Below are 61460 nucleotides of genomic sequence, written 5' to 3' on the forward strand. Positions count from 1 at the left end.
CATTTTACAACCTTTCTATCAAACAATTTTTCAAAGTACATCAATTTTCTCAATTAAGCAAGACAAAGTCAAAATCATAAGAAAAAAGAAGATCTTGGTGATGTTGTCGGTGGTGATTTACCGGAGCCAACGTTTGTTCTTAAGAATCCTAGTCCTCTGCTTCTCTCTCTTCAACCACCACTATGAAGCTGTCTTCCTCTCGCGACGGTGGTGCCGTCACCGCCACCGCAACGGCATGTAATGATAAATGTAGTCAACGGGTTTAGATGATTATCTGCTTCTTCTCCTAGTCAAGAACAGAGCATCCTGAGGCTGCCTACATAGACCAAGGTTCATGAGGCTACATTGATAAAGCCAAGCCAGCGACAGTCACACTCCGGCAGTACTTTGAGTAGTTACAGTCACACTCCGGCAGTACTTTGAGTAGTTGTTTGTTTTCTTTCTTAAATCTGCTTCAATAAAGATTTACAACTGATGTGCGAGCTTGATTCACAATGGTTTTGTTTCGATTCACTGGATTTGAGAAAAAGCAATCACAATATCTGCCGTCTTGTCGTGAAAGAGAGATGAAGATTGTGTATTAACCCATAATAGCCGATTTTTAGACCACACGATTTTCACATTTCAACGGCCTGTAATGTTAAAATACTCTCTTCACGGTCATAACTCGGTCCGGCTTATAAGACAACCGTATTGGCTCAACTCAAAGACTAGGCGACCGCGTTTTTGAACAAGGTTTTTATCATTTTATAATGATTTACAAAGTTTACAGGTTCATCTAAAAATTTATGTTACTTTTTGGACAAAACAATTTAAGTTACCTAACATGCAAAATGTATGGTTTTATTAATCAACCAGCTTTATAAAGCCTTATAAGATTAAGATTCAAATTAATTTCAGAATTTATACATTTTGAAATACTTAATATCTTAGCTTATCAGTATGAATAAAAATCAAATTTGTTTCCTTGTCAAAGGATTAAGATACAAACCAAAAGATATTTCGTTATCATAAATGATTAAAGTACAAATAAAAAATATTTCTTATTTAAGACATCAACAAAAGAAAACAATTAAATGTTTAAAAAGGGAAACGTTGATATTAGTTAAAAGCACTAAAACTGGAAGATCTTCATTTCTTCAAATTCACCATGTTTCTAATCAACTTTGTTACTTTGTTCGTTCACAACTTTAGGTTTAGATCTTCAGTACACTTTCTATCATAGCATCGGCTGAATCTTTCTCAGATTGTTTCTTTTTTAATTTATTTTTTTATTTAGAGGTACTAGCATCAACTCTCTATATAAACAAAACAATTAAGAAAAAAGAAATGATATTTGGAAGTAGTCTATGAAATTTGAAAGAAAAATTTATAAACCATTATAAACAGATTTATTTACCTTACTTCCTCTTCCTCGTTTCTTCTTTTTAACATGCATGGACTCTTTAGATGCATCTTCATTTACTACTTCATTCTTCAATTTTGATAACACAATAAGAAAAGTTAATTAAATTATATTAAACATTTTAAAAGATTATCAGTTTACAAAGATTTGTGAATTAGCTTACTTCACTGATTTTTGAAGTTTCACTTCCTTTATCATCATCATCAACTTATGTATCATCTTCTATATGTTGTTGTTCTTCCTTTTCTGTCTACACATTTACCAAAAAAAAACAATAATAGTTTTATAATTGTTTATAAATTTAGAAACTTATAGCTTTATACACATCTTATGTAGTTTTATATAAACTTCTTCATCCTTCAATTTTGATAGCACAATAAAAAAAGTTACCTCAACTATATTAAACATTTAAAAAAGTTATCAATTTATAAATATTTATAAATTAGCTTACTTCATTCTTTTTTTTAAACACAACTTACTTTATTCATTTTTGAAGTTTCACTTACTTTACCACTTTCATCAACTTATGTATCATTTCTACTTGTTGTTCTTCTTCTTCTTCTCTCTGCCCGGTTTACAAAAACACAACATATTTATAAATATTTATAAATTTAGAAACTGAGAGTTTTATACACATCCTATGTCGTTAAATTTTGCCTTCATTCAGACAAAATCCAAAACACATTCATATTCATACATTTATCAAGCACTAGATTCTACAAGAAACTCCACAACAAGATTTATAGGATAATCACAATGCAATCATTAGAAAAGATTATATTTCACTTACTTCTTTATTTTTTAAGCTTTCTCATACCCACCTTTAGGTTCACGTGGAGATCTTATACCTTTTTTCTTTTCCTAATATTACAAGACAAACAATAACTTAGCATCTTCAAATTAATAAGGCCTTATGAAATTATATAAGATATTAACACTTATTTGTCACCCAATTCCTTTTGGGCATTATGTCTATTTCCTACAAAATTATATGTTAATATGCCTTTACAAATACATTGTATTTAAAATATGAAAACTTTACAAATAACAAATCTTGGTTTTTGTGTCACCTTCAGTTTCATGTGACTTCTCAGTTTTCTATTACAAGTTAGAAGCATATGAATCTTCTGTTTCATTTTCATCACGATACAAACATATAAAATAGTTGATCTTCTCGGGTTTTTGACGAATGTTCAAAAGATCTTCATGGTACTTCACTCTTCCTTCCAAAAACGATACCCTCTAAGTAAGGAATTCAGTCTTTTTTTTGCAGTTACATCACTGCCATGAGCATAATTCTCTTTATTCACTTCAGCATCAGCAACAACAATGTTGATACTTCCATTAAGCCAATCATTTCTCTTCAAAGGATATCCTCTTTTGTCAAGATCAAAAAATCTTCCAAATCGAGTGTCAACGTCTTCAACCAAGTTGATATGCAATTCGAGATTTCCAAAGATATTTTTGACAACATTTTGTCCAATATTAACATTATTAAACAATCCACAAAAGAAGAATGCAAAGATTAAAATAATTTTATAAAACCTTATAAACATTACCTTTTGGTTCCTATCAACATTGGTCACCTATTCCATATTTGGTGATTCCTATGCAACGCAAGCATAATGTAAACTCTTTTTCATCATCTCCATCACCAAACAATGTGCCTAGTTTGATTGACATAAGATAATGCTCATAACTGAATATAAACCCAGAAATTCTGTATTGGTTTTTCTCCAACACTTCAGAGGTAATCTTCTTCATTTCTTCATGTAAAAAATCAAAGACCATTTTTTTCAGGAATACTTGCAAAACTTTTAGAAATTTCTAGCTCTAAGAAGGTTCTCTACTGCTATATGAGTCACTAGATTACTGGCTATAAATATCTTTTTCACAAGAATTGTATCCCCTAATCTCAATCTCTGATTAGCAGTAAAAGTTAAGTTGTTTTTTCTGAAGTACATCAAGCAAGGTCTTCACAGAGTGATTCTTCTTCATTCATGAACGAATTAAAATAAACAGAAAACCACGATCTAAAGCCAAACTATGGAGACCATTCAAAACAACTCACAAGCAAAAGAAGTTGATGACCAAAGAAACAGACGACCAAGACAAAAGAGAAACCACAAAAATCACTAAGAAGTCGTATTTAAATCATACTAGTATTAGGAAATGTCATATTATTAAGCTGCAAATAAAATATTCAGTAGCGCAAATCCAAATCCTTGTTGACACGCAAAGAGTCGTGACAAGCCAGTATTTGAATGTTTTGTGACGTCAGTCAAATATGACATACTATAACGAAGCTATCAGCACCTATAAATTCAACCTGAGATCTTCTCGCCTTCCACAACAAAATCACATTTCTTTCCAAAAAAAGAAAAGTCATAACCAACACAAGTCAATCTATTTTTCTCTTCCTCCGCAAATGTCGGACTCGAGCAGATCGTTGATCCCGAGCTTCCTCTACTCTTCGGATCATCGTCTGTTTCAGTTGCATGAACCAGCGACGAACATGACGCAACACAAAGCACAGCCGTTGAGGTCTCTGAAGACTTCTTCAGTCTCATCGAACGGTCAAAGTTTTGCGATTCCCGCTCCGAATGAGAAAGTAGAATTGTACTCTCCGGCGTATTTCACGGCGTGTACGGTCGGTGGGATGCTGAGCTGCGGCGTCACCCACACGGCCGTTACGCCACTCGATGTCCTGAAATGTAATATGCAGGTGAAGTTTCTAAACTAAAACTGTCTTGTTCTTCTTTTAGCAGAACTGATTCTTCGTATTAACATTTTCGAACCTTATTCGAAAGCTATGTACGTGGTGGGTAAATATTTGGCGAAATAAACATTAATTCAAGAGTTATTAAGCGAAAATTAACTTCAAAATAACGATTTTTGTGGTTGAACTAGAATCTTATGCAATTGTCAAAAAAAAAAAAAACTAGAATCTTAGAGCATAATTAACCCGGGGTTCTTAGAATGGGCTCTTAGCGGAAAATAAGAAACTGTTTCTTAACTTTTAACTAAAAAAAGGACTTTAAGAACCGGTTCTTAGTTTTTTTAGTTAAAAGTTAAAAACCGGTTTTTAGTATTAACTTCCCTAAAAACCCAACTCTAAGAACTCTAGGTTAATGGTTTTATAACGTTGGCATAATTTTAATTATATGACAAATTATAATAATATTAAATATGTGAGATATATCTGTATGTTTACTAATCTGAATATACAATACATCTAGTTTGACTGTTTCTCCTCTCCATCTAGTTATTCCTACTTTTATTTATATTATCATTTCATGCTACTTTACACGTAGTGTCAACTTTTGAATTTCTTGTTTTACACGGCACTGAATGTTCAACTGCGTCGGAGGCTTTTCAATCTTTGCACGATTTTGATGTTCAATCATAGAGAATCTGAGCTAAAGCTAACATAGCAAACACAAATAACAACTCTCCACGAATTTACAGAAAACTCCCTAATTGTTTTATATTTTGATCAGATTGATCCATCCAAGTACAAGAACATAACTTCTGCTTTCAAGACAACAATCAAAGAGCAAGGGCTCAAGGGTTTCACCAGAGGCTGGTCACCAACTCTTATAGGGTACAGTGCTCAGGGAGCTTTTAAATACGGTCTATATGAGTACGCCAAAAAATACTACTCAGACATTGTTGGACCAGAAAACGCAGCCAAATACAAGACCCTCATTTACCTAGCTGGCTCTGCCTCCGCGGAGATCGTCGCAGATGTGGCTCTCTGTCCAATGGAAGCTGTCAAAGTCAGGGTCCAGACTCAGCCTGGTTTCGCCCGCGGTTTATCTGATGGTCTACCAAAGATCATTAGATCAGAAGGCGTTCGAGGGTTGTTCAAAGGGCTTGTTCCTCTATGGGGACGCCAGATTCCATGTAAGTCCTTATACAGTTATACTAAAGACAATCTTGTATAGAACCTTTTTAACAATTTGGAGACTATATTTATAAATTATTTTTTATAATTTTGGGGCAAAACTAATGCTTCACTGTGTTGTGTTCAGAATCGGCTCTATTCACAAAATAAAAGTATCATAGGTAAACAAATTTAGAGGTTTTTGCAGATACCATGATGAAATTTGCTACTTTTGAGAACACTGTGGAGCTCATATACAAGAAAGTGATTCCTACCCCAAAGGAAGAGTGCTCAGAGCCAGTTCAGCTAGGAGTTAGCTTCGCCGGTGGATACATTGCTGGAATTTTCTGCGCTGTTATCTCACATCCTGCAGATAACTTGGTCTCTTTCCTCAATAACTCTAAAGGAGCAACTGTTAGTGATGTAAGTAAAACTACATGCAAATCAGAGTGCTGTTCATTGAAACATATGCGCTGCTCTGACTTGTTTTTGATTTCTTTCTTGTGCTACAGGCAGTAAAGAGGCTAGGGTTATTGGGTATGTTTACTCGTGGACTTCCTCTTCGCATTTTCATGATAGGAACACTTACTGGAGCTCAATGGGTTATCTATGATGCTGTCAAAGTTTTAGCTGGATTGTAAGTTATACTCCCCTTCCCTTAGGCATATTTTCATCAATACTCAAATTTTTAAGAAAAAACATCTACTTATAATTTTCTCCTTTTCTTAGGCCAACCACTGGTGGTGCTTCTCCAGCTACTGCGCTTGCTCCAGCTGTAAGTGCATAAGGTTACAAAGACATTCCTTGCAGAGCCAGACACGTTAAAGCGATAAAAGGGAAACAAAACTCCCAATTGGTATCCTTATTTTTTCCTATTGCCTTGTAACCAAAAGTCTGTTCCCTACAACTAGTTGTTCTGCTTGTGCACTTTAAATGGATTTTATTGTTAGAATATTTTTTGTTTTGCTTGAGTGGACACTATAAGAGCGAAAAAACTCTGTAATCATAATACGTAATAATCAATTTTTGTTCTCTCTTCATTTTTGTTTGCTTTAAATCTTCACAACCTACCTGGCTACATACATATGTTCGAGCATCTATTTTAGAGTTTATTTTCAAAATAAGTCTCCTAAGCTCCATTCATGTTTTTTATATCGTAGGGTCGGGTTCAGTTAAGACAGAATTAGAATCTAATTAACTTCAATTTGATTAATTTCAGTTTTAAGTATTTGAGATATTCAATAAAAATTAAATATAAAATTCATTATTTAAGATATTTATTTAGTTTTTGACTATTTATTTTAGAAGCTTATTTGGATTTTTGGATCAATTTTTTAAAAATAATTTTTGGTTTTTAGTTTGAGAAATGACCATAGATAGCCTTAAACCAAGTTTTTCTTCCAAATATAAACTCCAAAGCCCAATTTGACAGAATGTTTCATTTAATGATAGCAAATTACAAGGTTACCCCCAATTTTAATTTAACCTAAATTAAAATAATAAAAAAAACATTCTGAAAACTTTTCGTAAGTTTTATCATCGTCTCCGACGAAGCTGTGCCGTCGTCTTCGTATCGCCGTCCGTCGTGTCTGTCTTGCCTCCGTATCGTCGGCCATCGTATGCACCTCCGCATCGTCCTCGATCCGTCGTCGTCTACGCCCTTGCATTGTCTTCGATCCGTTTATCGTATGCGCCTCTGCATTGTCCTCGATCCGTCGTCGTCTTTGTATCTCATTATCTCGTGTCTCCGATCTGATCAAGATATCATCATTTCATGTTCATTATAAATTGATGATATGTTGTTGCGATTGGATTTTCTAGTTGTTTTGAAACTTAAGATTGGATTGCCGTCATCTTCACCTTTTAGACTCACAAGTTTACTTAAATGTCTCTGCGATTGGATTTTATAGTTGTTTTGAAATTTAAGATTGAACCGTCGTCATCTTCACTTTCTAGACTCACAAGTTTACGTAAATGTCTTTGTAATTAGATTTTCTAGTTGTTTTGAAACTTAAGATTGGATTGTCGTCATCTTTACCTTCTATACTCACAAGTTTACTTAAATGTCTTTGTGGTTGGTCTTTTTGAGATTTGCTTGTGATTTTTTAACAGATTTTCGACTATGGCTGAAGTTTTTTGTATTTGTGGACAATGGAGCTCAAAAAAATCTCTCCAGTGGGAGTTTAATTGTTGATAAGAATAGAAATGCATCTTTTATTTACGTAGAAGAAGATCTTCAGTATGAAGATTTGTTGAAGATGGTCTCCAAAGATTTTACTTTTAAAGAGGAAGAAATAAGTTTGAGTTATAGGATTTCGTTGGACTTGAAAAGTATTATTAAGATTTTCCCCCAATCTCCATAGGAAATACTCGTCAGCTCAGAAGTTTCATCGGCAAGATTAGAGCATTTGATGGAATCTGTCGGTTGTGTGTTAAGGTTTGTTGTTTTGTTTCAACTAAATTATTCAAGAAAGCTTTCCTATTTATGTACTAAACCTTCCAAAACAATGACTTTTGCAGGTTATTACTGATTCAGCTAGCTGTACCAAGTAAACTGCTGATACATTTGCTTCTCATATTCCTTTGAATGATATTCCAGTTTTTGGTTCTACTGTGCAGAGAGAAAAACAAGTACATCGTTTCTAAATTTTTTTTCTTTGTGTTTGTATGATTTTCTTTTTTCTTAGACTATTCATGATAGGCTTCCTGATCATGTACTAACCTTCCAAACAAATTGAATCATGCAGGTTATTACTGATTCAGGTAGCTGTAACAAGTAAACTATTGATACATTTGCTTCTCCTGCTCCTTTGAATGCTATTCATTTTTTTGGTTTTACTGTACAGAGAGAAAAACATGTATATCATTTATAATTTCTTTTTTTTTTTTGTATTTGTATGATTTTCTTCTTTCTTAGACTATTCAGGATAAGCTTCCTGATCATGTACTAAGCCTTTTAAACAAATTGAATCTTGCAGGTTATTAGTGATTCAACTAGCTGTAACAAGCAAACTACTGATACATTTGCTTCTCCTGCTATATAATGAAGTTTCTTATTCATATGTGTTCTATTCTTTTTCATTTCAATGATTTGTTGATAATTTACATTTTTATTGATCATTTTCTGGATGTTGTTTATTTAATGGTTACGTGATATGCACCAGCCACATATATATTTGCTTTTGGAAGCCTATCCTGAATAAGTTAGATGCTTTCTAACTTATGTAATATACAATTTAGGTTTAAATGCATTTTTCTCCAAAATTTCAAATCACAATTTGAAATTTCCCAAATATGCAGATATCAATTCTTAGTTTTTGATATGATTTCATTTTTTAGTTTAAACTTCTTTGTTAGAAAGAAACACACTAATACACAATTATTCTGGAAACCCACCCAGTAATTCTAAAGTTCTTTCCAACGTTTATATTATAAAATTTACGGTTAAAATACATTTTTGTTTCAGCTTCTACCAGATGATTCTCCTCAGCCTAGCGACTAAACCCCCTCTCTTATGAAACTGGAACACATGCCTCATCCCGCGTATGATTCTCTTTGGAATTGGATCACTTTTTATTTTTTTAATTGAATAAAAATCAATGGATTATATTCATTTACTTACATCAACAAACAATTGAAACACACTCGGCCTAGTGGCAACACTTTATTCCCCCTTTCCCCAGAGATCTCGTGTTAGAATCCTGGAAGATGTATATTAGCTCTTTTTTTCTCCAAAATTCCAAATCAAAATTTGAAATTTCCCAAATATGCAGATATCAATCTTTAGTTTTTGATCTCATTTCATTTTTAGGTTAAAATTCTTTGCTAGAAAGAAACACACTTATATTCTACTAGGCCTGGGATTCCGAACCGAACTGAACGGTCCGAACCGAACCGAGAAATACAAAATTCGGTTATTGTTCGGTTAGGAGGAAGAAACCGATCGGCACAAGTTTAAATTATGTTCGGTTATTGCATCGGTTCGGTTCGGTTCGCTAATTCCGAATGGTTAACCGAAAATAAACCTACTATATAACCCTAACATAATTTTCTTCTAACCTAAACGGCTAAACCTAATTACTTAACCTAATCGTCTTTCTCTTCTCTCAAACCCGAGCCTCTTCTTCTTCATCAGATCCTCAATCACGCTCATCTTCTTCGTTTGATTCTTCCATCTTTGTGACACGAGGTAAGATCTTCCTTCTCCTTCTCTTATTTTGTGTCAATTTCAGGTTGTTGTTTGGGTTTGAAATCGATTTGGATATTAGGGTTTGTGTGAAAATTGATTAGGGGTTTTTGATTTGGTTCTTATAATGGGGTATAAAATTTAAACTTAAACTTTAAACGTTTTGTGTTTATCGATTCTTATGATGGGGTTTCTTGTGGGTCTTAGTCTGTATTCTAACTGCAATTTGTTCATCTTATTAGTGTCTTTGGATGAGTTGATTACTGTCTTACTTTCTTTGTTATGAACTTGTATCAGTAACATTTTATTTTTCAGATGTCAGGTTGTGAAGACAATGATGAGATACTTGGAGATGCAGCTTGTGGAAAGAAAAGATCAGCCACTGAGTTTGAGCACTGACCTTCCTCCGTTACCAAAGAAGAGGCAAGCTCATAGGGCATTGGTGTGGCAACACTTCATTCAAAAGGAAGATAACTTTAGCTTCTGCAACTATCGGTACTGTGGTCAGGAGATCGGATGCGATACTAAAAAGAGTGGAACTAGCGCAATGAAAAATCATATTAACCGGTGTAAGTTGTTCCAAACTTTTGAGGCAAGTGGTGGTCAGCATGGCTTAGGAACTGATAGCAGTGGTGTAGTTACTGCGGTGAAGTATGATGCTGGGTTGTTTAGGAGATCTGTGAATGAAATGATTGTGCTGAATGAGCTGCTGTTTTCTTTTGTGGAGTCAGAGGGGTTTAGGAGGTTCTGTCACAATGTATTGCCCATGTATACGGTTCACTGCAGAAAAACAGCAACAGAAGATATACTTGGCATGTTTATGAAGGAGGAAGCGAGTTTGAAGCACTTATTTTGCTCTGAGCAGAAGAGAGTCTCCTTAACCACTGAAATTTGGACTGCTCCTACAACATCCTACAGCTACATGGTATTCACATCGCACTGGATAGATAGAAATTGGGATATGCAGAAGAGGATCACCAGCTTTAAACCTGTCACAGATCACAAAGGAGAGACCATTGCTGAGCATCTGAGTCAGTGTCTAGTGGATTGGGGAATTGAAAAGGTGTTCACAGTGACAGTGGACAATGCTAAAGGAAATGACAAGGCATTGCGTCTATTCACTGAAGCTTGTAGAGAACTAGGACCTAATGCGCTAATCAAGGATGGTACATTGCTACACATGCGTTGTTGTGCGCATGTACTGAACTTGATTGTCAGGGATGGTCTAGCTGAGGTGAAAGAGAGTGTAATGGCTATTAGGAATGCTGTCAAGTACGTTAGATCATCTGGTACACGGCTTCAGTCCTTTCAGCTCAGGGTTCTTACTGGAAAGGTTAGTAGAGGGAGCTTGTCTCTGGATTGTGTCACACGCTGGAACTCTACATATCTTATGTTGTCGGCTGCATTGAAATTCCGAGTTGCATTTGAGAAGCTATTGGCCGAAGACATGTTGTACAATGAGTACTTCAAGGAGTCTGATGAGAATGGACAGAAAAGCAGTGGGCCTCCAACTTCTTAGGGATAGGATGAAGTGCATAGGTTAGTCAAGTTTCCTAAACTCTTTTTCGGAAGCACTTTGGCATTTTCAGCATCAAAGTCAGTGACCTCCACTAGTTGTTACAATGAAATTGTGATCATTGAGAGGAACTTGATAGCTTTGAGCAACATCAAAGATGATCTTCTACGGATTCAAGCAACGGAAATGAGGACCAAGTTTGAGAAGTATTGGGATGAGCTCATTAATATGAATCCGCTTGTCATCATTGCTAGTGTCTTCGATACTAGAAACAAGATGCAATTTGCATCTATTTGTTTCGACAAGATTTATGGTAAGGACTGTGTGGAAAGTGCTCATCTCAGAACCTCCATTAGGACATTGATGAAACAGTTGTATGAGGAGTATGTTGTGAAGATAGGTCCACCATCTCAAGGTGATAGTGCAGGAAACATGAGTGAGAATGCGGAAACAGTTGCATGCTTGTTTGAGATGTCTGATGACGATGAGGAGTATGAATGGAGAGATTCTTTGTATTCTGAGATGGTTTCAGAAGCTGCAAATGAAGAGGCTAGTAGTGTGCTTGACATATACCTGATGGAAAGGCCTGTTCCTAGAAGTTCAAACAATATGGGATTTGACTACAATGTTCTATCATGGTGGAAGCGTAGTTCTGTCAAGTTTCCAATATTATCAGAACTGGCGAAGGATGTGCTTTCTATTTAGGTTTCTTCGGTTGCTTCAGAGTCAGCTTTCAGTACAAGTGGTCGGATTTTGGATCCTTTCCGTAGCTGACTGACACCATATATGATTGAAGCACTTGTGTGTACACAACAGTGGCTTCGAAATATCATCAGTGCAGAAAAGCTTGCAAGCTTGACTCAGATGTTTGAAGAACTAGACTTCCATAAGTCTTTAGGTAATCGTTTGGGCATTTTACTCTTCATACTTATTTCTCATGTTTTCAGTTTGGCATTTGAATCTCTTTCTCATTATGCAGAGACTCTAACAATACCAGAATAATTGAACAATTAGAGGTAAATTATCCCACTTTGCTGTTTTGGAGTCTTTGGTGGCTTGGTGTATGTTTTAACCATTTTTTTCACTTCTATAATCTGCAGGTTGCAGTTCGAGACTGAAGAGATGATGGTGTTTTGTTTTTGGTCTCTCACTACTTTTTTGGACTTTTTCAATCTGTTTTAGAACCATATGTGTCTATGAATCTATGCCTCTTTGTATGTGTGCAAAGAGTTGTAGATTCAAAATGATTGATCTTTTGTTTATGTTGTTGATTGAAAAAGGATGAGCGTTCTATGTTTCTTTTGCTATTTATTTGTCAATGTGCTAATGTTTTATGAAGTTTCAGGTCTAAACCGAGAATTATGCATATCCAAAACTAACCGAATAACCGAAAGTAACCGAAAATAATCGATTATTTTTGGTTATTCGGTTAAAAATCCAAATTCGGATATTTTCGGTTAGAAAAACCAAAAACCGATAAAACCGATTTCTGAACCGAATCGAATTTAGTTTCGGTTAGTTTCGACAAAATATCCAAATTCTGAACTATCCAAAAAACCGAAGTAGCCGACCCGACCCGAACCAACTATCCGAAATCCCAGGGCTATATTCTACTATTCTGGAAACCCATCCAGAAATTCCAAAGTTCTTTCCAACGTTTATAATATAAAATTTATGGTTAACAAAGAGAAAAAGGAAACCGAGAAGCATTACAAGTCGTTTCTCCGCTTGGCAAGGAACAAACACAATCTGAATCTGAATGGAATGAGGCTTCGAGCAAAGTAAAATCTATTTCTTCGCAAATTGATTTGCTTGATGTCATTATCAAGGCTCAAAACTTTGAATTTGTTGCTGAGTTGGAAAAACTAACAGCAGTGCACATTGAAGCCGAATGAAACTTGGCTAATGTCAAGGTTAAGGTAATTGACTGGCCAAAGCTTGGGGAAAGTTGGATGGATGATTAATCTGATGTTATCAACTTCCCTCTTATGTTTTAAGACTAATATTGATATATTATGAAACCCACATCATGTTTTATGGTCACTTTTTCTTTAATGGAATCAGAACATTTTTTAATTTTTGTATCAATCAGCAAGAGAGTTTCTTATATTACTTTTAAAAGGTTACTCATTTTGAGATATAACACCTTGGCTTAGTGGTCTTGTATCTTGGTAATCTCATTTTTATATTCGATTTTCGGAAACCTATCCTGAATATCACAAATGGTATCCTAGATAAGATATATTTATCTTTGTGAATAAATAAGTTCACATTTATTTACAAAATGAATATCTACCATAGCCTAGCAGCTAGCCCTCTACTCTTATACAACTCGTATCGCACATTAAACCTGCCTTCGATTCCCTTTGGAAACAAAACCTTTTTTCTGTTTTTAATTAAATAAAAATATGTTGTTTATATTGATTTAATTATAACATTTGACAAGTATAACACCGTTGGCATAGCGGCTGCACACTAGGATTCCCTTTTACGAGAGTTCTCGGGTTCAATCATGTTACTTTCACAATTAATTCCTTTTTGAAGTAAAGGCTTATGCTTACTCATTTTATTTTCTGGACCATCCTAAAAGTACCATAAGCTATCCTAGATAGGATATGTGTTTTACAATGGTAACAAAATTTAACACTTTCTTGATAGAATTATTGACAATGCTTCAAGACATCTTAAAATTTCTTTAATAACAACCTAAATGAAACAAATGTCGTCATCATTCATTACAAACTTCTTACTTGTCCAAGTCAACATCAAAGTTCAAAAACATAGTCTTAGCATGACAAGTATTGAATCTCCCATCGCATTGCTGTCATGCGTAACCAAGCCAAATATTTTTTTCAAATTTTCTAGTATCCGATTTTCTGGAAAGCTATCCTGAAAGTTTGAAACACCTTCCTGAAACTTAAAAAAAAAACCCAACAAATTTTTACAAACAAATTTATCCCAGTCACACTCAGGAACAGTGGAATTTTCTGGAAAGCTTTCCTTAAACTACACAAATCCTTTCTGAAATTTTAAAAACCACACAGTTTCACAAGCACAAGAAAGAAAGTAACAATGTCATAAGAAAATTCACGAACCTACCAAACATATCAACATGCGTAAGTAAAAAAAAACACCAAGCAAACAGTTTTTCAAATTTGTTAACATCGGATTTTCTGGAAAGCTTTTCTGAAACTACCCAAATCCTTCCTGAAATTTAAAAAAAAAACTACATAGTTTCAGAAGCACGAGAAAGAAACTAACAATGTCATAAAAAATTCACGAGCCTACCAAACATATCAACATGCGTTAGTCAAACAAGACACCAAGCAAAAATAATTTCAAATTTGTTAACATCATATATTCTGGAAAGTTTTCCTGAAACTACACAAATCATTCCTGAATTTTAAAAAATACACAATTTCACAAACACAAGAAAGAAACTAACAATGTCATAAGAAAATTCACGAGCCTTCCAAACATATCAACGCGTTAGTCAAACAAGACACCAAGCAAAAAGTTTTTCAAATTTGTTAACATCAGATTTTCTGGAAAGCTTTCCTGAAACTACCCAAATCCTTTCTGAAATTTAAAAAAGCTACACAGTTTCACAAGCACAAGAAAGAGACTAACAATGTCATAAGCAAATTTACGAGCCGGGTAAACATATCAACATGCATAAGCCAAACAAGTAAAATAAAAAAAAATCTTACCAAAATTTATATGTGTCATTGGGTGTTCAAAATTTCTTACCAAATTTTGTAAATGGTCATGAGATTTTTGTTGGTAGTTTAAACTCTGATACTTGTTCGTAGATCCTTCTTGAAATCAAACAAGAAAAATAAAGAACAATCTTATCAGAGAAATGAATAAACACTTATCTCAAAGAGATTAGTAACTAAGGATCTTGCCTTGCAGCTACTATGACTAGGCTGCAATTTTCAAATGCCAAAAGTTAACATCAAATCGTATGAAATTCTTAGACGTGAGACTAAACAGTATTAAGACCTTATAGATGAGCTGCTATCATTGGTATTAAACTAGCCTTTCAGAGACATATCCCACAAATAAGCTTAGCTTAAAACTACTAGACAAGATCAAATACAATACATAAACACACAAAAAAGGCAATCCTTTGAAAGACTGGGAAGAAAGCGAGTACTTTGGAGAGAAATGGAAGCTTAGGCTTGGCGAGAGATGGAAAAAAACTCTTCGAGGGAGATGAGAGTTGCTTAATTACTAATCTCTTTGAGATATGTGTTTATATGTTCGAAAATACAAAGTAAACAAGGTAATATTAAACATACATTTGCAAAACATCCAATTTTTCAATTCAGAGCCCTAATTTTGATTTTGAATTGGAAATGTTTAATACTTATATGGCTTAGTTCGATATTCGACCGATAAGAGTGTTGACGGTTGTAGATTCGCCGTGATATATCTTCGGCGTCGTCGAGAGAAGAAGGCGATGGTGGTGGAGACGTCGAAGACATCAAATTTCTTCGTCGTCCTAGTCATTCGTGATTCTTTTTCTATTTTTTAAGATTTATTAGTGAAATGGTAGTTTAGACTTTTGATCTATTAACGAAGACTATTAATTTGATTTTTTGTTTGAGAAATTTTTTTTTTTTTTTTATAGAAAGAAAACTTAAATAGATCTATTTAGTAGAATTACCCTTTTAGTTTTCTTTCTGTTATAGATTTGATTAACAAGAGTGGATCCGGATACATTTTATTATGCCCACCCTAATTAGCTCAGACTCGCAGATCGGAACATTCCCGTAGTTACTTTGGAAGATCACATCGTCTCCTGAAAAAATTAGCAGCTGCTCTGAGGGAATCGATGAAGATCTTGCAATTGATATTCCTATTAGCTTTAACAACTGGAATCTCTGCTGTTCTCATCTACATTATCGGCGTCTCAAATCTCTGTAAGTATATATACACTCCGTCGTTGTTCACACTGCAGTATGTATTTCGTGATTTTCTCTCAAGTATGGCGATGATTATTGATGAATAAGAAGATGATTCCGTGGGTCTAGACGAATCAAATCGGCTTAGCAATGAAGATTTAGAGGCGTTGCAGTCCCTGCAGAACGGATTCCAGAAGTGCGTCGTAAGTACTTTCGCTTGAGAGATCTTTGTTGTTAGCTTCACTATCTGCTGGGAATCACGTTCTTGATCCGTTGAGAGTTAAGTCTTACTTGTGAATTTGGAGATCTGTTGATTAGAATTGATCCAATCTAGTGGATTGTTACTGAATGGCTGGAATCAATTCAAACTGGAACCTGAGTGAAAATTGAGGCATATTGATTCATGAGCTAAGACCTTAACAACATCTTAAAAATGATGAAAATTTATCCTGGGTTGAGTTTTCATCTTCAGTTAACTTTATGAGTTGCTGTATTACTTGTTTGCTTGTAAGATTTACTAAAAACATCATGTGTGACTAAAAGAGTATATTTTGGAATGATGTAGAATGCAAATGGCTTGGGACTACAAGCTGCTACTGGTAGAGATTATTGTAAAATATCAATAAACTTCCCCAAGGATACTGTACCCAAATGGGTAAATGCTCTCTTTTGATCTCAGTCTGGTTACTTGACTATATACATTGGCACAGTTGTTCTTTATCACTAGTCCTTGTCTTGTTTAGCAAAGTGTTGTATTGAATATATGTATTTTTACCTTGTTTTCATGTCTTGGATTATGTCCAACAATAACAGAAAGATCCTAAGTCTGGAGAGCTTGAAGGACTGTCTTATGAGTTTGACTTGTGCGAAGCAGTAGCAACTTGGGAACAAGTGGGTCTTTCATTTCTTAGTTTCTATGTAAATTTTCAGCTCATATAATACATTGATGGGTTGATTAGCGAGTTGGTTGACCAGGTCAGGAATAGCTCTACCATACTCACTAGGGAATACATTGATGCCTTACCAAATGGATGGGAGGACTATGCATGGCGCAGAATCAATAAAGGAATACAACTGTAAGTATTGACTGAAATTAGACGAGGAATGAAGTGCATGGTGGTTATTTCTGTTATAATCCGTTTTCTTCATAGACAACAGTTCAAAACTTGCTAAAATTGATGGGTCCCAGTCACAATATATCAAGTATTAAAATGGTGTGTTGTCTTCTTCTTTTTTTGGTCTTAATGAAACTCGCACTCCTCTGGTGCAGTAATCGGTGCCAGAATAGGTCTTTATGCATCGAAAAGCTTTCATTGGTGCTACCTGAAACACCTCCATATTTTCCCCGGCAGTTTGAGCGATGTGCTGTTATTGGCAACTCTGGTGATCTTTTGAAAACAAAGTTTGGAAAAGAGATTGATACTTATGATGCGGTTATCAGAGAAAACGGTGCTCCAATTCAAGTAATGATGAGTTGTTTTTTTATCTAACTCCCTATTCTTTTGTCCCCCCTCTGTTCTCTCACTTATCTTACTCCATTCTTTTTCTTGGAACATCTTCTTGCAGAACTACAAGGAATATGTGGGAGAGAAAAGTACATTCCGTCTTCTTAATCGAGGGTCAGCAAAAGCCCTTGACAAAGTCGTGGAGTTGGATGGTATAACTGTTTTCTTGTTTTACATTCCTTCATGGTTACCGCCATTGTTTCTCTATTTCGATTTTCTTGTGTGTGTCATAGTTTACACTCTCTCTGATCCTTTGAGACTGTGCAGAAAAAAAGGAAGAGGTACTACTAGTAAAAACAACAATTCATGATATTATGAACAAGATGATTCGGGTTTGTACATTGCCCTTATTTGTCTCTTAGCTCTTTGGTTTTGAATATCTGAAATCTATTCCTCGTCTTCCAAACTTATTTGAGGATTCTTCCTTTTTCTGTAGGAAGTTCCAATAAAAAATCCTGTGTACTTGATGCTTGGTGCTTCATTTGGCTCAGCAGCTAAAGGAACCGGGCTCAAGGCTCTTGAATTTGCTCTATCGACTTGTGATTCAGTGGATATGTATGGTTTCACTGTAGATCCAGGTTATAAAGAGTGGTATGAAGTTTACCTAGATTTATTTTGTCTAGATGTTATCAACTATGTTTATGTTTGACAGTAATCTCTTGCATTATTTTTTCAGGACTAGATATTTTTCAGAATCTCGGCAAGGACATACTCCTTTGCATGGTAGAGCCTACTACCAGATGATGGAATGCTTAGGTGTAAGTCTGTCCTTTCTCGTTTTCTTAATTCTCAGTACAAGTTGCTACATTTTAAATGTGGCAGATGGCAACAATCACTTGATTCGTTTAATTAGATTTGCATTGGCCTATTATAAATTCAGAGACCCCTTCAGGCCTTTTGATTTTGACTTGGTTCTCTTCTTTTTTTGTTTATAGCTCATTAAAATACACTCTCCCATGAGAGCTGATCCAAACCGAGTCGTGAAATGGCTGCCAAGTCGCAAAATAATAGGATCTGCAAGAATCGCAGCGGAGAAGCTCTTAAGGTAATCAATTTCGTCTTCTTTCTTTTGCGCACATAGTCTGCCTCAAAAAAATATTATCTCTCTAAGAAAAAACCTATTCGGTGTGCAGGAGAGTTGGAGCAGGATCTGTAGACCCATTAGCTTCATGCTCGATAGTAAAGAAGAGAAGCAAAAACAAGCGTCCAATGGTCTCTCACCTCAGAAAACCTGCGAGGGACCATCAGAAATTTGTGAGAAGCACGACCATGTACCCGTTGGAGCACAGTCCAGGACATAGTCAGCTTTGCATTACAGCAGCTGACTAACGAAACTGCTTATATAGAAATCGTTTTTTTCCACCATACACTAAAACACACAACAGGCCGACGATGGATTCAAAATCAAGTACATCCCTCTGCAATATAGTTATTATATGGAGTTCAAGACCATCGAGGTCAGATCTTTCTGGGTAATCTCTTAGAGGTTAGGGATTGATTCTTTTGTTATCCTGTTTATCGAAGTTTTCTTCACCAGAGATAGGTAAATGTGAGATAGAACTGGAAGCTAGAGGTCCATGTCTAATTTTAATACATAAGCAAATGTTTAATGTTCTTTTGTTTTCTTTATTTGCATTTAATATTTGTGTTAATTTGGAAATAACGCCTAAAAGTAGAATAGCAGAAATTTCATCAAATTGTTTCAGTATCAGAACATATAGTAGTTCTATTCATCATGCACCAATCATACACAAACGAGTATAAACTCAAAAACCTTTTTTTAGGAAACAGTCTTGTCTTTCAAGAGAGTGGAACTTGGTACTGAAACAAAAGTTGCAATTAGACATCGATACCCGTCTCCAGATTCTTCTAGAAAAGATCCAAAGAAGCTATTCAATCTCCATGAGAATATTATGATCCAAGTGATTATCTATCAACCAAAAAAAAGATGATTTTCGAGTAAAGAAGCTTGACCAAAGCTAACCAGATAATCATATTGCAACATAAGCTTGACCAAAGTACATCTGTCTCATCATATATGCTTAGCAACTTGTCAGCAATGCATTTGTCACATACCAAAAGCTTGGCCAAAGCGCATCTACACAGCAGTGATCCCGTCTGGTTTTCTTGCAAGGATCGAAATGCTTTCTTTAGAGTTCTTGAAGCGTCCAGTGAAGACCCACCCACAAGCTAGGCTTCCATGTGATCACAAGATTTCCATATTTCCACCAGAGTTGATGGTTCAAATCATATAGAGAAGCAGATGGATTCTCTTGCAATATGGTAAACTGATCATGCCCTCAAGTTGTCATAGAGAATAAAACTACGAACCAATACATTCCATGTAGCAATACTTGGGAGGATCACCTTCGATTATCATCCTCTCGAGAAGAACCAATGCATCCTCCCTACAATTAATTAAGACCTACATATGAGATTACATCAGGCCGCCCGCCCGCCACTTTACTTCTACCAAATGAAACTTGATCAAACATCAGGCATTGTCCTCTCAGCTTTCCCTAATTTTCAATACGCTAATATTCTATATTCCTCGTCATCCCTGAAGATGTAAGTGGAGCTCGTAGATGTCAATAGTCTTCCGTGACTAACTAGACGAAGAAGTCACTGATGTTGGATGCATTAGTCGTTACTACATAATACATGCAGAGTGGTGGGTTACCATGTGGATACAAGATATGCTGAGATGGAGAAGGATAAACTGAGGGTTTATGTCTTGACGTAGTCGTTGAAGTAGTTGTTGAGGCAATGTGTGTCAGAGAGTGAACCAGGAGGCATGCAGAGTGGTAGAGACCATGTGGACGCAAGATGCTAAGCTGGCGTGGAATAAACTTGAGGAGCAAGTTTATACCGTGGAGAAAGGGCAAGAGATAAACTTGGGGAGCAAGTTTATGTTAGTTAGGATATTATTCCATACGGCTGTTACGTATATTCTGTGTATATCCTCATACGATAGATCTCCTAAGATCTCATCCTCTTGTATAAATATACTATCGTGATCAATGGAAAGGTTATCAAACCTAATACACTTTCATGGTATCAGAGCCTCAGAGATTCTAGCTTCCTGCAATCTCTTCTTGCGATATTTCTCCTTATCCCCTTCTACTCTCTCTCTTCTCTCCTCTACGTTTCTCTTCCTTCTATTTGATATCGCAATGGCTATCCAGCTAAACTCTAGTTCATCCGACAAACCCTTTGGCATTAGCCAAATCCGAGCCTACATCCCCATCGTGCTCGATCTTGACAAGATGAACTATGACGTATGGAGAGAAATCTTCGAGACACATTGTCTCACGTTCGGTGTCCTTGATCATCTCGACGGCACATCGGTCGCAACTCCAGAAACGGAGAAGACCTGGAAAGAACATGACGGTTTCGTCAAAATGTGGATCTACGGAACCATAACCAACTCTTTGGTCGAAACAATCTTAACTCCTAAGAGTACTGCTCGCGATCTCTGGATAGCGTTAGAGAACATGTTCCGCGATAACAAAGAGAACCGAGCGATCCAACTGGAGAACGAGCTCCGCACCATCACAATCGGAGATCTCTCCGTCCAAGAATACTGCCGCAAGCTGAAGTCCCTTTCAGATCTTCTTGCTAATGTTGAGTCACCAGTCACTGATCGCCAGCTAGTGATGCACTGCCTCAACGGTCTCAATGACAAATTCGATGGCATTCACAATGTCATTAGACACCGCTCTCCTTTCCCCACCTTCCACACAACGCGATCGATGCCTCTTGCTGAAGAAGAACGACTAAACAAGCACAACCGCCCTGCAGTCACTCACACCGACAACACCTCATCACCAACAGCTTTGTTTGCAGGTAACACTGACAACAACAATGTCTCTGATTCATCTAACCGTCAGTACAACAACAACAACAGAGGCAACAACAGAAACCGCAACAATAACAGAGGTGGTCGTGGCAACCGTGGCAACAATGGTGGACGTGGTCGCAACAACAACTCAAGCAGCTATATGCAACCATTCTATGGCTATCCATCATGGAACTACAATCAGCCTATGCCACAGTGGCCAATGCCGATGCCTCAGTGGAGTCATACCAGGTGGCTCAGTGGTTCAGTTTGCTCCATCCTACCCCACCACTGCGAACACGTCAAACAACAATAACAAGCAGAGTGGGATCCTTGGCCCGTACACTCCACACCAACACCCGGAGGCTCATGTGGCTCACGGCATTTCCACATTACCAAGCAACCAGACCATCATACCGCATGCTCTTGTTCAGGCATTCAACACTATGAGTCTTCAGGAACCTACGGACTCTGCTTGGTACATGGACAGTGGCGCCACAAATCACATCACGGCTCAGCCAGGTACCCTAAATTCTGTTTTTAACATGAGCATAACTCCCTCTGTTCTAGTAGGTGATGGGTCTCGTGCTCCTGTTACTCAAATGGGTAATGCCGTTCTGTCATCTTCACCTAAAAAGCTTTTTCTCAAAAATGTGCTTGTTTGTCCTTCCATTATTAAAAATCTTATCTCTGTTCGTCAATTTGTATCAGAAAATTCTTGTTCTATAGAGTTTGACCCGTTTGGTTTTACTGTCAAGGATCTTCGAACCAGGATCAATCTGCTCCGATGTGACAGTCCAGGGCCGCTCTACTCAGTGACACCGTCTTCTAGCTCAAGTCTCCCTTCTGTTTTTCTCGCAGATAGCTCTCTATGGCATCGGCGTTTGGGTCATCCGGGAAGCTCAATAAATCGCTCTCTTCATTCTCTTGGTTTTTCTAATAAAAATGCTGACTTGACAACTTTGTGTCATGCATGCAAAATGGGTAAACACGCTCGTCTTCCATTTTTTACTTCGTCTACGGTTGTCACTGAACCTTTTGAAATAATACATTCTGATATTTTGACTTCCCCTGTCTCAAGTATCTCGGGTTTCAAATATTATCTTTTATTCATGGATCATTTCTCTCATTACATTTGGGTATATCCTCTTCATCGTAAAAGTGAGTGTTTTGGCAAGTTTCTTCACTTTTCAACTTATGTCAGGAACCAATTTCATAAATCAATCAAGGCATTCCAGTGTGACAATGGCGGCGAGTACACAAGTCGGGTCTTCCTCGATCACTTAGCCGCCAATGGCATACAACTGCGTTTCTCTTGCCCTCATACATCCCAACAGAATGGGAGAGCAGAGCGAATGCTTCGAACTATTAACAACCTCATCCGCACGCTCCTCATTCAGTCAAACATGCCGTATCACTTTTGGGTTGAGGCTCTGCACACTGCAGCTCACACCCTGAATCTCTTACCTTCTTCTTCGATTAACAACTTGGTTCCTTTTACTCGTCTTTTCAATAAACATGTCTCTTACGCTCACTTACGAGTCTTTGGTTGTCTTTGTTACCCAAACACCATATCTACTTCCTCTCATAAACTTGCTCCCAGGTCCATGGCGTGTGTATTCTTGGGGTACCCAACTAATCATCGCGGGTATAGGTGTCTCAATCTTGCTACAAGAAAAGTGATCATCTCACGCCATGTTATCTTTGTGGAGGAGGTCTTCCCGTTCTCGGTCTTCCCTACTTCACCGAGCGCCTCTTCTCCTCCTCCACTACCACCATCTCTTTCACCACCTCCTATTCAACGTCTCATATCTCAAACACAGCCGTTGGTAGGTAACCATTCACCGCCAACTCCAGCTTTGACTCAAAATGATCATCCTATGGTCACTCGAAGCAAAAACGGCATTACCAAAACACGGGTTCCTTTGTGCCTTCACACATATATTATTTCTCCTCTTCCTCTGTCTCATGTGTAGGCAGCAAAAGACCCTCACTGGAATGAATCTATGGGTGAGGAATACAATGCTCATGTTAAACGTGGAACGTGGGTACTAGTCCCACGACCTTTGCACACTAACATAATTCGTTCTATGTGGTTGTATCGTCATAAGTTTAATGCAGATGGCACTCTTAAGAGGCACAAATCCCGCTTGGTGGCAAACGGTAAATCTCAACGGCCAGGCATCGACTGCGACGAGACATTCAGCCCAGTCATCAAACCGGCCTCCATCCGATCAGTCCTGCACGTTGCTCTGGCTCGCGGTTGGCAACTTCGCCAGCTTGATGTCAAGAATGCGTTTCTCCACGGTGACCTTGAGGAGACAGTATATATGCATCAGCCCCCTGGTTTCGTCGACAAATCCAAACCAGACCATGTATGCCTACTCAAACGTTCCATCTATGGCCTCAAACAAGCACCGAGGACTTGGTACACACGTTTCGCCAACATTGTCAAGAAGATCGGATTCAAACAAAGTCGCTCTGATCCTTCTCTATTCGTACTCATCAGTGGCTCTACAATGGCATACATACTTCTTTATGTCGATGACATTATTCTGACGGCTTCCACACCGGCGTTAGTTCAGAAGATCGTTGATGCACTCTCAGCCAGCCTTGACATCTCAGACCTTGGACGCCTGCATCACTTCCTCGGCATTGGAGTCACGTACAACGACACTGGCCTCTTCCTCAGTCAACACAACTACGTTGCAGATATTCTCCATCGCGCCTCAATGACAAACTGCAAGCCCTCCACTACACCGGTAGATACCAAGTCCAAACTTGCAGTCGATGAGGGCCCTCGAGTGGCTGATCCAACTCTCTATCGAAGTCTCGCGGGCGCCCTTTAATATCTAACGTTCACGCGGCCAGACATTTCATATGCAGTCCAGCAAGTCTGTTTGCTTATGCACGACCCGCGCGACCCACACTTCACAGCCTTAAAACGGATACTTCGATACATTAAAGGCACTATTGATCATGGCCTACAACTTAACAAGTCTTCTATCACTGATCTAGTCGCTTATTCAGATGCAGATTGGGCCGGCTGCCCCTCCACACGACGCTCTACTTCTGGGTATTGTGTATTCCTCGGCGACAGCCTCATATCTTGGTCATCTAAACGGCAGCATACGGTATCTCGCTCCAGCGCAGAGGCTGAGTATCGCGGAGTTGCAAATGCTGTTGCAGAGACTACATGGATACGTAACCTGCTCCATGACCTCGGCATTCACCTCCCGAAGGCTACCGTGGTCTACTGCGACAACATCTCGGCTGTCTATCTCTCTTCTAATCCCGTTCAACATCAACGAACGAAGCACATCGAAATCGATCTCCATTTCGTTCGAGAACGAGTCTCACTTGGTCTGGTCTGCGTCCTGCACGTTCCTACTCATCTTCAGTACGCTGACATATTTACTAAAGGCTTACCAACTCCATTGTTCACATCGTTTCGCTCCAGCCTAAGCGTCTGTCCACCACCGCTCAGACTGAGGGGGAGTGTTAGTTAGGATATTATTCCATACGGCTGTTACGTATATTCTGTGTATATCCTCATACGATAGATCTCCTAAGATCTCATCCTCTTGTATAAATATACTATCGTGATCAATGGAAAGGTTATCAAACCTAATACACTTTCAGTTTATGCCTTGGGGATAAGTGTATTTCAAGAAAATGAAAGTGTACTTATTGATATGGAAGTTGTCAATATCCATGTTTTTTTGAGGCTATGGTTTCAGGAACGTGAAGATCAATATAAAAGAGCTATGAAATCGTCTGTATTCCATAAGACACTGTTATTATTAAAGAGGAAAAGTCGTACTGAAGCAGTTGCTGAAGTACAAATTTGGGTAGATTAGGAATCTTTCAGTAGCAGCTGTTAGGGTGTTGACATGCTGTGTAAAGCTGATAAGCAAGTCTTGTAATAAATTATCTAGGCGATTTCTAATAAAGCATAGTTGGTTGTTTGTATCTATTTTGTCTCTTGATTTATCTTCTGCATTACTCAATTGTGGTGTCATCTTTGCACTAACAATCCCATCTCGAGTTGGAGTTCTACAATCCATCACCAGTTTTCCTCCTAGCTGCAGAGCTATCCTGGAGAGACCTGCATTGCATGATCCACGTAAAAGCGTGTAGTAAGAAGTTGAGCTTTACTCCATCTCTGGAGTAAAGACCATAAGCTTCATTTATTCGGTTTGTATTTGAGAGCCTATTCAATAGCTAATTCTTTTAAATATTTATTCGGGGTTAAAAATGGAACTAACAGAACTTAAGCGGGTTTTGTCAATAAACTGCTAATTTGTGCACGAGCGTACACGTGTCAGGAAGTGAACAGCTCCACACTCGCAGAACCACATGTATGTGTATGCCTGATAAAAAGTGAAACAGGAAACCTCTCAATCTTTTCCAGAAATGACGGAGCTGCCACCAGGTAACGACAACGGCGGCGTTCCTCTGTCGCTTCCTTCAACCTCTGCCGAGGCTACCGCCGCTGGATCGAAACGATTTAGGAGACCAAGTGTTCGATTAGGCGAAATCGGCGGCGACCAGTTGTACAATCACCACGGTTGGCAGGGGAGGAAACCCAAGTGGAACAAGAAAGATATGAGCAAACCATCGGCGAGGACTCGAGCTTTAACGAATTTGAGTTCTGGGTACGAGAATACAGGAGCCCTAGATGATGAAAGAGAAGGAAATGTGGATCCTTTCGGAGTTGGCGGGTCAAGAAACGGGTCGGGTCATCGCCGGGAGCGGCGCAGCGGGTACGATCCAATTGGGTATCGAGAATTGGGGAAATGGATGAATTAGACGGTTTAGGGTTTAGGGATTTCAGTAGAGAAGACTCAAGAGAGTCCATTAAGAGACGGTGATATTGGCTTTTACGGCAATAGTAGTGAGTTGTCAGGGTCAAGATTTGGTTGCAAGAGTTAGGGTTTAGGGAGATATTGGCCAATGTTTTCACATTCATGAGGTTGATGATGAGATTTTGCATTTGTTGACCTTGGATGATTTGAAAGATATATGGGGATTAACGCTGTTGGCTCTAGGAGGAAGATGTTTTCTGCGATCCAGAAGCTTGGTAGAGACTTCTCATGATAGATTAGATAGAGAGAGAAGATGGTTTTGTGTTGTTTTTTTTGTTGGTGACATAGTCAGCCATGGCAATGTCTAAAAACCATTAATGAAACCCTTTTCATCCTTTTTGCTATTCGTTGATTGGTTCTTATTTTTGATGTTTCTTGTTTCAATGTAGCATTAGCTACAGTGGTAGTAGAAGTTGAAGTGGGAAAACAAAGAAGTTGAAGCAAGAAGAAGGTTTTTAATCTGTGATCTCTCTCTTTACTTCACTTGAGCTATTTCTGTGGATGGTCTTGATGATAATAAGGAACTTGCAATAGGAGTTTGAAGGAGATGAAACTGAATGTTTTCACTTTTCAGTCTAGCTTTTGATTGGCATCGTTAAGTGTTTAGTTCTCTCAGTTTGTAGAAGAAACAGGAGACATGGATATGCTAAGGTCAGTTTTTTTTTTTTTTTTTTTTTTTTTTGTGGAATAGAAGTTGAATGTTGATATAGAGAATTGAAGTAAAGACCTCTTAGGATTCAGTTGGATTAATTTCGTGGAGGCTGCAATTTTGCTAACATTATTATGAAATCAGATCGAACCGGACCTGTTCTTTGTGCATGAATATTATCAGATAGAGCAACATATTGCGATTCTAAAATTTCTAAACCAGTTTGATGGTATCTTTCTCCTCTTCTTGCTTCTTTGGAGCTGCAGGAAAATATTTGACTCCTGTAAGGTCACCTACTTTGCTTATAACCTGTCATTCATCATATACAAAGAATGTTTATTAGAGTTTGGATCTATAATATATCAACCTCTAGGGCTTGCTACTGCTAGGGAAAGAAAGGGAGAGAATGCACAAGCAAGATATTACCTCTAAGGCTTTAATAAGATCTTGTTTTGAATGAGATGCGGATATGCAAATACGAGCCCTTCCTAGCATTAGAGGTGTAGCTGGGAAACCGACCACGGCGATTGCAACCTGTTTCATATTTCTTTTAGAGTTTGCTCTCTTATGTGGAAGCAAATGAGATTCATTTTGATAGAGAAACTTACATTTTCTCGCAAGCATTCCCTAGAGAAGGCTGGGATTTTAGCTGGATGGTAAAGCATTATTGGCATGACTGGAGAATCAACGTCTCCCAGTACCTTAAATCCCATATTCCGTAGCTCAGACCTAAAATAATTGCTGTTCTCTCGTATTCTTGCTAGCTTTTGTGCCCCTTAAACAAGTTTTTCTTATCGGGTTTGAGTCGAAAATGAAGCTAGTCAAACATGAAAGTAAAAATGATAAATGTAAGAACAGAGTAGAGACTTTAAGAGATACCTCTGTTGGAACCGTCCTCTCCAAGGATAACTCTTATGGCCGATATGATTTGTGTGCGGAAGGAGTTGAAATTGATGTTGCGTAAAGATGAGCCGGGCAGTGGTGCTTCAAATATTGGATAGCTCCTACAAAAACAAAGAAAATGAAACTTCAAAATACTATTTTTATAACTTTGTCTTATTTTAATCATCATGTGTACAAGTTTTTCTTTGACAAGATTTGATATAAAGAGGTAATGTTCATAAGTTTGCTTAAAGACCTTCGAGCCGGCAATATATCCACCACAAGAGGCAAACGATTTACTGAAGGTTCCCATCATTATGTCCACGTCAGCCGTATTAACTCCAAGAAGTTCGCAAACACCTCTTCCTGTATTCCCAATGGCTCCAATGCTATGAGCTTTATCCAAATAAACATATGCCTATATATATATATCAAAATAAAACTTTTTTATTTTTATACATATATAAGACAACCAAATTGGTTTTTAGAAGACTTTGATATTGCGTGTGAATAATAATTTAGTTTTCAGTTGTCTCAACCTTGTACCTCTTGCATATCGACACAATCTCGGGAAGCTTGCAAATCTCCCTTTCCATGCTGTAAATACCTTCAACGATAACAATAATTTTCTTCCAGGGTTTGTGTGTTTTGGTTTGTCTTTCCGCTATTTCTTCTCTCAGTATTCTTTCCAAGTGAGAAGGTGCTGCAAAAAAAAGCAATATACGTAGGGTGAAGATAGTTTACCATTTTAACTGAACTCTCCATCCAGATCATTCAATTTTGTTCAGCCAACTGGTTTTCAAAATTTGCCTGAAATTACAGGTCTCATCAATATGAACCATTTGAATATTTTACGTTTTTAACACTAAACGGACCCTGGTTCTCATCTCTATCTAAATAGTTTATTTAGATGGACAAACGAACATGTCCTAAAAATAAATTTATAATTTAAGATCTAGACACAAATAAACATCACTAAAACAAAAACAGAAAACCAAGAAAAATGTTTACAATAAGTAAAAATAACAAAAATATTATTAGTATCTTGTATCTAAAACGAAAGATACCATCTGTGCTACATTATAAAAGAAGGCCATTCAATTGAATGATAAAAGCTGAAATTTTAGGCACTACAAAAGCTTACTGTTGTGTTGGAAAATGCGGATATTGGCTCCAGAACCTCGAGCACCATTAATAATTGAACTATGGTTCAAAGAATCACTTATTATCAATCCTCCCTGTTTCAAGTGAAATGAATCACTAATAAGCTACTTAAAGATTAATGGTTTTTGCTAACAATATACAGCATACAGAACTATGAACTGGATCATATTTCAACATATTAGCATATATATATAACCTAAGGTCCGAAGTCATGACTCATTGACTCTGGATGTGTATACATGCGCATACCTTTCCAATCAAAACAGGAATGATAAACGAGTTTGTGGCGTATCCCATGCCAAAGACAATAGCAGAATGCTTTCCCACATATTTAGCTACACATTCCTCAAGCTCTACATGCACACTAGTAGTTCCTTTACGCCATATATAATCAAACCACACGTAGGTCAGAGGAAATATAGAGGAATAATTTGACAAACAAAAGAAAAAAGAAGAAGAAGAGAAACACTTAAAATTATAGGCGGTAATGTTTACCTGCATCAACACGAGAACTACATGTACTAGCTGAAAATTTCTTTAAAGACTCAATAACACGAGGCGTGCAATATTCATCGAATGAACCAAATCCAAGATAATTGTAAGACCCCAAATTGAGGCACCTTCTTCTCTTTGTTGTTCGACTGCATTGCAACCAAAGGTTTACTCAGCTATGCTTAGAATCCCATCTCTAAAGTTATATTAAAATTTTAGAAATTTGACTTTATATCATGTTAATATTATTTTGTGTATATGTAGAATTTAAATGTGGGTTTATAAATAATTTTACTAAATATTATCAAAATATATTGAAATGTTAAGAAAAAATAGAGATGAACTCCATTGTGAATATAAAACAAATAATACAATACTTTTTGTACTTATATAAAAATTTTATATATAAATTATTAATTTATGATTTTAGTGGAACTATATATTTACATAGAATTTTCTAAAAAATATTATCTTATCATCTTATTATCATATCATCTTATCAATTTGTGTCATATTTTGAATCGGTCCAATTCGAGATCAAAAGTTTTATTAATTTAGCCTGTTTATCGATTTATAGAAATTCTATTGTATCTCAATGTAAGCGTGTGATGTAACTTTTCAAAAGAAAGCACACTGTTGTAAAAAAGAAAAGATGAGGAAGAAAGTACACTTACTCTATCACTTTTTCCCCATCGTTCCAGTCTCTCTCGACCATATCAAACCATGCATCTGGTGCACTCGCTATTGGACGGGCAAAACAGTCCTTCATGGTTAGAAAAAAACAGTCCTTCATGCTGACGAAGAAATAAAAAGTAGGTATTACAATATAACGGAAAACATTATCAATATAATAGCACTGTACTGCACAAAGTCTTAACATTATCACTCTTTTTATCTTCAAACTTTACAAAAAGAAGTTCTGAACGGTTCATTCTCTCTTTCTCCTCGAACCCAAATCGTATTCTGAGTTTACCTCCGGCGTCCGGCAGCGCGTGCCGTCGCCGGAGGGTTTCTTTCTTTCACTCTCGGTTTCGTATTTGCTTCGTCGTGCCTTCCCTCCTCTATCATCTTGTTGTTGGCCCTGGTCTTACGTCTCTCCAGATGCTCGAGAGGTTGTCAACAGCGGTGGAATTTTGGTTGGTGCTGGAGTCACGACACGGTGGAACAGAACTATTGTGCGCGGTGGAGTCAGCTTTTCAAGGCTGCGGGTCACAGTCATTTGTCATTTCGGTTCTTGGAGGCGGCAAGTGGCGTCACGATCCGTGGCTTGGTTGTGGTGGTGTCTTACTTGTGCTTAGAGGTGTCAACTGGGCGGGCTAACCATGGGCTAGCCCAGTCCAATTCATTTTGGGCGGGCTATGGACGTGCCCAATTAATAAATGGTTCAACTGGATAAAAGACCAATTGGTACATGGTCCAATTGGGCGAAAACCAAATGAACAATGGGTGTCCATGAGCTTCCTAAAACATACTTTCATGAGTTTAACAAAAGAAAGCATAGCTTTACAATTTAACCCAAAAAATAGTTTTATCGTTAAAACCTCAATTTCTCAATTTTGGCGGGAAAACACAATTTCTCGGTTTTGGCGGGAAAACGCAATTTCTCGATTTTGGCGGGAAAACGCAATTTCTGGCAGAAAAACGCAATTTCTCGATTTTGGCGGGAAAACACAATTTCTCGGTTTTAACGGAAAAACGCAATTTCTCGGTTTTAACGGGAAAACGCAATTTTTTGGTTTTGGCGGAAAACATAACTTCTCGAATTTTGGCGGGAAAACGCAATTTTTCGGTTTTGGCGGGAAAACACAATTTCTCGGTTTTGGCGGGAAAACGCAATTTCTCGGTTTTAACGGAAAAACACAATTTCTCGATTTTAACGGGAAAACGCAATTTCTCGGTTTTAACGGGAAAACACAATTTCTCAGTTTTAACGGAAAAACGTAACTTCTCGGATTTTGGCGGGAAAACACAATTTCTTGGATTTTGGTGGGAAACACAATTTCTCGATTTTGACAGGAAAATGCAATTTCTCGGTTTTGGCGGAAAAACATAATTTCTCGGTTTTAACGGGAAAACACAATTTCTCGGTTTTGGCGAGAAAACGTAACTTCTCGGATTTTGGCGGAAAAATGCAATTTCTCGGATTTTGGCGGAAAAACGCAATTTCTCGGATTTTGGCGGGAAACGCTATTTTTCGGTTTTGGTGGGAAAACACAATTTCTCGGATTTTGGCGGGAAAACACAATTTTTCGGATTTTGGCGGGAAAACACAATTTCTCGGATTTTGGCGGGAAAACGCAATTTCTCGGTTTTGGCGGGAAACACAATTTTTCGGTTTTGGCGGAAAAACGTATTTTCTCGGTTTTAACGGGAAAACACAATTTCTTGGATTTTGGCGGTAAAACCTAACTTCTCGGATTTTGGCGGGAAAACGCAATTTCTCGGTTTTGGCGGAAAAATGAAATTTCTCGGTTGTGACAGGAAAAGATAGTTTTATAGTTTTGACAAGAAAAAAAATACTTTTATAATTTTGGAAAGTAAACATAATTTCAAAATTTTAGAAATAAAATCTAAACTAATAATTGAAAAATAATTATAAATATTATTGGGTGTCCATGGACATGCCCATTTGGACATGGTCTCTATTGGTCTTGAACATTTGTTTGGACCATTGTTCAATATGGACCACCCATTACTGCCCAAAACTGAAATGGTTCAACTGGTCAAGCCCAATTGGGCCATGGACGGACCATTTGATAGCTCTACTTGTGCTTAGCTCACATCCCAGTGCCTGGTTCGGGTAATTTGATTCCGTTTCGGTAGTGTTTCTTAGCTGACATCTTGTGCAGGTCATTAGAGCCATCTCGATCAAAGTGTGTAGACGAAGTTAGGTCCGTCTCTTTCTTGGTGTTGATGGTGGGTGTCTCTTCCCGGTAAGAGTAAGTTTTTCATCCCTCCATCTATGTTGTTCGGTTCGCGCTTCATCGTCAGTGACAGTTACAAGTTTCGAAGAGATTATCGGAAGCTAGCTACTCTGGAGACAACATGGGAATTCCCGGCATCCGAGGCAATGAGGAGAACCCCACCTTCCTATGGTTTAGTTGACGGTCGAAAGCGACCATCGATTCCTAAAGATTCAAAATATTGACTAGCGGAATGTACATGATTTAATGGGCGGGCGAAGCTACTTATGTATTAGATGACTCGAGAAATTTTATTCAAATCGGGCTTATAACTGGATCTGTTTACGCTGATGACAAAAAATATAATACTATTCTAGCTTTTAGTTGATTCTCGTAATATATGAAAAATGATTTTTATAAATTTATGAATTATCAAAAAAAATACTAATAAAATGAGAAATGTAAACCAAAATATTCTCAGCTTTGTTATTCAATGCGAAAAAATGAACAAAACTACAAAGTTTATTCATTTTTCATTTAGTTGGAAGATCAGTATGGGTTTGGATTGGTCTATCTATACCAACTACCAAATGAAAAGAAAAACAATTAACACATGGACCTTGTAGAAAATTGGTTTTATTAGTTTATAGTTAAGAGAAGAAAATATTACACGGAAAGACAGTTTCCATCTTTTTTTTTTGTGACACGTTTCATTAAATATAAGAAGAAGAAGCTGGCTTCAGGCCCAAGTCAGCCCGTTAACGGGTCCCATTTTTCTATTAACACAATAAGTCACATTCTGCTAGTAGGACAGTTTCTTCTAACATGTTCCTTTATTTCTAACTAAATAAGTCCATTCGTAACTAGACTAATGAATGACCAAACTAATTTTCATTTTATCGATTTTTTTGTTTGTCATTCAATATCTTCTATCCTTCTCTTTCTTAATTCATAATTCCTTCTGAGTTCTAACTCATACACAACACCCACCACCACACACAACCACCCCACCACCACTACCAATGATGACTCCAGCATCAAAACCACCTGATCCAAACCACCATCGGACCCAAAACCCAGCTTCACCACCGATCAAAACACCACCGTCACCTGGTCCGTATCCACCATATCCCGGACCACCTCCGCCATATCCACCATCTGCTGTGTGACCCGCGTAACATTGAAAAGGGGGCGAGTCGATCCAATTCGGTTGATGCAATTAAACCTTAAAATTTTCAAATCTAATTTAAATCTGTAAAGTTTCATTTGAAATGACTAAACAGTGATGAAAACGAGTGAAAAAACTGGAAAAGGTGAAGGCCACCATTTTTAAGTTTGATAAATCGCAGGTAGGTTACAAGGAAGGAGAAGATGGCATAATTACAATTCTGTCCCTCACTGAAAAAAGACAGAAAAAAAAACAGCTTTTAAGTGAGTTCGAACTCGGGTCTGTTGATTTAAAACACATTCACTTACCAACTGAGCCGACAAGTCTTGCAGACAATTATTCATACATTAAATATATTTTTATATAACTAACTATTCACGCAAAAGCTCAAAAAACTAGACCCTAATTGATTCCCAATTAGACGTAATCGCCCGACTAACGGCTAGCATAATTTCGAACACTGATAATATGTACATTTATCAGTTTCTTATAAAGAAAATTGAAGTTCAAAACTAATATCCGATTAATCTATAATTTTTTTTGCTAACCCGCTCTGTATAATATAATATAAATCAAAACGAAAATATTCAAACCACCAATTTATTGGTTGTTCTAATATTCAAACCACCAACATATCTTAAAACCAATTCAGTGTACACCAACATGTTAAAACCAATTCAGTGTACAAATCTATTGGTGTATAGGTGAGTTTTGTAAAATAGTGTACATGTGGACAGTGAAATATATGCGAAGAAGTAACCATGTACACGACATGAGGTGTACAAAATCACATTGTACAGAAAACAACTATCTTTCTACATTGAAGCATGATCCTATATTGAAACAAATTGATCGAACGAGATTTACGAAAAATATTTCACAGGCGCACATGCTTATGCATTGAAAGCTAGGTTTGGAAGGTTTTCTTTCTTTTTAAAACACATCTAAAGGTGTTTGCATGTTTAACATATATACTTTCAAAAGAAATTTACATGTACACATATGTTTTTAACTATCGACAAGGGCTAACTTGTATAATATCCATATTATATTTTATCATATATTTACATGTACACATATGTTTGAGACTTATGTTAGATGTCCAATATGTTGTAAAGTTGTGTGCATTCGCTAGTGTACATTAAAGGTTGGTGGCGTACATTTGTACAACAAATATGGTCGTGTACATGTGTACAACACTAGAAAACTTATGTGTACATGTAGATGTTTTAGCAAGTGAGGTGCATGAATACACAAAGATCAATAGCTGATTTAAAAATCATTGTCGTTAACAACTCTGTTGGAACTTTAATGGAACATGTTTACTTTGTTACAATGATATATTTGAAGTGAATAATTGAAAGTTTAACACTAAATTAAGAAGCCATTTATGTAATTTGCAAAGTTAAAAGTCCAATAGAAAACTTCCAGAAGTTCAAGGACTCGTTCGTATAATCATGCAAGGTCTGGTATGTACAATTAAAAAGTGAAGATTCAATTTGAAAAGGATATATTTGCATATCAGAAACTTTTGGGGGCAGAAATGAATATACTCAAAAGTCGAGAGACCAGATGTGAAATAAAGCCAAAAGTGGCCATTGTTTCTCCTCGAGCTTCCGCGACGAAGGAGATCCACGTCGGAGAAGCTCGAACCGGTCATGGCTATTCTTACAGCTCCAAGAAGGCGAACTGATGGTGATGAATCGCGGTGGTATGAACAGATCGTGGCTTGATTTCATGGGGAAGATAAAGGCTCAAAGGTCGCGGCTTCAGGTGATGACAGAGAATTGCAAAGAATGACGGAAAAGAAGTTTCACGGCCGGTCAACTTCTTAATTTTCATCCTTTTTGCCATTAAAACCACTGTTTTCCAGATTTTTTTTTGGAGTTTCTCTACCATTAAAATTGTTTCTCTGTTACAGAAAGAGAGAATAAAACTAAGATTAAAAATTGTAGGACCTATTTAGTTTCAAGAATAAATATAGTTAGCTTATAGTTGCAAAAAACTGCTTTAGTAGCAACAACTACCTTATAGTGTGATAAAAACTCATAAACTGTCTTATACCGTAAATAACTCTTAAGAGAATGACCTGAACCCGATGATATCCTCGTCTCATGTAGAAATCCTCGTGTCCCAAGCAGATTGGCGCATATCCCTATACACAAAGTGAGAATCAAGATACATACGATATAAGAAAATAAATGGAAAAAAGATTATTCAAAGTTAACTTACGAAATGACAAACCTGGAGATTGTCGTTGGTGAATGGCAAAACGAGGATCCGACGGAAAAAATCACGGAGATGACCAAAGCCGATGATCAAGCAGCAGCTCAAATATGTTGAGATAGTGGCAAAGTACGTCCACTACAAGAAAAACAAATTTTGATAGCAGTAATAGCGTTTTTTGCCTTTCTGCTACGGTTGATATATCTCTTTAACTTTAGATAGCGTTTGTATGTTTGGAAACGCTATGATAGAGTGATATATTTGAAAACGTTATGATACCATATTTTTAATAGCACATAATTAAAAACGCTATGTTTGCCTTTTTAAACCCCTAAACCCTAAAAAAATTTTAAACCATAAATTTTAAACAAAAACTTTAAACTCTAATATTCTAACATCAAATCTTAAATTTAACCTAAAATATTAGATATAAACTCAAAAGTTATTTCTTTTACAAAAATTAATTGCAAATCTCAATACCCTAAACCTTTAACCATATATATACTCAACCTCTATTCTAAACTCATAACTTTAAAACTAAGTTCTAAACAAAAACTTCTCAAAAGTAAATCTAATTCTTAAAATAAATTCAAATTTATTTTCAACTTTAACTTATAATCTTAAATCAATTCTCTAAACCTTTAACCCTCGAACCCTATATATATATATATATCATACTCCCGATTAATCATATACCCTAAACTCTAACTAAAATATTAAAACTCTAATATTTTCTATTATTTAACTTCAAAATTTAAACTGCTTATAAAAAGTGAAATATAATAATTTTATTAATCATAGTTTTTTGCCAAGGTTATTAATCTTAGTTTTATTTGACTTAAATTGCTTATAAAAAGTGAAATCTAATCATTTTGTAATCTCATATCATTAATTTTATAAACTCTATATATGAATTTTAAATTTAAATTTTTAAAATTTAAGCACAGATCTTAAATCCACAAAATAAAAGTAACTATTAAATATACTAAATATTAAATATACAGAGTACAACAAAGAAAAAGAAACAAAGAGGATTAAATCTAGACCAATAGGAAGATCCAATGCAGAATGGTGAGGATAACTAAACTATTAATCTCCACCGTTGATGGATCTCAATCTAACGGATATTATTCTTTTCTTTCATTATCTCTTTATTCTTTTTGTTTCTCACGAGTCACGACCTTTGCAATTCTTCTCAGATCTCAAACTAAATTATCAATTTTCTCACAATCCTCTGTAATCTCATCACTTCATCTCTCATAACCTCTGGTCCTCTGCAATCTTCTTCTTTCTGGTGAAGCTCGTCACCTTCTCCTTTTGAAACCGTCACTCGTCACCACCACCACCGCTCGTCACCATCATCGCCGTCCAACACCATAGACCTCTATCTCTCTCTGATTTGTTTTGATTTCGATCCTAATCTCAATCTCTCCGCATATCACCTATCTTCTCTCTCAAACTCACCACTTCTCAATCAGTCGATGAAGATAGGTACATTCTGATAATTTTGTTCTTTAATTGTTGATTCTTTGATTAACTTGTTTTAGTTTGTACGAAGGTTTCAGAGAATTAAAGGCTGGAGAAAACAGTCTAAGCTTGGAGAATCAGAGCAAGGTTGTGGTGAACACATGATAAGAGGTGTCAGAGAAGACATTGCAATGGCGTCGAAGATGGAAAAGAAGATATGGAGGAAATTGAAGAGCCAAAGTGAGGGAAGAAGAAGATGAGAATCTGAAGCTAAGAAGTGATAGAAGAAATATGTCGGAGAAGAAGAAGAGTCCAAGCTCGCCGTCGTCCTTACCTATCTCGAGTATCGGCCTCAACTCTCCCTTTCGGTGGCGGCTAAGATTGAGGAAGAACTTGGTTAGGTTTAGATAGGTTTATCTATAGTAAATTGGTTTAACTAGGGCTAGTTAATAATTGTAATTTGTAATTGTAATCTATGTAAACCAAATTTTATTTTTTTTATAAATACAAACAGATTTAATTATAAATTAATTTCTACTTTATATTTTTATTTTTAAATAATTGAATAAAATAAATATTTTTAAAATTAAATTATTTTAATGTAAATAATAACAAAAAAAAAACGCTATTAAAAAATATTTAATTGCATACAAAAAAGCGCTATCGTATATAACAATAAGATAACAGTGCAAAAAAAAAACGCTATCTAAAGTGGTTGATCTATTATGACGGGCGATGATACAACGCTTCAAAAACCGCTATCATATCGATAGATAGCGTTTTTCGTCCGCTAAGAAAAGCGTTTTTTTCTTGTAGTGATCCTCTGCGAGTTTCTAGACAGAAGAATACAATGATAGGTTTTCGAAAACTTCTGCCTATTCCACTATTTATGTTTGATGTAGAGGTCTTTCTATTAAAGAAGTCAAGTAAATGTTGTAGGTTCTTGGAGATGAAGGTGTAATGAGAGTAGGATTTAGAGAGAGGGAGAGAGAGAAGAAACTTAGGAGGTAATTCTTTGAGGTCCCTCTTTCTTTTAAACAATGTAGCTCTGTGGATGTTCATGAAAGAGGCGTGCTTACAGTGTTACAGTGTGTTGAAAAATGTATTTTCCTTAGGCCCAAAATTTAAAACAATTTCTAGTTGCTTAACTTATTTCTAAGAAAAAACTTTCCATGAGAATCGATTAACTCATTTTTTAAATCCATGCATTTTTTCTCTTATGAGATAGTATAGTATATTTACGTAATAAACTTATTTTTGTAAGTGCTAAACTTGTGTATTTGGCGAAGGTGATATATCGTATTAGAAAATTATTTTCACTATAGTTGTATATATATAAGTTTATTTTTAAAACTTGTCTTAGGTCCCTAAAACACTTTGCACAGCACTGGTTCTTGATGAACAGAAACTCTCTACCGAATAGGTATACAACATTTTTTTTTATTTTTATTTTGTTAGCTGGGAAGAGATTGGGTCTTTAACACCAATCTCTCCTTTGGTCTGGAGGTAACCTTTGCTGGTACCATTTATGGCGTAAAACACTCTTTCTACCAGGTTTCCAACTAGTATAAAAAAGGGAAAATTGTCAATTAAATCACCAACTTTCAAATTTGGTTGAGAAAAAGTAAGAATTTTCTAGTGGGTCATTTAAAGAATCAATTTATCTTGACTATTCGTTTTAAGATTCAACTTATTTTGACTAAGCTATTTTTAAAACGTCGTTAAAATGGTTAACATATTGAGTTTAACAGAGTTAATCTCCGTTTCTAATCTCTGTCAAATCCATACGAAGTCGTTTTGAAATACTATTAAAAACATTTTTCAAAGGATTCGAACCCATGTCCAAAACCTCAATCATATCAAAGGTAAACCACTAGACTACTTACAATTTCATTAACTAGTGGTAGATACTAATAGTTATTATTAAACCCTCAAATTGTTTCTTCTCCAACATAAATCCCTAAATCGTTTTTGGATCTAATAAACCCTAATTCATTTCTTCTCAAAACCTAATTCTGTAATCTGTAACTGTATTCTATCACTTATCCAATTTACGATTCAAAACCATTGATGTAAAAACTTAAAAATTCAAGTGGCTGGAGCTCTCTCAATACAGTTATTACACACTTCTCTGCAGAAACTTAAAAACTCACTTCATCAAATTGCTTATCCTAGGACGCGGACAAGAAAGGGCTGTCTATAATAGGAGAAGAAAAGCATGTCAGATCAAGTTGGTTCTTCTACTATTAGTATATACCACTAGTTAATAAAATGGTGCAAGTAGTCTAGTGGTTTACCTTTTATATGATTGAGGCATTCGATTCGAGTTCGAATCCCTTGAAAAATGTTTTTAAAAAAAATCAAAACGATTAACCATTTTAACGGCGTTTTAAGAAATGGTTTGTTAAAACGACTAGTCAAGATAAATTGAAACTTTAAATGGCCCATTAGAAAATTCATGTTTTTTTAAACCAAATTTGAAAGTTGGTGATTTAAAGTCCCGTATAAAAACAACACCGGCACTTATGCTTAAACTAACTCGTCACTTACGTCCGGTGGTAGGTGTACAACACTTAGAACTGATTTGCAATAGAAGTTCCAATACTCAAAAAAATAATGATGTGTTCAGTACAAAAATTTAGGAATGATTGTTTCTATTCTAATTTAGTATCATTATCTATTACAAACGTCATCAGTTACGTTTTGAGATATGGTTTTCTATTAAGAGAATTCAACCACTAGTCTACATTATATTGTGGGGCCATTAGGAACTTGGATTAACTGATACTATTTCCTCAAAGTTTGTATTGAAATTTAAAACATGAAGATAATTTTTATAGTTTGTAGATTTTGCCTCTGAACTAAAACCTCGTCATAGGGTTTAGTCTAGAATTGGACACCCTAGTTTTCGTGGAACAAAAGCAGACGCATAAATAATGATATTTTGACTTCGGAACAAAAATAGAGTCAAAGATCAAGAAAAGTTCTTTTAGCGATTCCCTATTCTCTGCTTTTTGAAGATCCTAAACAATTAAGTCTGAATAAATCACAAGATTCGTGACAAGTAGCGTCACTCTCAAGACATTATGAAGTGAGGACCAAGATGTAGCTACCACTTGTCCCACAACAACTTCCCATCATTATCATTCCTGTCCCGATCTAGAATAATTGAATACTGTATGCTCCATTTTGGTTTTTGATCATTTAACAGTTTATTTTGCGTTTGAACATTTCTGAAGAATTGTAAATCAAACAATATACACTTGGTATGATATTTTTTTTTTTCCAGAGGTTAAAATTAGGAATGAGCACAACAAAACAGTCCGAATTTAAAAAATTGCTTTGGTCCTAAAGAATTAAACACCATATACTAGCTTCGTGAAGCAAAAACAGAAGCATAAAAAGTCATCAAATAGCATCTGTAATTTTGGAGCACCATTCTTAAAGGAAGCTATACAATTAACTCGGACGAAACCAAAGAAACAAATGAAAAAAAGAAGAAGAACGATCACAAAGTTTCAAGACAAGTAGAGGGGCCACATCAAAAGACAGAACCGCAAGAAAAAACAGTAAACTAATGCTAATTAGTACTGATCAAACCCTCTTTTGGTAAGGAAACTGCTTAGCATTACGGTCTTAATCCAATTTGATTCTATCTTTCTCTTCTTCTTGCTTCTTTGGTGCTGCCGGAAAATATTTGATTCCGGTAAGGTCACCTGCTTTGCTTATAACCTGTCATAACACAGAGAGTATCTATAAGCACAGTCCCTTTATTATGTTCTTTTTGTAGACTTTTGGGGTTAGACACAAATATTTCTTTACTATGCTGAGAATTTGTTAAGGCTTCATCAATTGTATAGTAAATGATAATTGTATAGTAAATGATATAAGGAGAGCACGCGAGTGAACTCAAAGAAAGATATTTTCTTTTACCTTTAGAGCTTTGATAAGATCTTCTCTTGAGTGAGATGCGGATATGCAAATGCGAGCCCTGGCTAGCAATAGAGGTGTAGCTGGGAAACCAACAACCACAACTGCGACCTGTTCACAGTTTTAAACGTACATTGAAGAGGTGAGAGTCTCTTTTGCGTAAAAAAAGCAAATGAGATACTGGAAAAAAGACAAGAGTCTGTATTTACGTTTTCTCGCAAGCATTCCCTTGAGAAGGCTGGGATTTTTGCTGGATTGTAAAGCATTATTGGCATGACTGGGGAATCATTGTCTCCAAGGACCTCAAATCCCATCTTCTGCAACTCAGCCCTGAAAAAGTTGCTGTTCTCCCTTATCCTTGCTAACTTTTGCGCACCTGCCCCAGATTTTTTAGAAGAATTTTGAGACTACATAACTTGAGATTATGAAGCTCAGAAAACAATAGAGAGGTACCTCTGTTTGAACCGTCCTCTCCAAGGATAACTTTTATGGCTGATATGATTTGTTGCGCTGAAGGAGTTGAGATTGATGTTGCGTAAAGGTGAGCCGGGCAATGGTACTTCAAATATTGGATGAGGTCCTACAGAAATTGAAAGCACAAAATATGATATAAGCCCTTGGTTGATTTTGAGATAAACTGCACTACTTGCCTAGACAAAAATAAATGGTCTGTTGTGTAGGATTAGGGCCTTAGTAGAAACAGCTCTTTCCTCATTTTTAACAAGGTTCATCGCTTTATTATAAGAGATCTTTACATAATTGCAAAAGAACGGTATATAATTTGCTAACCTTGGATCCGGCAATATAGCCACCACAAGATCCGAAAGATTTGGTAAAAGTCCCCATCATTATGTCCACATCAGCTGTGTCAACTCCGAGAAGTTCGCAAACACCCCTGCCTGTTTTTCCAATTGCTCCAATACTGTGAGCTTCATCCAAGTAAACATAAGCCTGCAACAAGGATATACAAGAAGTTAAGAGTTGCACATCCGACGACCAAATTAGTATAGAATAATTTCATTAAAGAAAGTGGATCTCACCTTATACTTCTTGCAAACTGAGACAATCTCGGGAAGTTGACAAATCTCCCCTTCCATGCTGTAAATACCCTCAACAACAACAATAATTTTCTTCCAGGGTCTGTGTGTCCTAGGTTGTCCCTCAGCGATTTGTTCTTTCAATACTCTTTCCAAATGAGCAGGTGCTGAAACAAGGGAGCATGAAGGAAGGAAGGCCACCAAGTTACATGGATAACAAAAACCTGGAAAGTGAAGCATAAGAAATGCTTACTGTTGTGTTGGAAAACGCGGATAGTGGCTCCTGAACCTCGAGCACCGTTTACAATGGAAGTATGGTTCAAAGAATCGCTTATTATCAACCCTCCCTGTATAGGACAAAGATGCTACTAAAACATAGGTCTTTGGGAGTAGCATCCATCGGCGTTCATGACAACGTACCTTTCCAATCAAGACAGGAATGATAGCCGAGTTTGTTGCGAAGCCCATGCCAGTGACAATAGCAGCAGGTTTGCCCACATAGTTGGCAACACATTCTTCAAGTTCTGCATGCACAGATGTAGTCCCTGATGGCAGAGGATGTCAGAAAATAAAAAAAAAAAAAAAAGAGAAGAGAGATTGTTCTTTCTTGACCTAATACATTTAAGAGAAACTGGAACCTGCATCAACGCGAGAGCTGCATGTACTTGCTGAAAACTTCTTCAAGGACTCAATAACACGGGGCGTGCAATACTCATCGAAAGAACCAAATCCAAGATAATTGTAAGACCCCAAATTGAGGCACCTTGTGCTCTTTGTTGTTCGCCTGCAACCACCAAAGGGTTAAACCTTTACATATGGTTAGAATAGAAGGAGAGGGACACACTCACTTGAGGGTCTTGTTGTTGTCATTAGAGTACCTCTCGATAACATCAACCCAAGAATCAGGAGCACTTGATATGGGACGATTAAAACAATCCTTTATTCACACGTTATAAAACAAAACATTAGGAATCAAGCAGTAATAACACATAATCATAAACAAAATATCTCTCCACCAATGCCAAGATTCAATTCCGAGATATTTTCTTAACAAATCGAACCAAAAAATGTTTTTTTTTTTTTTTTTGGTATATTAATTTGTGGGGGTCACCAATGGAAGTTAATGAAAGAAAGAGAGGAACCTGAATACGGTGATACAATCGTCTGATGTAGAAATCCTCGTGAGCCAAGCAGATGGGGGCGTATCCCTGGAGATTGTTGGTGGAGCACCAATCGAAGATAAGGCGGGAGTAATCGCGAAGCTGCCCAAAGGCGAAGAGCAAGCCGTAGCTGAAGTATGTGGATACGGCCGTGAGGTATGGGATCGTAATCATATTCACACCCCTCCAAATGATTCCTTCTCCTTCTCTCTTGTGAGTTTTGGATACAGATTCGGAAACGATGAGATCTGGAAAAATCTGCGCCTTTCTCACGGGAGAGAGAGAGATTTGAATTGGATCTCTTCCCCTTTCTTCTTCAAAAAACAACAAAAGGATCCTTCAAATCTTACCAAAAAAAAAAAAAAAAACTATTCCTTGTCACTTTACTTGGACCAGAAAAGTCTGAACCACAACTTACCAAAACCTCAATTATAATCCAATCCTAATCTTTTTTATCGATACATGTAGGGATCGGGTAAAATATCCGGACACGAAAACCCAAACCGAATCTAACCTAAAATAATCATACTAAGTTCGAATCAAAATTGGTAAGATACTCAAATGTCCTAAGAGCTTGATCAGATTTTTACCCAAACTGAAAAATTTTACACACACGCAAATTTTTAACATGGTGCAAATAAATCTGATTAGGAAGACGGCTTAGATGATGCAGTTAGACGTAGATCTTCGTAAAACAGGTAGTATTATCGTCTATGTAATATTTCTCATAAATGTAATGTCATAATAAATCAGCTTTATAAAAAAAAAAATATGAATTACAAATATGTATTTAAATATTCAAAATATTTAAAAATATTTGAAATTATCTAAAGTACAGCTAAAAGTTCTACTTGTTTAACGACATGAAAGAAATAATATTGTATTTCATAAACTAAAGAACATTTAGTATACAAGTACATACTAGGTGATTGTCCGTGATTACGCGGATATAAGTATTTTTGAAAATTTAATATATAATATAATAGTTTTAACATATTTTTGTCATTCTAAGATATATTTATATTTTACAGATTAAATGTAAAATTTATTTATTATATATCTTTCAAAATAAATATATTTGATATATTTGTTTATTTTCATTATTTTATTACTTTTTATACATACAATACTTTATAGTATATTATTTGGCTTTTTATCAACAACTAAATTAAAAATAGTTAGTATATGCTTCAATTTAATTACTTACAATATAATAAAATTTATATGTTGTGTAGTGTTTAAATTTTTTGGTTGTCTAACGCCAATTTATTATATTACATGATATTATTACATCCAATAATATTTGATAAAATGATATGCATATTATAATAATTTCTAAAATCACTATAAATTTGATCGACTAATATGAATTAGAGTAATTGACCATCTGGATTATTTGACGGTCAAAATGCAATATTTTGACTTATTATTCTGGCTAGTGGAGAGATGATAGACATTATGATCAATTCTCATTGAAATAGCTCATATGATTATTCTTACAACCTAATTGACATGGTTTGTAATTCAAGTTTACACTAGACCTGATCCGCGCAGCGCGGATATGAATTTTCGGTTTTTGGTTATTTATTTAACTAAATGATGTATTTATAATATTTGATGTATTATATTCACCAACTAAATATTTGTTTTTGCATCTTAAACCATCTATTTATGACGAATGTTCGATATCATATAAAAAATTGAACAAATAAACGTAATTAGAGAATTGTAGACAATATACAAAAACAATGGTTATTAATGTAAAATATGAAGAAATATTATATTATGACTTAGTATGACATAAGAGATTATAAATTAGTTGTACATGTTTAAAAAAAATACAATGATTTTTAAACTTTTATGAAAAATTTAACATATAAAAAAGGGCGATGAATTAGTCATCAAATTGTAAATAATTTCATAATTATATTAATAATAAATTATTTATAGTATTTTTTTTCCGTCAAGATAATTATTAGATATCCATAACATTAATATGTTAAAAGACCATATTATGAAAGCCCATGTTGTAACCATTTTTTCCGGGAAGTGTAACAAAAATAAATTACCTTTAACTCTACGTTTTGTTTAAGTTCTGTGTCGGTAAAAGATTAAAAAAAATCTCTCTATCTTTTTCAATGTTCAATTTGAAGCTTATTATTCTAAATCATACTCAAATATAGGCAATTGGTTGGAATCTCTATATCTTTATATTCTTACAAATTTTAAATTTATTGTTTTCTCTTCTACAAGCAAATCAATTACCGAAGTAATAGATCAATTGGTTGGAATCAAATCTATTCTTATAATTAGTGTAATTATGGTTACCGTTTCTATATTTAATAGGTACATTAAAGATACGATATTGAAGATATTTTGTTTTGATTAATAGAAGATATTGGATTTTGAGTTTGTATTTATTGGTTTGTTTTTTATAAAGCTTAGAAAATCAATAGGATGATTGGTTGGTTGATACATCCTATAAAGAAAACGAAAACTATAGGTGGTTTGAATATTGTACATCGATCGATGCATGATGTAAGTAGACTATATAAAACTTGAGCATGATCATTTCAAACTAAAGTATATGTAGGTTATATGCATTTTTTATATTGTAGTTAATATATTTTAAATATTACATATGTCAAGTGATTCACGTTTTCGTAAAAAATAAAATTCAAGTTCATTATTGGGCGTACTCGTCCGTAATAAGCTACATTAAATATATGATTTATTTTTAGGTTCATTTAATGATGTTAAGTTTAAATTTGATTAAAGAAAACTCATTAATTTAACTGGAAAAGACAAGCATTAAAATAGGTAGGTTCATTTAGTGACATTATGTTTAAATTTGATTAAGGAAAACTCATTAATTTAATTGGAAAAGACAAGTATTAAAATAGATAATTTAATTTAATTCTCAGTGGCATGCAAATGTAAATAAATTAGAAAACTTATGGGTATTTTTTAATGAGTACTTCTCTTTTAATAATATAGATGTGTATACTTAAAATATAACATTTTGCAAAAAATATAAACATACTAATTAAATATATGGCTGATTAACATTCTCTTTCACCAAGAATGAGACTTTGATTTATTATTTACATTTCAGGAATCCTATAACTTACGAAGTTTTTCATTTTCGTCTGTGATGTGTAGAATCTATAGAAATTATCCATTAAATTGTTATATATATATATATTTCCCATTATAAAAATTTGGTTCATTTACTTTTCTAACATTTAAACGATACAAAGTAATATTACATATATTTACACGATAGATGATTTTGATATTTATTTTATATTTCCCTTATAAAGCATAAATTTAATGTTTTCTTTTTTATCGTTTCATATAAATGGAAAATATATTTACATAAAAACCATACATTTAAATATAAAACGAGTATACATTAAATACTATCAAATGCAAATTGAAATTATATTATATTCCTTTATAAAATATAAATTTAACGGTTTTCCTCTGATTTGTATTTGTTTAAACAATTTGAATGGTTATAAATTTAGTAATAATTTATGTACCAAACCAAATATGTTCAAATATGTTTAATTACATAAATGTATGTTTTAACTCTCTAATGATAAACTTCATTTTAAATGGAAAGTTTCTTGAATTTGTTTTTAATTTGTAACATAAATGATATATAAAGTTTCAATTATAAAAATTTTCGTATTCGTTAACAACTATAGTATTCTAAATTCTTTTAAATAATGTAAGATAAAATTTTATCTGATTAATTTTTATAATCAGAAATATTTTAAACACATTCAATTTTTCATTTTTTGTTCGAAATGATATAAGATTACTCTAAATTTCAAGATGTAAAATGTTTGGACGATTCTTTTCAAATCAGATGTTTCACGTTAAGTTTTAGTATCGGGTAGGTCTGGCAGCATATTTACCACAAATTGAGGATATACTTTTATTCATAAAATACTTTGCATTGTTTGGTTACTGATGTAAGTTTCATCATGGTTTATTTTTTGGAATCAAATTAAATAAATAAATAAATAAAAATATCGACCATGTCTCTGGGATGTTTAACGGTTAAGAAAAATCTGCATGCAAAAGGGACAAAATTTTATATGCAGTGTACAAGATGCGGTGCGGATGAGGAGACAATCAATCATGTCTTTTTGAGTGCCCTTCAGCAATTCATGTATGGGCTCTCTTAAGAATTCCGACCAACCCATGGAGATATTCGATGCAATCAGTTTATGCAAACATGAATTACTTATTTCGGTTATTATCTCCACATATAGAGGCTCATCATTTTGCTTGGATATTATGATATATTTGGAATTCACGCAATGATAAAATCTTTAATGATTTAGAAAAAGATCCTCGGAATACTTTAATAGATGGCAGAAACAAAATCGATTCTTTGGAAAGATGCACAAACGGAATCAGTGCAGGGAGTGACATCAACACCACTCAATATGGAAGAAATACAAAGTTTACCACGTAGATCAGGCCGATAGTATTACACAAACATGTCAAGGAAGGATAAGGATATTTTTCAGGGTTGGGTTGGTATAGTACATTACCAGGGGTTGAGGGGACTAATGGGAGCAAAAATACAAGACTTTCCATGTCACCTCTATACACAGAACTTGAAGCTTTCATCTGGGCGATGGAAGGCATGAAAACTTTCGACATTTACATGTAAATTTTGCGACATATTGTTCTCAATGGGTGAAGATGGTTTATGAACAGAAGAATGACCTACTTTGGCAACTTATTTGGAATAAATTCAGTGATTGAAGGAAAGTTCAGTTTTTCGCAGCAACATACGTACCCAAGACTCAAAATACAAGGAGAAAAAATCTCTCATGTGGTGCTCGGAATTTTCAGTCCTACTTTGTTTAGTAGAGTCTTCAGTTTGGTTAGCAGAGTCCTAATCGAATCTATTCAAGTCAATGACAAAAAAATATCAACCAATCAAATTATGAAAATTAATTCAAAAACTCATCTATGAATGACACGTGTATAATAGTCATTTAAGTGACTCCTTGTTAAATATACAGTAACAAAAACTAGTACACATTAAATACTCTTACATGCAAATTTTGAAATTATATTATATTCCTTTATAACATATAAATTTAATGATTTTTCTCTGTTTTCTATATATTTGTTTAAACAATTGAATGATTAATAAATTTAGCAATACTTTATATACCAAACCAAATATGTTCAGTTTACAATAAATGTATATTATAACTCTCTAATGATAAAATTTATTCTAAATAGAAATTTAAATGAACTTGCTTTTATTTTGTAACATAAATGATTTAAGAATTTTAAATAATACCAATTTTTTGTATTTATTAACAACTATATTAATCAAAATCATTTAAAATAACATAAGATAAATTTATATCATACTCCATCCGTTTCATATTGTAAGTAGTTTTAGGAAAATATTTTTGTTCCAAAATGTAAATATTTTTCGTATTTCTAGGTAACTTTTACATTTATTGAATACAGTGTGACCAATCAAATTAAATAGACTTATTTTTTATTGGTTAAATTATATCTAACCTATTTATTATAAAATACTTTTTAAAAACATAATAATTTTCTTAATCTTCGTACTTTTAGCCAAAACTACTTATATTATGAAACGGAGGGAGTATTAATCTTTATAATCATAAATCCCTTAAACATATTCATTTTTCACTTTTGTTGAAAATTATATAAGATTACTCTAAACTGAAAGTATAAATTTTTTTTTTTTTGACAGCAAGACATTCACAGACTCATATTGACTCTGTAAACCAAATCGGCAACTCCACATCCATATGAACGACGAAAGAAGGTTGTTTCCTAGCACTACATGCAAAGCTATCCGCCCTTAGGTTCTCCGTTCGGGGTACATGGATGATGTCTGAGTTGAGGAAGTTTCTTCGTAAAAGCTTGATATCTTCCAGATAGCTTTCAAATGCTGGCCATTCTTCTGGTTCCGAAACCATCTTCACCAATTGAGAACAATCCGTTGCAAACTGAAGATATAAAATATTCAGATGATTCTTATTAAATCAGATGTTTCACGTTAAATTTTATTATTGGGTGTGTTTGACAACATATTTGCAATAAATTGAGGGATATATTTTTCTTCATAACATATTTTGCATTGTTCGGTAACTGATATAAGTTTCTTTATGGTTTATTTTATTTTTAGACAAATTAAATAAATAAAAAAAAAAAATCGACCAATATATAAAAAAATCAATTGGAAATTTCACCTATGAATGACATAAAAGTAATTTTTATTTAAGCCAACTCATCAGGAAATTATATAAAAATTTGATACATAATTGTAGTTTTTAAAAATTAATATGTATCCTAAATTTTTCATCATCTTAACATTTAGACCAAATCAATTAACAAAACATATAATAAACCATAAACATATTTTAATCATTATTTTATTTGCAATCCTATCAACATTAATCTTTTATAAATATATGATAATTTAGTAAAAATACATAATATAATCTAAAAACATAGATTTTAAGTTTGGTTACTGATGTAAGTTTACCACAAATTGAGGATATACTTTTATTCATAAAATACTTTGCATTGTTTGGTTACTGATGTAAGTTTCATCATGGTTTATTTTTTGGAATCAAATTAAATAAATAAATAAATAAAAATATCGACCATGTCTCTGGGATGTTTAACGGTTAAGAAAAATCTGCATGCAAAAGGGACAAAATTTTATATGCAGTGTACAAGATGCGGTGCGGATGAGGAGACAATCAATCATGTCTTTTTGAGTGCCCTTCAGCAATTCATGTATGGGCTCTCTTAAGAATTCCGACCAACCCATGGAGATATTCGATGCAATCAGTTTATGCAAACATGAATTACTTATTTCGGTTATTATCTCCACATATAGAGGCTCATCATTTTGCTTGGATATTATGATATATTTGGAATTCACGCAATGATAAAATCTTTAATGATTTAGAAAAAGATCCTCGGAATACTTTAATAGATGGCAGAAACAAAATCGATTCTTTGGAAAGATGCACAAACGGAATCAGTGCAGGGAGTGACATCAACACCACTCAATATGGAAGAAATACAAAGTTTACCACGTAGATCAGGCCGATAGTATTACACAAACATGTCAAGGAAGGATAAGGATATTTTTCAGGGTTGGGTTGGTATAGTACATTACCAGGGGTTGAGGGGACTAATGGGAGCCAAAATACAAGACCTTCCATGTCACCTCTATATACAGAACTTGAAGCTTTCATCTGGGCGATGGAAGGCATGAAAACTTTCGACATTTACATGTAAATTTTGCGACATATTGTTCTCAATGGGTGAAGATGGTTTATGAACAGAAGAATGACCTACTTTGGCAACTTATTTGGAATAAATTCAGTGATTGAAGGAAAGTTCAGTTTTTCGCAGCAACATACGTACCCAAGACTCAAAATACAAGGAGAAAAAATCTCTCATGTGGTGCTCGGAATTTTCAGTCCTACTTTGTTTAGTAGAGTCTTCAGTTTGGTTAGCAGAGTCCTAATCGAATCTATTCAAGTCAATGACCAAAAAATATCAACCAATCAAATTATGAAAATTAATTCAAAAACTCATCTATGAATGACACGTGTATAATAGTCATTTAAGTGACTCCTTGTTAAATACAGTAACAAAAACTAGTACACATTAAATACTCTTACATGCAAATTTTGAAATTATATTATATTCCTTTATAACATATAAATTTAATAATTTTTCTCTGTTTTCTATATATTTGTTTAAACAATTGAATGATTAATAAATTTAGTAATACTTTATATACCAAACCAAATATGTTCAGTTTACAATAAATGTATATTATAACTCTCTAATGATAAAATTTATTCTAAATAGAAATTTAAATGAACTTGCTTTTATTTTGTAACATAAATGATTTAAGAATTTTAAATAATACCAATTTTTTGTATTTATTAACAACTATATTAATCAAAATCATTTAAAATAACATAAGATAAATTTATATCATACTCCATCCGTTTCATATTGTAAGTAGTTTTAGGAAAATATTTTTGTTCCAAAATGTAAATATTTTTCGTATTTCTAGGTAACTTTTACATTTATTGAATACAGTGTGACCAATCAAATTAAATAGACTTATTTTTTATTGGTTAAATTATATCTAACCTATTTATTATAAAATACTTTTTAAAAACATAATAATTTTCTTAATCTTCGTACTTTTAGCCAAAACTACTTATATTATGAAACGGAGGGAGTATTAATCTTTATAATCATAAATCCCTTAAACATATTCATTTTTCACTTTTGTTGAAAATTATATAAGATTACTCTAAACTGAAAATATAAAATTTTTTTTTTTGACAGCAAGACATTCACAGACTCATATTGACTCTGTAAACCAAATCGGCAACTCCACATCCATATGAACGACGAAAGAAGGTTGTTTCCTAGCACTATGTGCAAAGCTATCCGCCCTTAGGTTCTCCGTTCGGGGTACATGGATGATGTCTGAGTTGAGGAAGTTTCTTCGTAAAAGCTTGATATCTTCCAGATAGCTTTCAAATGCTGGCCATTCTTCTGGTTCCGAAACCATCTTCACCAATTGAGAACAATCCGTTGCAAACTGAAGATATAAAATATTCAGATGATTCTTATTAAATCAGATGTTTCACGTTAAATTTTATTATTGGGTGTGTTTGACAACATATTTTCAATAAATTGAGGGATATATTTTTCTTCATAACATATTTTGCATTGTTCGGTAACTGATATAAGTTTCTTTATGGTTTATTTTATTTTTAGACAAATTAAATAAATAATAAAAAAACATCGACCAATATATAAAAAAATCAATTGGAAAGTTCACCTATGAATGACATAAAAGTAATTTTTATTTAAGCCAACTCATCAGGAAATTATATAAAAATTTGATACATAATTGTAGTTTTTAAAAATTAATATGTATCCTAAATTTTTCATCATCTTAACATTTAGACCAAATCAATTAACAAAACATATAATAAACCATAAACATATTTTAATCATTATTTTATTTGCAATCCTATCAACATTAATCTTTTATAAATATATGATAATTTAGTAAAAATACATAATATAATCTAAAAACATAGATTTTAAAAAATTAATTGAGAATATTCATAAGAATAAAAATGCGACAAAAATCCATTTAAGCTATAGTTTTCACTTTTCATCAGACTTATGCCAGCAAAAATAATTATCAAGAAATGTTTTTTTTCTTTTTTGATCACCAAGCTAATGAGAAAAAACCACAACCAAAAATTAATAAATAATTGAAACTAAACTTAATGGCAAAGCAATGGGAGGGAATGCGAAGAAAAGACTGGTTCAGAGCTTCGTGTCTCCACGGAAGAAGGCAATGGCAAAGCAAGCCAGTAAGGCGGGAGACAAGGGTCCAGTTCCCACAAAGAAGGCTTTGGTCAAGCCGATACCAGACCAGGATTAATTTCCCCTGGTGTTTTCATTTAATTTAAGTTATGAATAAGTGTTTTCTTGGTTTAAGTTGCCTCTGATAAAGTCAGGGAGTTGGAATAAAGGAGTTGGATCCCGTATTGATTTTCTTGGTCTTTGTTTGAGTATAATGGTTTATTTGGAAGTATGGGTTATTGCTTTGGTTATGAGGTCACTAGGGTATCGGAGTGTCTTGGCATTAGTCTCTAGGTGTTCGTATAGTTATTTACATGGTCTGTGGAGATGGTTAATGAAATGGATGAAGGACTGGAATGTTTACTGGTATAGTAGTTTCAATTTTTAGAGGAACAGAGTTACGATGTTGAGTCCATTTACAGTTTCGTTGGATGATATAGCAGGATTTGGCATTCAGGTTGATGCGTGTGATTTGGATGGTTCTATAATGGGAATGACGGCCTCAAAGTCATACAATTTGTATGCAAATTTGGGTGAGGAAAAATGTTGGAAGAGTGGTCTTATTGACCGTTTAGGTTATCATGGTTGGGACCGTTGCTGGCTGTGTCTCGGACATTCCGAACAGTCATGTAGTAAGCATCGGATTGAAGTAAATAAGAGCTTCAGTATTGAGATCAGTTTATCTCTCAGGTTCAGTTGTATAATTCAGGTCGATGTCAAAAACCTTATGCTTATCGGCGATAACTTGATAATCTTGTGGAGAGTATTTTACTATTATGTATATAAATTCTCCTTTTGTAATTGTTTAAGTGAGACTTTAAGTTCTCCCTTCTTGATGGCCTGGGGGACTGGAGGTGTTGGATTTTTAGAATTAGCTTTTTATGGGTCGCAATTGTTGATAAAGAAGGTGGGTGATGAAACTAGCTGTATGTCTTATTATTTATCTAACTGGTTTGGACGGGATGTTTGTAATGAATATACAAGTGCTTTACTATTTTGTATATTCCAACACAAAACTCATTTAGTGATTACACAAAGGATAGAAGGGGGATACATGTGGAATTTGGCTATAAAAGATTATCTAATAGCACAGATGGGGAGAATTCTAAAGGATTATATTCTGAGAATGGGGTCTGAAGCGATATGTTGTAATGGCTACAATTATCGTAATGAGTTTCGCGAGAAATTTTTCAAAAGAATATAAGGGAATTGGATATGAAAATTTTAAGTTGGAATTGCCAAGGAATGGAAAGTAAGTATACGATTAGTTATATGAGAGAGATATGACACAAACATAGGCCTTCGTTTCTATTTTTATCGGAAACAAAACAAAATTTTAATTTTGTTCAGAATTTTCAATTTCATTTTGGTTATAAATGTTTGCATACAGTGGATCCTATTGGGAGGAGTGGAGGTTTGGCTCTCTAGTATAGCCATGATTCACCGGTTTCTATAATTTATTCGAGTAATCGAATTATAGATATTGAAACAAGCTATAAAGGAAAAAAGATTTTCATTTCTTTTGTATATGGGGATCCGGTTCAGGGTCTTCGTGATTATGGTTGGGAACGCCTTACACGAATTGGTATAACTAGACTGGAACCATGGTTTGTTGTTGGGGATCTCAATGAAATAACCGGTAACCATGAGAAGGAAGGGGGTGCGCTAAGACATGCGTCTACTTTTGTACAGTTTAATAATATGATTGAAAACTGTGGTCTCCTAGATTCCCGTCTTTGGGTAACACTATGTCATGGAGTGAGAGGAGACAAGGACAAACGGTTCGGTGTACGTTAGATCGGGCTTTAGGGAATGTAGAATGGCATAATCTATTCCTGTCCTCTTTTGTGGAATATTTGGGAATGATAGGTTCGGATCACAGGCCCATTGTTACAAGTCTAGATGAGAAACTAATCAAAACAAGGAAACAATTTCGTTTTGACAAGCGATGGATTGGTATGGAAGGGCTTATAGACTCCATTTCGAAAGGTTGGTCTACAGAAAATCAACAGTATAGTTTGGGTACTGTAGATAACATTATCAACTGTAGGCATGAAATATCGGTTTGGAGGAAAAATAATCCTCCATATGGTAAGGAAAAGATTAATTCTCTTCAGAAGGCTTTGGAGGAAATTCAGGGTGATAATACTAAAACTTATGAGGAGGTGCTAGAGGTATCCAGGAAACTAAAAGAGGCTTATAGGGATGAAGAACTTTTTTGGAAACAAAAGAGTAGAACGACTTGGCATGCAAAAGGGGATCATAATACAAAATTTTATCATGCTCTTACTAAACAAAGATGGATACAGAACAAAATCGTGGGGCTACATAATAGTGATGGTGATAGGGTTACATCGGAAGCAGGGATAGAAGGGGTAGCGATAGACTATTTTAAAGATTTGTTTTCAACGACATCACCGTCGGGTTATGAAGAATTTTTAAAAGAGGTACCAACATTGGTTACAGACGATCAAAATAGGATTCTAACCTCTTGGGCATCAGAAGAGGAAGTGAAATCAGCTTTATTTATGATGCATCCGGAGAAAGCTCCGGGACCGGATGGAAAAACGGCTTTGTTCTTCCAACAATAATGGTCGATTATTAAAAAAGATATTACGGATATGGTTAATGATTTTTTCAGGACAAGATCATTGGATGAAAGAATAAATATGACCAATATTTTTCTCATTCCGAAGACAGTGCGGCCAAATCAAATGACGAAACTTCGACCCATCAGTTTATGTAATGTGGGATATAAAATTATTTCAAAGGTGCTTTGCCAATGGCTGAAAAGGCTACTTCTGTGGCATGGCGGATAAGCTGGCACGAGGTGCTAGGAATCAGCCTTCTGATATGGTTTATGTTGACTCAATTCCCCCAAGGTGGCTCCACGGAAGAAGGCAAACAAAATGACTGGTCATATTTATATCCCACATTGGCAAAAGCACCTTTGAAATAATTTTATATCCCACATTACCTAAACTGATGGGTCGAAGTTCTGTCATTCGATTTGGCCGCACTGTCTTCGGAATGAGACAAATATTGGTCATATTTATTCTTTCATCCAATGATCCTGTCCTTAAAAAATCATTAACCATATCCGTAATATCTTTTTTAATAATCGTCCATGATTGCTGGAAGAACAAAGCCGTCATTCCATCCGGTCCCGGAGCTTTCTCCGGATGCATCATAAATAAAGCTGATTTCACTTCCTTTTCTGATGCCCAAGAGGTTAGAATCCTATTTTGATCGTCTGTAACCAATGTTGGTACCTATTTTAAAAATTCTTCATAACCCGACGGTGATGTCGTTGAAAACAAATCTTTAAAATAGTCTATCGCTACCCCTTCTATCCCTGCTTCTGATGTAACCCAATCACCATCACTATTATGTAGCCCCACGATTTTTTTCTGTATCCGTCTATGTTTAGTAAGAGCATGATAAAATTTTGTATTACGATCCCCTTTTGCATGCCAAGTCGTTCTACTCTTTTGTTTCCAAAAAAGTTCTTCATCCCTATAAGCCTCTTTTAGTTTCCTGGATACCTCTAGCACCTCCTCATACGTTTTAGTATTATCACCCTGAATTTCCTCCAAAGCCTTCTGAAGAGAATTAATCTTTTCCTTACCATATGGAGGATTATTTTTCCTCCAAACCGATAGTTCATGCCTACAGTTGATAATCTTATCTACAATATCCGAACTATACCGTGGATTTTCCGTAGACCAACCTTGCGAATGGAGTCCATAAGCCCTTCCATACCATTCCATCGCTTGTCAAAACGAAATTGTTTCCTTGTTTTGATTAGTTTCTCATCTAGTCTTGTAACAATGGGCCTGTGATCCAAACCTATCATTCCCAAATATTCCACAAAAGAGGACGGGAATAGATTATGCCATTCTACATTCCCTAAAGCCCAATCTAACCTACACCGAACCATTTGTCCTTGTCTCCTCCCACTCCATGACATAGTGTTACCCAAAGACGGGAATTCTAGGAAACCACAATTTTCAATCATATTATTAAACTGTACAAAAGTAGACGCATGACTTAGCGCATCCCCTTCCTTCTCATGGTTACCGGTTATTTCATTGAGATCTCCAATAACAAACCATGGTTCCAGTCTAGTTATACCAATTCGTGTAAGGCATTCCCAAACATAATCACGAAGACCCTGAACCGGATCCCCATATACAAAAGAAATGAAAATCTTCTTTCCTTTATAGCTTGTTTCAATATCTATAATTCGATTACTCGAATAAATTATAGAAACCGGTGAATCATGGCTATACTAGAGAGCCAAACCTCCACTCCTCCCAATAGGATCCACTGTATGCGAACATTTATAACCAAAATTAAATTGAAAATTCTGAACAAAATTAAAATTTTGTTTTGTTTCCGATAAAAATAGAAACGAAGGCCTATATTTGTGTCATATCTCTCTTATATAACTAATCGTATACTTACTTTACATTCCTTGGCAATTCCAACTTAAAATTTTCATATCCAATTCCCTTATATTCTTTTGAAAAATTTCTCGCGAAACTCATTACGATAATTGTAGCCATTACAACATATCGCTTCAGACCCCATTCTCAGAATATAATCCTTTAGAATTTTCCCCATCCGTGCTATTAGATAAATCTTTTATAGCCAAATTCTACATGTATCCTCCTTCTATCCTTTGTGTAATCACTAAATGAGTTTTGTGTTGGAATATACAAAATAGTAAAGCACTTGTAGATTCATTACAAACATCCCGTCCAAACCAGTTAGATAAAGAATAAGACATACAGCTAGTTTCATCAGCCACCTTCTTTATCAACAATTGCGACCCATAAAAAGCTAATTCCAAAAATCCAACACCACCAGTCCCCCAGGCCATCAAGAAGGGAGAACTTAAAGTCTCACCGAAACAATTACAAAAGGAGAATTTATATACATAACAATAAAATACTCTCCACAAGATTATCAAGTTATCGCCAATAAGCATAAGGTTTTTGACATCGACCTGAATTATACAACTGAACCTGAGAGATAAACTCATCTCAATACTGAAGCTCTTATTTACTTCAATCCGATGCTTACTACATGAATGTTCGGAATGTCCGAGACACAGCCAGCAACGGTCCCAACCATGATAACCTAAACGGTCAATAAGACCACTCTTCCAACATCTTTCCTTACCAAAATTTGCATACAAATTGTATGACTTTGAGGCCGTCATTCCCATTCTAGAACCATCCAAATCACACGCATCAACCTGAATACCAAATCCTGCTATATCATCCAACGAAATTGTAAATGGACTCAACATCGTAACCCTGTTCGTCCAAAAATTGAATCTACTATACCAGTAAACATTTCAGTCCTTCATCCATTTCATTAACCATCTCCACAGACCATGTAAATAACTATACGAACACCTAGAGAATAATTCCAAGACACTATGATACCCTAGTGACCTCATAACCAAAGCAATAACCCATACTTCCAAATAAACCATTACACTAAAAAAAAGACCAAGAAAATCAATATGGGATCCAACTCCTTTATTCCAACTCCCTGACTTTATCAGAGGCAACTTAAACCAAGAAAACAATATATGAAAAAACAAAGACTTTATATCAAAAGCCCAACACTTATTCATAACTTAAATTAAATGAAAACACCAGGGGAAATTAATCCTGGTCTGGTCTCGGCTTGACCAAAGCCTTCTTTGTGGGAACTGGACCCTTGTCTCCTGCCTCTCTCTCTCTCTCTCTCTCTCTCCTCTCTCTCTCTCTCTCTCTCTCTCTCTCTCTCTCTCTCTCTCTCTCTCTCTCTCTCTCTCTCTCTCTCTCTCTCTCTCTCTCTCTCTCTCTCTCTCTCTCTCTCTCTCTCCCTCTCCCTCTCCCTCTCCCTCTCCTCTCTCTCCTCTCCCTCTCCCTCTCCCTCTCTGCACCTGGATGGCTGGATTGCTGACATCTCTTTCCTTCTCTTTTGTCTTTATTTGTGACTCACGCTTTCCGTTAATGATCTCTAATCATCATTATTTCACTTTGTTGGGTTCCTTCTACATAAAGGAAATTTTAATGGGTTTGGTTTGTAATAGCCAAACTTGAAGTTGGGCTATTAATATTAGTTCATGAAATTAATATTGGGCATTAGAAATCAGTAAAACACTATATAAAATTTCTTAACTTAATTTATGTAGTTAGACTTGACATAAGAAATTTTTTTTCAAAAAGACTCATTAAACAAAAGAGAGAGGAAAAAAAGAAAGAAAACTTCGTCAGATTTGTCAAGGCATGTTTAGAGGGTCAAACGGATCCTGATCGGGTTGATATTTTGTGGCAAACTTTTTCAATCAGTGAGTTAAAATGTCACCGAAGAGATTTGGATTTCAACGGTTGAATCTTCTGTAGTCTGGGTTTTAGTGAAGATGGTCGTCATAGTATTTAGCAGTGATTCCTTGAGTGTTCGGGGTAAATCAGACAGTGAGTTTTCTCTGATTGAATGAAACTGGGAAAAGGTGTCGTTGACTTGTTCATCTTGGATTCACTATAAAAAATCCACATTTATAGCACATTGTTATAGCACATTTTACTGAACTGTTATCGTAGATGAGTTTGAATTTTCCATACTATATAATAGCATTAAATAAAAGCTATTATATAGTAAAACCTAAAATATCACTTAATTAATACTATTTTGAAAATTAAGTGAACAGAAAGATAAAACCACTGATTCTGCCAATAATTAATGGAAAATTATACTTAAGCGTCAAAAACATTATTTAAGCAGTTTCAGTAATGCTATCAAATACATATTATAACATTTTCTAATGCTAAGATGAGATATTTGAACCCCTAAACCCTAAACATAGTTTTGAAGCCTTAACTTTAAAGACAGCCCTAAAAACTCTAATATTTCATATTATAACTTTAAATCTTAAAACTAAACTCAAACGATAATTTTCTAAACACAAATCTTTAATCTTTAATCAAACTCTATATCCTAAATTATAACTTCAAACATAAATTATACATTCAATACTCTAAATATAAACTTCAAACTTTATATCATAAAATACTAAACTTTGTTTTAAAACACTAAACTTTATTTATATAACTTATATCATAAAACACTAAGTTTATTTCCCTATATCTAAGTTTCTAACCCTATATCTAAGTTTCTAACCCTAATTATTTTCTTACTCTTACTTACAAAAGTAACAAAATATTAAAAGCTTCAAACCCTTATTAAATTTAGAGCAATTACATTCGGTATCTACGTTTGAAACATTATTTAGTTGATTGGTAACTGCATTGTACAAAATCATAATCCCCATCTTTACCTCTATCGCTAGTATAATTCCGACATTTGCAGAACCTATAGTTGGATATATGACATCATATATCCTTTTAAAATTATTTATTCTTCCTGCTCCTTCTCTCTCTTCTCTAAATAAAAAATTCTTTCCTATATAATTTAGTCTGCTCATTTCCTTCATGTTAATCTGCATCAAATTCAAGCTGGTGCATTATTTTAAATTCATTCAAAAAGAAGAAGGAATGAATCAGATATTTAGTTTTCATGCTCATGCTTAACTAGTTTTGATTACTCTATAAAAGTCTCACATTTATATAGTAACAGCAATGATTTATATAGTACTATGATTAGTTTGTTTCGTTATGTTTCTTAAAAAAAAATCAAAGCTTTAACCAATAAAAGATTACCAAGTCATATTGTGTTTAGAAATGAAAAGGTAAAAAATAGTAATATTTACCAAAAAAGAATACAGTTTTAACGTTGTTAATACCGTCAGTAAAATTATAAACCCTAAACCGTAAACACTAAACGCCGTCAGCAAATTTCTAAACCCTTAAGACTTATCCAAAGATTTAAGGTTTACCCAATGATTTAGAGTTTACCCAAAAATTTAGGGTTTAGTATGTGGTTTAAAGTTTACCCAAGGATTTAGGATTTACCCAAAGATTTAGAGTTTACCCAAAGATTTAGACTTTAGTATTTGGTTTAGGGTTTAGGGATTAGAGTTTGGGGTTTGGGTTTAGGGTTTAAAGCCTAGTGGTTTAGGGTTTTAGGATTTAGAGTTTTGATGATGACGTTTAGGGTTTAGGGTTTTGTTACCGATGTTAACAACTTAAAAAAATTCTTTTTCGGCAATTAATATTATTTTTTTGATTATTTATTTATTTTTTACTAAATGAAATATAACATGACAAATTTTTATTGACTGTCATTTTAACGGTGAACACAAGAAAAATTCATATATTAGGGCATGGCTGGTTTTTCGTTAGCATCCAAAACCGCAGTTTTTGTGGTTGGTAGCGATTGTTGGCGTTTTCAGCAATCATAGAAAACACTATAAATCGTTTCAAAAAAAAATTTAAATATAAAAATAAAAATATTCAATTGTAAATTTAAATTGAAATTAAAAAAATTATATCCGAAAACCCGAACCAGAAACTGAAATAATATCTATAATACTAAAAATGACAATTCTCTCAAATGACCATTTTTAAGTGTTTGTCACAAGAATATCATTCAATAAGGAAAATGAACAAAATAGTTCATTTTTATTTCATAATTTTTAATATTTATTTTTTATTTTTTAAAATTTGAAACTTTATCCTCAAAACTTAACCCATCCTTTATATACTAAAACAAAAGTCACTCACCTAATAAAAATCTGACACATGGAATTGTGCTTTAAAAAAATTAAATTCAACTAATTTCTTTATTAACTTCAAAAACACAAATATAAAAAATTAAATTTCTACAAAAAATGTAAAACAAAAAATATATCCGCCCT

At 34.9% G+C, this 61460-nt stretch overlaps 3 protein-coding genes and 1 pseudogene across 5 annotated transcripts; 2 read left to right on the forward strand and 2 right to left on the reverse strand.

Moving 5' to 3' along the window:
* Positions 1–3610: 3610 nt before the first annotated feature.
* On the forward strand, positions 3611–6329 carry LOC106387829 (mitochondrial phosphate carrier protein 2, mitochondrial). Its single transcript, XM_013827751.3, has 5 exons — positions 3611–4130; positions 4906–5311; positions 5500–5714; positions 5804–5928; positions 6021–6329. The coding sequence occupies exons 1-5, from the start codon at positions 3693–3695 to the stop codon at positions 6076–6078; spliced, it is 1242 nt and encodes a 413-aa protein (XP_013683205.3). The 5' UTR covers positions 3611–3692; the 3' UTR covers positions 6079–6329.
* A 19333-nt stretch (positions 6330–25662) lies between these two features.
* On the forward strand, positions 25663–26458 carry LOC106387826. Its single transcript, XM_013827748.3, is given in 5 exon segments — positions 25663–25960; positions 25963–26096; positions 26098–26205; positions 26207–26269; positions 26272–26458. Coding segments are annotated over 5 exon segments (678 nt in total). The 3' UTR covers positions 26347–26458.
* Positions 26459–26841: 383 nt separating this feature from the next.
* LOC106387827 lies at positions 26842–38591 on the reverse strand (annotated as a pseudogene).
* Positions 38592–40457: 1866 nt separating this feature from the next.
* Positions 40458–43620, reverse strand: LOC106387825 (long chain base biosynthesis protein 2b). 3 transcript variants are annotated; one of them, XM_013827747.3, is made up of 11 exons: positions 43175–43620; positions 42881–42969; positions 42671–42816; positions 42453–42577; positions 42286–42379; positions 42036–42199; positions 41785–41946; positions 41449–41575; positions 41205–41371; positions 40999–41106; positions 40458–40797 (listed from the first exon to the last, which is right to left on the reverse strand). In XM_013827747.3, exons 1-11 carry the CDS (start codon positions 43364–43366, stop codon positions 40702–40704), a joined length of 1470 nt encoding a protein of 489 aa, XP_013683201.1. In that variant the 5' UTR covers positions 43367–43620; the 3' UTR covers positions 40458–40701. The 3 variants fall into 3 exon arrangements, with proteins under 3 accessions (XP_013683201.1, XP_048607612.1, XP_022555543.1); XM_048751655.1 differs by having other exon boundaries at positions 42911–42969; positions 43175–43566; XM_022699822.2 differs by lacking the exons at positions 42881–42969; positions 43175–43620 and having other exon boundaries at positions 42645–42816.
* Positions 43621–61460: the final 17840 nt, after the last annotated feature.

The sequence above is a fragment of the Brassica napus genome, chromosome C3 (genome assembly GCF_020379485.1).
Source record: "Brassica napus cultivar Da-Ae chromosome C3, Da-Ae, whole genome shotgun sequence".
Taxonomy (NCBI): Eukaryota; Viridiplantae; Streptophyta; class Magnoliopsida; order Brassicales; family Brassicaceae; genus Brassica; species Brassica napus.

What these genes read in the sequence shown, in the direction of transcription:
- LOC106387829 (XM_013827751.3), top strand. Translation starts at nt 3,693, where the DNA reads ATGACATACTATAACGAAGCTATCAGCACCTATAAATTCAACCTGAGA. An exon ending in TCCTGAAATGTAATATGCAG is followed by an intron (nt 4,131 to 4,905) that starts GTGAAGTTTCTA and finishes TATTTTGATCAG; the next exon opens with ATTGATCCATCCAAGTACAA. An exon ending in ATGGGGACGCCAGATTCCAT is followed by an intron (nt 5,312 to 5,499) that starts GTAAGTCCTTAT and finishes AGGTTTTTGCAG; the next exon opens with ATACCATGATGAAATTTGCT.
- LOC106387825 (XM_013827747.3), bottom strand. Translation starts at nt 43,366, where the DNA reads ATGATTACGATCCCATACCTCACGGCCGTATCCACATACTTCAGCTAC. An exon ending in CCGCGTTTTCCAACACAACA is followed by an intron (nt 42,200 to 42,285) that starts GTAAGCATTTCT and finishes CCCTTGTTTCAG; the next exon opens with CACCTGCTCATTTGGAAAGA. An exon ending in CAGTTTGCAAGAAGTATAAG is followed by an intron (nt 41,947 to 42,035) that starts GTGAGATCCACT and finishes TCCTTGTTGCAG; the next exon opens with GCTTATGTTTACTTGGATGA.